General features: G+C 42.0%; 1 protein-coding gene and 1 pseudogene across 8 annotated transcripts; one reads left to right on the forward strand and one right to left on the reverse strand.

The window, feature by feature from the left end:
* Positions 1-1,644: 1,644 nt before the first annotated feature.
* MFSD1 (major facilitator superfamily domain containing 1) lies at positions 1,645-25,362 on the forward strand. 8 transcript variants are annotated; one of them, XR_007477363.1, is made up of 17 exons: positions 1,646-1,917; positions 4,141-4,193; positions 5,131-5,243; positions 7,023-7,065; positions 7,381-7,448; positions 8,916-9,024; positions 13,822-13,924; positions 16,093-16,191; positions 16,711-16,822; positions 17,745-17,801; positions 18,158-18,314; positions 19,602-19,699; positions 20,312-20,424; positions 21,268-21,291; positions 22,109-22,156; positions 23,422-23,479; positions 24,635-24,711. XR_007477363.1 is itself a non-coding variant. In XM_012537438.3 (16 exons), the coding sequence occupies exons 1-16, from the start codon at positions 1,746-1,748 to the stop codon at positions 24,636-24,638; spliced, it is 1,407 nt and encodes a 468-aa protein (XP_012392892.2). In that variant the 5' UTR covers positions 1,646-1,745; the 3' UTR covers positions 24,639-25,362. The 8 variants fall into 8 exon arrangements, 5 of the variants coding, with proteins under 5 accessions (XP_033265356.1, XP_033265359.1, XP_012392892.2 ...); XR_007477361.1 differs by having other exon boundaries at positions 1,645-1,917; positions 20,312-21,291; XR_007477362.1 differs by having other exon boundaries at positions 21,268-22,156.
* An 11,067-nt stretch (positions 25,363-36,429) lies between these two features.
* LOC105748642 (proteinase-activated receptor 1-like) lies at positions 36,430-46,372 on the reverse strand (annotated as a pseudogene).
* Positions 46,373-71,609: the final 25,237 nt, after the last annotated feature.

The following is a 71,609-nucleotide window of genomic DNA, read 5'->3' on the forward strand; positions in this document are numbered from 1 at the left end:
TACATGTTGGACGGTTGTCTCATCACCCTTTGACAAACCAAACCCCAAAACTAACCGAAAAAATCATTCTGATTCGCTGTGTGGGCAACATATCACAGAAATGCAACAGTGGAAGTAGGAAACCCAATTAAGGCTGCTGAAAATCTTGTGTGGGAAGCAAATCCCTGGAGTTCTAAAAAAAAAACCATTTACACTAAAAAACTATATGGAAAAATATACCGTAAACATAGTCAAAAGAAATTACCTCACGTCACTGACAAAGCCAATTTCATCAGTAAGAGAAAGCAAACGACTCATCTGAAAACATAAGCAAAGGATATGAAAAGAATTCCTAGAAAATAAAATGACTCATCTGAAAACATAAGCAAAGGATATGAAGAGAATTCCTAGAAAATAAACTTGTCACATGTGGTGATGGCTACCTATTGGATAGTACAGAACAGTGATAATATTTAAAGCTATGGGGCTGGATGAGTGGAAGAGAGCCCAGGACTGGATTTTGGAGCCCTTGAACATTTAGAGTTCAGGTAGAAGAGGAGGAGATGACAAATGAGACAGCAAATGAGAGCCCAGTAAACTAGGAAGAAAACAAGGCAAGTGTAGTGTCAAGGAGGCCATGAGAAGGGGGCTGTCAACTGCATCAACTGATGCTGAGAAGTGGAGTAAGATGAGGACAGAGAAGTGACCACTGTGATTGGGAAGATGGAGTTGTTAGTCATCTAACAAAAGTCAGCTTTATTAGACCGGGGGCTCCTCCTTTGGAGCTGAAGAGACCATGGGAGGTGGAAAGTGGAGTCCTCTTGTGCAGACATCTCAAAGGCAACACATTCCAAACTGATCTAACTTCTCTGGCATCCTCCCCCACTCTCTTCTCTTCCTATATTCTGATCTACATTGGGGAGCCCACACTAGAAATCTGGGAGATGTTCTCAAATCCTGCCTTTCTCTCAGACCTCATAAGCTATTACTCACAACGTCATCCATTTCACCTGCGAAATACTTAATCTGTTTCCACTCCTCACCCACCCCCCGCCGCCAAGTTACCCCCAAAGCTAGTTAAACTGTACACTTACTCTCCCTTTCCCGAACGCCTTTCCCAGGCATTCCTATGGAATTCAGTGCTCATTTCAGCCGCTGTTCTCACTACATTCATCCATTAACCAAACTGGTCTTTAAAGTATCAGTTTCTGTCGATCTCTCCAACTAAACCGTGAACTCTTTGAGGTCCAAGAGCTTGTCACACTCCATTTTGTATTCCCAGTACCTGGCACGTAACTTGATACATCATAAGGTGCTCAATCAACTGTGTGTTATTAAGAAAAGCCAAACAGGCTGTGGAGAGCAACGCTGCGAGAAGGGCGGCGGGCGTTTTCGCTTCCTTCGCGGTGGGAACACGCCTGGCGTCGGGCCGGAGGGGAGGCCCGCACTTTCTCCGAAGGAGCGGCGCGGGGACGGCAACGAGAGCAGGGTAAGAAACGAGAGGACAGCGCGGTCGACGGTGGAAGGCCGGGGTTCCGCGCCTAGACCGCTGCTGAAGAAAACGAACGTCGCCACCTCCCCTTTTTCCCTGCCGGCCCTGCCCACCACGTGCTCACGCCCACTCACGTGAGCGTAACCCTGCTTGACCTGCCGCGGCGTCACGTGAGTAACTGCGGTCACGTGAGCACTGTTTTCGCTGGGCTCTGGCAGCGGCTTCCTCACGGAGAGTTGCAGTCGCTGTCGTCTCTCGGTCTCCCGTTAGCCCGATGGAGGTGGAGGAGGAGGAAGTGAGGGCGCTGCTGCCCGGCGGCCCCGACGAGGCCGGCAGAGGCGCCCCCGTTACACCCCCTGCCCCCGGGGCGCTGCCGGCCCTCTGCGACCCAAGTCGCCTGGCGCACCGGCTTTTGGTGCTGTTGCTGATGTGCTTCCTTGGTTTCGGTGAGCCGGCTGGCCTGGTGGGGTGGGGTGGGGTTGATAATAAGGAATTCCCGACTTTCTCTCGGAGCTGCACTGACCTCCTAGGTGCTACGCGGCCTCAGGGAAGCTTCTTGCTTCAGCTCCTGGGCTTCCCTTCTTTAACTTTCGCGACCCCATCCAAGCCTGTGGACATTGCTAGCTATTCAGCGTCCCGAAGGTGGGGGTCAGGGGACTGAGCTGGGCGAATTTCGTCCCACTCCTTTGCTTCCAAGAAGTCCCAAAGGCTAGCAGCTTGGGCCCTGGGGCCACAGATACGAAGAAATACCTAGATCGTAAGGGTTCCTCTCATGACACTATTTTTAATCCTTTTTTTAAAAAAAATGTATTGGAGTGTAGTTGCTTTACAATGTTGTATTCGTTTCTGCCGTACAGAGAAGTGGATCAGTTATACGTATGCATATATCCACTCTTTAAGATTTCCTTCCCGTTTAGGTCACGACAGATCATTGAGTAGAGTTCCCTGTGCTATACTGAAGGTTCTCATTAGTTATCTCTTTTATTCATAGTAGTGTATATGTGTCAATCCCAATCTCCCAGTTCGTCCCACTCCCCACTTCCCCCCTTGGTAACCCTCTCATGACACTTTGTTCAGAAGGAATTCAGAAAGATTTAACTGGCCCCCTCCCCGCAAAGAAACCCCACACATACTTTAAAATTTTCGATTGAATAATTCGTTGGCAGTTATTTATATGTTTCTCACCCTCTTTGGTAAAACGTATGAGTATGTCTTGATAGCTTCAGTGAGTAGATGTGTACTTGTACTCCCGCTCTGCCAATGTGAAGCAGTCATAACTGGATTGGACTTGTGGTGTTTGGTTTCAGTCATGAAATGTGGTGACTCTGAAAGCAGTTTCTGGAGATAATTTTAAAAATATCTCTCTATTATATTTCAGCAACTAATTTATTCAGCAACATTCTAATGTCAGTATCAGTTTGGTATGAAACGTTTTTCATGGGCTGGCTGGAATTGGTGTAATCAACAGATCTAGGAACATGATGGTGGATTACTTTATGCTACTGCTGGAATATATAAGTAGGCATGCAGGATGCTTTGGGCTTTAGTTTCTTTGCATCTCTTTTTGTTCCCCCTCTTCTCACTTTGTGGAAAGATGGTGCCCATTCATTAGCTTTAAAGCCTGAGATTGGTATCCCTGACAGTGATTAAAGCAGGAATCATAAATTGCTGAGTTGAGGAACAAAAAACAAGAACAACACGAAACACTTAAAATACCACGTACTTAAGCAATTTATTTTTAGTAAATTATGGTTACCTGGATGGGTTTCAGAAGCCAGAGTCATACCTTTCGAATGACAGTTTTCTTTCTTTTGAACTGGTGGCTTCTAATGTATACTTCTAGACAGAGTTCGTGGAGAAATGGAGGCAGCATTATCCTGTGCCTATAAAAAAATCTGTCGGTTTTATTACTGTAAAAATAACTCTGAGTGCGTGAATGTCCAACCTCTCTCCACTTCTCTTTCTTACCCTTCAAAAGACGTTATTATTATGTTTTAATTTAACCCTTTAGAATTCTTGTTTTATTTTTCTTCATTCCTGGCACTGTATTTGCTAAATTATTTGATCTTGGGTATGCTGTTTGTAGAATTAAGAGTTCTTGTTTTAAAAACAGGTTTAATCAGAATAGTTAAACTCCATTCCTCTGCTCTCAAGATAAGTGGTGGCTTTAGGTAACATTACTAGGAAACTGCTGAGGATGTTTTTGAAATTTTTAGTGTATGTGTGTTTTGGTAGCTTTAAGGAAAATACAACTGTTTCATGAGGGCACTAATAAACCAATAGACATACAAAACATGATGAAAGTAAGGTGGAAGAACAATTAGTTGTTGATTAACTTCTTAATCCAGGTTCCCAGTATTTGCTGTGTAATAATTTGTAAATAATTATAATTTGTAATTTGTAAATAATTTGTAAATTTATTTGTAAATATAATTTGTAAATAATTTTGTAAATAATTTGTAAATAACTTGGCATGTTTTCTGTGGATTATTTGGCTGCAATTTAGAGAATATTGGTGGACAAGGAAGTGGTCTACAAAAGGTTCCAGTGTCAGTCTTCGAACCCCTAGTATAGACATTTAAAATCAGCATTTGAGTAGTAATTGCAGCTTGAAACTTTTATATGGAAAGTATTACTACTTAGAAGAAAATTGCTTTTTCTTTTTCTAGGCAGCTATTTTTGCTATGATAATCCTGCTGCCCTTCAGACTCAGGTTAAACGGGTAAGTTGACTTTTCACCTTTGTTTCTTTTGTTGGCTCTGGAACAGGTATACTGTTGAGGCATCATCAGCTCTCAGGTTGCCCGGTCTGAAACATTGTCTAATGAATCCATTTTAATATCCATTGTCACCAAATTTGTGTGGGCAAGGAGTATTCTTAAGTTGGAATGAATGGCCACAAAAAATTCATTCATAGCACTTGTGACTTGATATCGTTTCACATCTTAGATAAGTAATTGCTATTTCTACAGTATTGCCAAAAAGTATTTTGGCAGTTTTTTGTTTGCATTTCTCTCATTGTGTAATCATTGGAATGACAAACGATTTGGTAGGATAGCATTTTGCTTTCTTAAATATGTTTTTGTTGTTATTTCATTTTTAAAATGCGGCTACTGATTCCAGAGGATTGTCCGTGTCAGTATTTTTAGTCTGGCTTTATAAAAATATATTTGATATTTACAGTTTCTTGTGTATTTAGATTTTTTTTCCTTTGTAAGTTTTTTCACCTTTGGATAGGAAGAAATACATAGATTGGCCCTTCACATTCTGGAATGAAAGGGAAGGAAGATAGGAATTAGTGGAGGGGAGGGAAGGGATAAGCTAAGATGGCCCTTTTTCCTGTGGGTATAGAACCCCACAGCAGGTTGTACATGGTGAATAAAATGTAGAAGATACAGGCAGATGCAGACAGAAGTGGTCCCAGTAGCGGAAGAGCTGATTGATCCTGAACTCCATGAAGCCTCTGAAATGACTGCACACTCAGGAAGTTCCTCGGTGTGACCATTTTTCTGGGGTAGCGGCCATAGATGTCATGAGAGTCTCAAAGCACTTAGCAACTGCAAATGATTAAGAAACGCCTGCCCTTCCAGAAAGAATGTTTTGATTTGTTAGTTGCTAAACTTAACTGGAAAAAAATAGTTTTGTTTTCTTTCCGTATAGGATATGCAGGTGAATACCACGAAATTCATGCTGCTGTATGCCTGGTATTCTTGGCCCAATGTAGTTTTGTGTTTCTTTGGTGGCTTTTTGGTAGACCGCGTATTTGGAATACGGTAAGCTTGGGAAAAATCTCACTTATGGGTAAATACGATTATTAAGAAAACACAGAACTAGATTAAGTATTTCTGGAAAGAACTGAATAAACTTGTGTATTGACTGTGATAATCTGCATTAGTTTTTGTGTGTGTGTGATTTTTGTATCTCCGGAATTTTTTAAAAAAATAAATTTATTTATTTTTGGCTGCGTTGGGTCTTTGTTGCTGCGTGGGCTTTCTAGTTGTGGCGAGCGGGGGCTACTCTTCATTGTGGTGTGTGGGCTTCTCATTGTGGTGGCTTCTCTTGTTGCTGAGCATGGGCTCTAGGCACGTGGGCTTCAGTAGTTGTGGCGCACGGGCTTAGTTGCTCCGCGGCATGTGGGATCTTCCCCGACCATGGATCAAACCCACGTTCCCTGCATTTGCAGGTGGATTCTTAACCACTGCACCACCAGGGAAGCCCCTGGAATTGGCTTTTGAAACTTGGTTGGTATTTCAGTTAAGGTAAATGCTGCTCAGGGAATATGGTAGCTCAGTTATCTAAAGGTAAATTGTGCCCTCACTTGGAATCAGCAAACCAGAGTCTGAATCCTTTTGCTGCCACTTACTCAACTTCCTAGCTCTTTTGAGCTGTTCCTAGCTTCCTGATCTTCAGTTTCCTCATTGATAAAATATGGATAGTAATTCCTGTCTTGCAAGGTGGTTATAAGGATTGAGAGAGATGGAAGGACAGTATTTGGCACGTAGTTAGTGTTTACCTCTCCCAGCCCTAATGAGATTTTCTCTTTTGGCTTTCTTTAGGCATGAAACTTTTTGTGGCCACTCCTCTTAGCTGAGGAAGGCATACATTATAAGCTCTGTCAGTTTTCATCCTAATGATTGATTGTGTGTGCGCTGTTAGTGGAGACTTTAGCAGGGAGGTAGTCTGGGAATATTTTCGGAAGGCAGAGGGCAAAATGACGAGGGGTTTTCCAACCATGTTTGGTGGAAAAGAATTGAAGAAACTATAAGTGTTTAAATTTGGGGACTAACTTTTAAACATTTTGAAGAGTGTATAAAGGAGGACTTTAATTTGCTTGGTCTAAAGGGGTAGAATAAGTTTGAAATTCAGGGAGCCAGATTCCACTTAGTATGATGGAAACTTTGCTTGATCAGGGTGACAGGTGGGGCTGTGAGGTGCCTTGGGACCACAGTGAGTTTTCCAGTGCTAGAGAACATTCAGGAGACTCTGGTATGACCATTTCACAAGGATCTTTGGAGGGATTTGAGTTTCAGAAGAATGGTTTACTCATATGATCTTTAAGAACTCTCCTGGTACTGGTATTTTATTACTCTGGGGAAACATTAATGAGCTATTCAGAGTGTGGGATACTAGAGTAGGCAGATTTATAAGTGTATTAGCATGGTTGCTATTTTTCCTTTTAAAGATAGTTTTTAGTTATCAAGAATTATAACCACTTAAAATTACTTAATCTAGGATTCCTTGGAGTCAATCCTAAACTCAATAAAAATTTTATAAAGAATGTCCATTTTTAAATGGGAACCCTGGGAACTTCTTGAAGATTATTTAATACGTTGTGTTTAAGATATGATAATGGCTTAAACAAGCATATGCCATCACTAAAGCCTCTGGAATCTCCTTGGAAGTCAAGACTTCTGTAGGTCACCATGCAGCCTAGGAAGGCTGCTGACTTCAGAGGCCGACCCCTTTCTCTGGAGGGAATGCAGAGGGGTCAGAGAAACCCAGGAAGGACTCGGTGATATACTCTTCCTTCATTCTCTCTCTTTCTCTAACAGATGGGGCACCATTATTTTTAGTTGCTTTGTTTGCGTTGGACAGGTAAGAAAAGACAAAACGTTCGTTGATTCATTGTGACAGTGACTCTTGAATTCTTGTCTCATTCCACCAGCAAAGATGTGTTTAGTGAATGCCTGACTTAATTAAGCAGGGCTCACAAATGCCCGTGTAACGTAATGCATAGTAATGCATTTTAAGCCTTGAGACAGATGAACCTTGATACTTAAATTTCACAGATTTACTAAGAAGGAATATTAAAATCATTGTAGAGGTTGTGTTTCATCGTAAGTCACTTATTTCTCTTAGATTCCTTGAATTTACTTTTTCTTTGATCTTACGTTATATTCTACATTACAGGTTGTTTTTGCTCTGGGTGGAATATTTAGTGCTTTTTGGCTGATGGAATTTGGAAGGTTTGTGTTTGGGTAAGTTATGCATGATTTCACTTATCCCAACATATTACTGTTTTAGTGTTCATCTGTCAATTTATTAAAGATTTACAAAAAGATATATTATTATATCTTCTGGAGAATTACTTCAAATCCTTGAAATCTAGCTATATTTGTAAGATTGTTCAATGGTTGTCTTAATTTTCCCTTAAAGTAAGCAACAATTTTGAGGGGTCATAGTTAACTCTGTGTAGGGTTTGAATATTAAATAGTTCTCCAGAAATGATATTTTTCTCAAGTGTTTTGCTTTTCTGTAGTATTGAAGACTGTGATTTAAACCTCATTTAGAAAAGCATAGACCATCATTTTCTAGGTTGGTGATTAATGGACATTTTGCTGCTTCTTAGCGGGTATGTGTAGGTCCTTTTGAACCGTGTTGAAGAGGCTTGAAGGAGTAAATTACCAGAAGACAAACTGCTCTTAATGAATTTCAGTGTCTGTTCAGTAAACCCATTCTGAGTTCAGCCTTGGGCTTTCTGCCCAGAGGGATGCAGATGACATAACTTACTCATGCTTTTTACAGGTACAAGCGACATGTAGACATAGGTGACACACCCCCAAAAGTGCTCTAAGTGAGAGAGAAGGAAAAAAAAAGTATATAAACATATGAAAGGGATTCAGAGATGGAAGTGTGGTCAGAAATGGCCTCGTGGATGAAGTGGGCCTTGACATCAGTATAGGATTTGGATTAGTAGAAGAGGGGAGATATTTTTGGACGAGGACAGTGATGAGGAGGACTCAGTGCTAGGATGCAGGGGAGAGGAAGATCCTACGTAAAGGTCAATGTGTAGAACTTACAGAAGGAGAATTAAAATCCGGGAAGTAGGAGAATGTCGAATATGGAAGGTACTGGCCTGAAAAGTGTGAATTTTTGTGTTTTCACAAGTACGGACCGCTCTCCCCACATGAGCATTTTATATAGCATAGATGGTGATGTGGTAGCTGAAACTCCTTTTATTGCTGGTCGTGGTTGTCATTGCAGTGTATTAAATTACCCACACTGAGTATAAAACATTCCTTACCTTGTGGGCTTTGTGGGTCAGGAATTTGGACAGGGTACAGTGTGCACAGTGTGTCTGGAGCCTGAGCTGGGATGACTTGAAGGCTGGCACTGCTGGCTGGAGCACCTAAACAGGGCCTCTCTTGGCTTTCACATAGTGTGGCGAACTCAGGGTAGTTGGACTTCTTACAAGGTGGCTCAGGGTTCTAAGTGTGAATGTTTGAATGGAAAGGCAGATCTCACCTTTTATAACCCAGCCTTGGGATCACACAACCCTGCCTCCACCACATTCTACTGGTTGAAGCAATCACAAGCCCACTTAGATTCAGGGGACGGGACATAGACCCCACCTCTTGACGGGAGGGGTGTCAAAATTTTACACCTGCTGCTTTGTTAACTGGCGTATTTCTTTAAAAACTGTGACTTTTCTTTCCTTATTCTAGGATTGGTGGGGAGTCCTTAGCAGTTGCCCAGAATACATATGCTGTGAGTTGGTTTAAAGGCAAAGAATTAAACTTGGTGTTTGGACTCCAGCTTAGCATGGCTAGAATTGTAAGTATGACACAGATAATGAAGCCAAATGGGAAGCAAAAGATTGAATGTTGTAGTTATCTCTTAAAGATTACAGGATGAAATGTGTTTGTGTATAAGTTAGGTATTGATTTTTTATGTATTTTTCTAGACCATAGTATACCATTTACCTGACCTTTTTAAAAAATATATATATATTTATTTATTTATTTTTGGCTGTGTTGGGTCTTCATTTCTGTGCGAGGGCTTTCTCTAGTTGTGGCAAGCGGGCACCACTCTTCATTGCAGCGCGTGGGCCTCTCACTATCGCGGCCTCCCTTGTTGGGGAGCACAGGCTCCGGACGCGCAGGCTCAGCGTCCATGGCTCACGGGCCCAGTCGCTCCGCGGCATGTGGGATCTTCCCGGACCAGGTCTTGAGCCCGAGTCTCCTGCATTGGCAGGCAGATTCTCAACCACTGTGCCACCAGGGAAACCCCCATTTACCTGACTTTAATTAAGGCATTTCTAACCTTATTTCACTTAGGAAACAGTCTAAAATGGCTAATTGAGCATTTGTTAGTTCAGAGAACCTGAGCATGGGGATGGATCGTATAGATTTTGTTGTCTAATTTCTTTACCCATTTTCGGCGTTCCTGCAATGAAAGTCTTTACATATGGTCATCCAGGTTCTGCTTGCACATTTCTAGTGATTAGAAGCTCGCTGTGTGATGGGACAGCTCATCTACTGCAATTAACTCTGTGAAGCTCAGTCTCCCGTAGAGATGAGATCTGCCTGTACAAGTAGCTTTTAGTGATTGTTCCGACTTTTGCCCTCTAGTGAGTGTTTATTTTCTCTGCTGTGCAGCAGCACTTTGCTTATGAAGACAACTCTGAAGGTCTTGGTCAGACATGCTCATTTCCTGTGCTTGTCTAAGCCATGTGGCATGGGTTTCAGCTCCCTGACCGTGGCGCTCCCACCTCTCTGGACTTCATCACAGGTGGCCAGTACTCCTCAGCAGCATTTGGAACCTGGAAGTGATCGTGGTGTTTCATGATAGGGGATCTGGTAGAGGGTACGCAGGGGAACAACATTATGCTATTATAAATGCAACCTGGAAGGTGTTTTGGCCATCCCAAACCCTGTTAGGTTTTTTCCTTCATGAGCTCCTGTGAATAGAGGTTTTTAAAAAGATCCTTGCCATTAAAAATCAAGGTTTTAAAGACTGTAAGTGGCATGAAAATGCTTGGAACATAGTCTTGAGGGAAGAAATCCAATACAAAAAAACCCAGTACAAATGAAATATTTTAATGTAATATTTCATCTTATGAAATATATAACACGTACATATGTCATACATATATAACATTTCTATATTTTTGTACATGTAGGCTCTTTCTAATTTTCCAGTATTATAAATAGAGCTGTTGTGCAACACTCCAGAACTTGTCTGCATCTCTGATTATTTCCTGAGGCTAGCTTGCTAGGAATGGAATTATCACTGAGTCAGAGGGTTTGTTAGGGTTTTTTAAGACTGTTGAGACATATTTCCACGTTTTCCTCTCAGAGATGTTTACATCTCCATCTGTGAGATATGAGAGGATCCTTTTTATTGTAGCTTTGATAGTACTTTAAAAAAGTCATTTTGGGCTTCCCTGGTGGCGCAGTGGTTGAGAGTCCGCCTGCTGATGCAGGGGACACGGGTTCGTGCCCCGGTCCGGGAAGATCCCACATGCCGCGGAGTGGCTGGGCCCGTGAGCCATGGCCGCTGAGCCTGCGCGTCCGAAGCCTGTGCTCCGCAGCAGGAGAGGCCACAACAGTGAGAGGCCCGCGTACCGCAAAAAAAAAAAAAAAAAAGTCATTTTATCAATTTGATAGGAAACACCTAAACATTATTTTAATTTGTAATTCTTTGATAACTAGTGTGGTTTTCCACATTTTCTAAATTTTATCCATAAGGACATTCCTGGTACTTCCTTATGTATCTTGTGCAAGTCAAGACATGTCTGTGGCAGCTGGTAGATCTCATCGTCTAATAACTTCTAAAAGAAGGAAATAGGAGCAGTTGAGCAAGACTCATTCTCAGTGACGCCATTGTGGTTACTAACGATCTTCACGTTCTTTTCTGTGTGGTCATAAACTAGTTATAATCCATTCAACTGCGTCCCCAGGAGCCCTAAGTTTCTAGAACGGAATCTCAGGGGCTTCTAGGATGTGGGGTGGAGGTTATGGGAATGGTGGGGGGGCCTGAGGAGGAGGTGGCAGGAGCCAGATCTCAGGCAGCCACCTCTCCGTCAGCCAGGGTGGCTCAGCTCTGATCTGGTTGGTGTATTGAGGGTCCTTGTGAGATGCACGCAGGAGACCAAAGGACTCCATTACAGAGTTGCTGGGGTAGATGGAGGTTCAGTCTTTTTTGTGCTTCTCTTGGCCCTGCACATACTCAGAATGATCATAGAGGTTTTGGCTTTACCTTGCCGTGATTTTTTTGTCGGCTGAACTGTGAGTTTGTCTGATTTTAGACCCTTGGACTGTTATCATTCAGGCAGTGGACTTTTCACTTTTCTTATTATTCCTGTCTTAGCTGGAGGTTGGAAGTCCAGCACTCTTTTGATTTTCCTCTGTAATTTGTTACTTTTAAAAACTCCTTATTTCAACAAATATTTATTGAGTACTTGCTAAGCCAGGTCATGTTAGGCATTTTAGAATTAAAGGGTTATTGAGACAATATGTCTTTGAGGGGCTTGTATTTTTGCTGATGTTGAGGAACGTTTCCAGCAGTTCTCCATTTATAACCTTATTCAGAGGAGCATCTGAATAATGCCACTGGCTAACATTTTGTGAGAAATAGCCACATGCGATTTGCTGCTGTATTTGCTGTGGGAACGTGGTTGAGGACATGTTTATTTCTCAGTCCCCTTATCAGTAGCATTAGCACAGTTGACACTCCCCTTTCCTTGATTTCTTCTCTTGGCTTCTAGGACTCCACAGTCTCATAGTTTTCCTCTTGCCCTTCTGTCTGCTCCTTCTACCTCTTTTGCTGGTTCCACCTCAGTCTTCTCAACCTGTAAATGTGGGTTTGGTCATTGGACACCCTCTCATTTCTTTTGACGCTCACTTCCTTGGTAATCTTATCTAGTTTTGAAGTTTTAAATAGTGTGTCTTTGCTCCTGAAGTTATATCGTCCAGGCCTTTCCGCTGAATTCCACACCCGTATTTGCAGCTTCCTCCTTGACATTTCCACTTGGATGTCTAGTAGGCACATCAAACTCAACACAGCCAAAGCCCAGCCCTTAATGTTTCACCTACTGTCCTCCAAACCAGCTCATGCTGAAGTTTTCTCATCTTCAGTTATGAGCAACTCTGTTCTTCCAGTTGCTCGGGCAAAAACTTTGATGTCACCCTGAACCACTCTGTACCCCCATCCCTAACCCCACACTCTCCACGTATTTTCCGTTGGCAAATCCTGGTAGCTCTACCACCGGAGTATGTCCGTATTCCAACCACTTCCCACTGTGCCCACTGCCAGTCTCCCCAGTCCAAGACCTATCGTTTCTGTTCTGCATTATTGCAGCCGCCCCCAGCCGATGTCCTTGCTTCTGCACCGTCCTCACTTACAGTCTGCTTTGGATATAGCAGCCAGAGTGAGTCTCTTAAAACGTAAGGGATTGTGCCACTTCTCTGCTCAGAACCCCAATGGCTTCCCGTCTCACGCAGAGTAAAAGCCAGAAGTTCTTATTACCAATAGCTTGCTTTCCCATCAGTTCCTCTCTGGGGACCTCGTCTCATCCTCTCCCTTCTTCATTGACACTGTTCTAGTCTCTACGCTCCTTGCCTTGAGCACGCTGGGCAGCCTCCCTCTCGGGGCCTGTGCCCTGGCTATTCCTTCTGCCTGGAGTGCTGTGCTGTTCTTCCGGGTAGCCTCCCAGCTTCCTTCAAGTTCTTAACCCAGAGTCACATTCTCAGCAAGTTCTCAACCCCTTTTTATTCTCCTTCTATGCTTTATTTTTATTTATTTATTTTTTGCGGTACGCGGGCCTCTCACTGTTGTGGCCTCTCCCACCGCGGAGCACAGGCTGTGGACGCGCAGGCTCAGCGGCCATGGCTCACGCGCCCAGCCGCTCCGCGGCATGTGGGATCTTCCCGGACCGGGGCACGAACCCGTGTCCCCTGCATCGGCAGGCGGACTCTCAACCACTGTGCCACCAGGGAAGCCCCTATGCTTTATCTTTTTTCCTTATTTTTTAGAAGCACTCATTGCTGTTTCATATACTGTATATTTTACCTTTTCTACCCCACTAAAATGGGGTTGCTCTCTATGAGAGCTGGAAATTTTTCTGTTCTTTATTTTATTCCCAGTAACTAGAACAGTGACAGGCATGTAATCAGGGTTCAATAACTGCTGAATGAAAGAATAAATGAATGAGGGTAGTACTATTACTGTCTTCTAAAGGATGATCAGAGGATGAATTTTTTTTTTCAGATGTCAGGATCAGGAAAAGCTGTGCTTTTTATGAGCCAAAGTTTATTTTTGTCTTGGGTACCCTGTGAATTTTATAACTTGTGTTTCATTTTTGTTTAGGCTACTAGGAAGATCTAGATGTACTGTGCTGTTTTGAATGCTAGCATTTTCTATAAATTGGCATTTTTGTGTGGTAATCTTATCTGTGGCTTTATCCTAGGTTGTTAGCTCTTTCCTTGTAGTGTTTTTTTTTAAAAATTACCTATTGTTTAATCTGAACCCTATTAAACCTATTTCTCTAAGCTAACTGACATCCTTTTTTTCTGAGCAAGACAGATAGAAATGAAAATTGTTGATTTTTTTTTTTTCCTTTCCTTTCAGGGAAGTACAGTAAACATGAACCTCATGGGATGGCTGTATTCTAAGGTTGAAGCTTCGTTGGGTTCTGCTGGTCACACAACCCTTGGGGTCACACTTATTATCGGTTAGTGAATCCTGAAGTCCCACCTTTTATCTGTCCTGAAAGCTTGTCATAGGAAATGGTGTGACAGGGAGGAAAGAACACAGGAATTGGGCTTAGACCACTTGGTTATAGTTTTGCCTGTACAGTTCACTAGTTCTTGGACCTAATTAGACACAGTGAACATATTGGCAATCATTCACCCCATTTGTATTTTTATTTCCACTTTCTTAAAATAACGATCTTGTACCACCACGTGTGTTCAGGTTTTTTTTTTTTTCTAAATAAGGATAGATTTTTAAAAATATTTATTTATTTTATTCTTGGCCGCATCGGGTCTTAGTTGTGGTGCGTGGGCTTCTCTCTAGTTGTGGTGGGTTCCAGAGCATGCAAGCTCAGTAGTTGTGGCACATGGGCTCTCTAGTCATGGCACGTGGGTTCCAGAGCGCATGAGCTTTGTAGTTGTGGCACATGGCCTCCAGAGCGTGTGGGCTCTTTAGTTGTGACGCAGGGGCTCGGTAGTTGCTGCGCACGGGCTTAGTTGCCCTGCCAGGGATTGAACCTGAGTCCCTTGCATTGGAAAGTGGATGCTTAACCACTGGACCACCAGGGAAGTCCCTGTGCTTTGGTTTTGTTGTGATGAGCAAATGAGAGTGTATGTGAGAACTCTGAAAACAGTCAGGGAGTTTGTACCTCTAAGGTGTTCATTAATAGGCTGTAGCAGAAGGGAGGATTGTTTCCTTTTGATCAAATTCATTTCATGCGCTTATGGAGCTTAGATTTTATAGAAGTCAGAGGTGATAGGATGTGATGGGAAATCCACCAAGTTGGGAGTCGGGAGTCTAGGTTCTGGTCCTGGCTCATTTTGGACAGGAAGTTAACCTCTGTGTCTCTTCTCTGTAAAACTGTTTTCTTCTCTGTAAAACTGTGGGTGTTGGACTAAAACTGTATAGGCTCCTTCTGACCCTAAGTTCTCTTGGCTAAAGCTGGGTTCTGCTGGTTGCTGGGTGGGTCACTGAGAAGCGCATGATGCTCTCTGGGTTTACCACCTGTGCTTCTTCTCTGAGCAGTGAATTTGTCTAACTGAGCCCCACAGGATGTGGAGAGCTGCTTGCAGAGCCCTAGGGAGACCTGTGGGTGCTGGGTTGAAGGTTCTGTGCCATCTTTTATTCCTTGTATTCCCTGGTACAGGCTCCTAAAGGGAGGACAGTGAGAGGTAATCCTAGATGGGCAACTTGTGTCTAGAGACCCCTTCTTTCTCCCCCTCCCTATTAAATCCTTTGCCACTTATAACCTCTTTCTTACTTTCAGATTCTCTTCAGTATTCCTTCCAGTTCTCTCCACAGTGGAGAATTTGAGAATTTTAGAGAATTTCAGAGCCAGAAAAGATCTGTGCCATCAGATCAAAGCCTTTGATTTTACACTTGGGAAAATTGAAGCCCAGAGAGGTTAAATTCCTTGCCCAAGATCAATCAGCTTGTTACTGCCAGACGTAGAACCCACGTCTACCGACTCTTTGCCGTTTTTCATTATTATGTCAGCCAATTAAAGATGTCATTTACTTTACTAAGCTTCTTTTTATTAAAAATTTTGAGAAGTGTACACTTTATTCACTGTTTATCCTGATTCACTGTAATGATACGACGTCAGCATTAGTGAGTAATGCTGGATACCTGAAGGAGAGTGAGCGGGCTGTGCTGTGGGAGGATTGGGGCCCTTGGGGCTGCCACAGGGTAGGAGCAAGAGTCAGACTTGGGAAGGAATCAGAGGGAACATGAGGTGATCACAGAATCAGACTTTGCTTTTGCGGTTTGTTTCCCCTGGCATCCATCAATAATTGGTGCTTAGACTGAATTAAGAAATTAGGACTAATTTGCTAGCTGGTCATCAGCTTTCTTCAGTCTATATTCTGATTATAAGACTAGACTAGTTTGTTCTGGTCTTTCCCCTCTAATCTCCAACCTTCTACCGGGAAATAATATACAATAGTAATAGCGACTGCTGTTCGTTGAGTGCTTCCCAATGCACTTCCTTTCCTTCTGTCCTGATTTAGTAATTGTAGGCTTTTCATATATGTGTCTAGATGCCATCCCTTTAAGTTGCTAAGTATTTTGCTGTTAATGTAATGTGCTACCTTTTAGGAACCTTCATTTTGGTTCTCTTTTAAAAATCTCTCTTTTTTTTTATTATAGGGGGTATAACATGTATTCTTTCACTAGTCTGTGCCTTGGCCCTTGCGTACTTGGATCAGAGAGCAGAACGAATCCTTCATAAAGAACAAGGAAAAACAGGTTAGTCTAAATGCAAGAAAAAGTTAGGCTTTTAGGAATTATGGCCTTTTTGAGATAATTTACAATGAGGTAAATTCCTAATGTAGTGTTGTAAACCCAGTGAGGCTTAGTACTTGTTTATTAAATCTTTTTTTTTCCACTTTAAAATTTTTTTAATTTTATATGGGCATATAGTTTATTTAAATCTTTTATTTCCTAATCTATTTCCATTTGTCTAAATTTTTGGATACTTTTTTTTTCCCCCTTAAGCGGTTTTGGCAGAATTTACATTCTTGATTGTACTTTGTATATTTGCAAAGTGATGAGTGTTTCTGGAAGAAAGAAAGAAGGTAGATGCTAATCTTAGGTTTTGCATTTTCTGTTGTCTTTTTAGTTTATCCGAGAAACTATGTTCTAGTGATTTACTGAGACAAGTATTTTTTAACTGAATTGCAAAGGTTAATCACATGATAAAAGAAAAATAATCTTGACTTAGAAATGCAAAATGACACTGACAGCATCTTCCCTTTCTTCTGTAAGGTGAAGTTATCAAGTTAACTGACGTGAAGGACTTCTCCTTCCCCCTGTGGCTCATATTCATCATCTGCGTCGGCTATTATGTTGCTGTGTTCCCTTTCATTGGACTTGGGAAGTGAGTCTTCTCTAGCATTCCGTTTTTGTTGGCTAAATTATAATGAGAATTCAGTCACATAAATGTAATTTTTTTAAGGTATAAATTTTGCTTCTCTGTTACGGTTGATATTTTCACAGGAATTGTTTTACATCCTGGGACACAACTGATTTTCTTAGCTTAAGGTTTAGTGTTGCTTTAATACTTGTATTAGGTTTTTGAAGAAATACCTGAAACAGTTTTTGATACATAATATTGATTTACTTTAATGCTTGATTTTGGATTTGTATTCTTTTTTCATTTCCTCTTTATTTCTTTGTTAGGAAGCCTCTTATTGAGAATGGAGACAGTGCGTTAGCTCATAGTGACAGGGCGTATCTCCATTTGTTAGGACTGCGTTTCTGCAGACTCAAATTCAGGGTTTAAATCAAATTCTTCTTTGCTTTATCTTCTACCTTCTCTCCGTTTTCACGGGCAGCTACTTAAACAGAGCAGTGTGTGAGTGTGAGTGTGTTTGTTGAGATGCATCTCTGTAATTATAACGTTTAAATTCAGGCTGTCATTTTACAGTTTGAGACAAGAACCTTATGCATTATTTAGCAAAGAACCCGTCCAGTATTGCTTTTAAGGAAAAGAAGCCATATTAATTCCTTGTAGTAATACATTTGGGTTTCTGAAAATTTGTGTGTATTGTTTGCTGTACACGTAAAAGAGGAAAGAATAGGTATCGATATATTTTATTTAGTTGGTGAAGTACTTACGTAAATACTAAATCTTTAGCCAGTTGCTTGAAGATGGATACCAAATAAGGTGGGAAAACAGTATAAAGAAGGGAAAGTTGCCTAAACTTATTTTTATTCAGTTTTATTTTGCCTTTATTTTTAAAAAACAGAATAGTTCTTTCTAAAGTCTCTGTTTTTTGTCCTCTCTGTTTTTATCTTAGAGTTTTCTTTACAGAGAAATTTGGATTTTCCTCCCAGGCAGCGAGTGCTATTAACAGGTATTCCATTAATTCTGTAAGTGCTTACTGTGTGCTTATTGTGGGTCTTTAATTATAACCCGATGTTATAAGAGACAGAAAAGACGTATGTGAACTAACATCTACAGTGTGAAACAAAGTCTGTCTTGGGTCTTGATCCTGAATGGCCATCTTTGCATTAAGGGAAAACCAAAGAAGTCTTGGACCACTGTTTATATCTTTATATTTCTATTTATTGCTGACCATTTTAGAAGGATGTTAAATTAAATGAGCTAGGGTTTGCTTTACCTAATCATTGTAGGATTTAGGACTTTGTGGATTTTTAATTCTTTTTTCCTGTGATATATTATTAAATATCTTTTATATTTTCTGGGCAGTATTGTATATGTAATATCAGCTCCCATGTCCCCAATATTTGGGCTTCTGGTGGATAAAACAGGAAAGAACATCATCTGGGTTCTGTGTGCAGTGGTGACCGCTCTTGCTTCCCACATGATGCTGGCCTTCACTCTGTGGAACCCTTGGATTGCTATGGTAAAGTCGCTGCGAACAGCTGGGGGGCTCAGGGCTTCAGGGAGGACTCTGTACAGCACGTATCAGAAGCCAACGCTCAGCTCTTCTGATAGTAGTGCTTGTGACAGTGGGAAAAACAATGACAATTTCAGTTTCTACAGATTAGCTATTTTTAAAGTATATAAATATTAATCATTAATGCTTAAGATGTTTTTGATTTCATTTGGCCTATATAATAGTACCCTCAATGCTGCTATAGAATTTGAAATAAAATAGACTTATAAAAGCCCAATGCTTATTAGTTCCATTTATTTTTCAGTACTTCATTAAAAGAAGTCATTCCATCATAGGTGGCAAAAACATCTGTCAACCCAGTATCCATGATTTTGCGTTCTTTTGTCTTTGACTTTTAGTAGGTCAAAAAGTAATAATGAATTCATCAAGTTTTTGTAATTGTTCTTCAGAATGTCATTTTTAAGACCATAGGCCAAAGTGCTGGCATTTCTTACCTGTTAATAAAAGAATATCTTGAACATATATATTTGTGCACTTCGTTAGAATTCTCTAGGACAGACTCCTAGAAGTAGAAATGCTAGAGCAGAGGCTTTGCACAGTTAACATTTTGATAGATACTGTGAAACCTCTCCTCTAACAACTTTCTACCCATTTATAGTTTTACCAATAATACATGACTGTGTTTGTTTTTTAGTATCCTTGCCATTGTTAGACGTTGACATTATTTTAATTGTTCCCAATCTGATAAATGATCTTATTTTAACTTAAATCATAAGGTTTCTTCTTTAATTGAAGAAAAAGTTAGCATTAGGTGATGTTTATCAAGCAGTGGTTGTTGTTGGTCCTCTGCTTGGCTCTCCAGTTGGGTGGTGATGACCCAGAAGTAAGATAATGGACTGTTGGCATGATGTTACCTTGATTGCTTAATTTGTAATTGTTAATGAATACTGGGAAATTAGCTTGCCTGAAACATTGGTAAAGACATTTTGCAAATTAGCTTTATTTTCTTGTTTGGTCTTTGACTGCACCCTGGGCCCAGCCAGTTATGTATTCATATAATATAAAATGGTTAAGACAGTGTTATGTGTATCTTGTCCCTAGAGGGATACTGTTAGAGAGGCCCAAGACCAATTTGTGTTGAATATGAGTTTTTAGCCTAATTATTTAGCAACACAATTTGCATGGATATTCATATATTAGTTATTATGTCACTCTTGCTAATCTGCATCGAAAGAAAATCACCTTTTGGTAAATATAAGACTTCTTTACCCTTTTCCGTATTGATTTCAATAGTGTCTCCTGGGACTCTCCTACTCATTGCTTGCCTGTGCATTGTGGCCAATGGTGGCGTTTGTAGTTCCCGAACATCAACTGGGAACTGCATATGGCTTGTAAGTGTTTGCACTGTGGATCATATAATGTCTCTCTCTGCTGTGTCAATTTAATTATCTTATAAAACTCCAGGTCTCCTGAATCTAGTCGTCTTCAGGCTTTTGGGACAGCTCTGAACCTGGAAATAACCAGAAAATCAGTTAATCTATTTGTATTATTATTGTGGCAAAAAAAATGCTCCGAGCCTCCAGCAAGAGAGCTGGAGATAAGCTACCCCATGAGAGGTCATTGCTGACGTGACCATCCCACCGCCCGTTTATCTGAGGGCCTCTCAGTGAGAAGTTGAGTTCCAATCTCTAGCACAAAAGCTGAACAGGGAAACCACATCTCTGGTTGGTATTCACTTAGCCCTTGGATTCATTCCGCAGGAAGGCGTTGAGTTCAGACTGTACTTGCTAAGGCAAACTCCCTTGCCTTTGAGCCTAAAGTTAAGTAGTGGAAACAGTCATGGGATTAAAGAAACAAATCTAATCAGGTCATTCCTGGTTGAAAACCCTCTTAACACTGATAGTATGTGGTTATAGATACTAATATTTATAGTGAATTGGTACTCTGTGTGTGAAGACTTTAGAATTGAAATGTTTGGTTTTTTTTAATTTCTTAAATTGTAGCATGCAGTCCATTCAGAATCTTGGGTTGGCAGTCATTTCCATCATTGCTGGCATGATATTGGATACTTGGGGATATCTGTTTTTAGAAGTTTTCTTCATTGCCTGTGTTTCTTGTAAGTGCGCCACCTGGCAACATTTAGTTTCTTTTAATATGCAGCAGAATGTTCTCATTTATACTTTCAGGTTTTTGTTGTTATTGTTCTTTTTTCCCCTTTTTTAAACCAAATCCCTAAGATGTATCATTCAGATTTGCCTAATTCTTAGCCTGTGCATCAGTTTCTCAGCTGGTGACTTTTTAGTTTTCTGAAGATTCACAGGATTTTTTCAGGAGATTCCTGTTCTTAAAGGCAGGAATGGAATCTGCTCTATATTCTGTTTTAAATATTTATTTTTTTTTTAATGGTAAATGTCATGTTATGTATTTTTAATTATAATAGAAAAAAGAATGTAGTATGGATACATGTTACAATATCAGTGAACATTAAAAACATCCTTAGTGAAAAAAGCCATACAGAACAGGCCACCCAGATCCCATACTCATCTTGTCTGTTTCATAAATATTTATGGTTGTTAGAAAACACTTTCCTCTTTAGAGTGGAACCATTTGAAGGGTCCTGAGTATGTCCCTGGTGTGAATGTGTGGACATTAGTGTGGCTTAGGTGTGAGCGCTCATTGTTTATTCATTAGTCTGTTTTGAATTGGTTTTATTCTTAGTCATGTAATTTAATTTTTACCTGTAATGATTCATTGGTTAAAAATAGGCAGCATTAGGAAACTGCCGAAAACTACAAAAATAAATCAGTATTTTTCCACTGTGTTCTCCTTACACATCAATTGTGTTCATCTGAAAAAAAATGTTCACATAACATATCAGATGTCTTTCATGCTTCGATAAATTGTGTTTAAAATGGCAAGCCCGAGTAATGATTTTATCTGACTTCATTTTCATTTACAGGAATAAAGACTGTCTATACTTGAGGTGTGGTATTTGCAGATGATTGCTTATGAATAATAGCCTGAATGCATTTTATTATCTCATAATTTTAGAAATTAGCACATCAAATTTTAAAAATATATTCTTAAATAGTGGGCCATATATGAATTCATAGTACTAGGTTGTGAAAGTGTTTTTGTCTATTTTTGATGCTGCAACGTGTGGTTTAATCTCAGTCAGCGGTTCCTTATAAATTTGGTTCTCAAACCAAACACCACTCTATTTAAAAAGGTTTTTGTTGAGGTATTAAAGTAAGTTAAGTGTGCCACACTTGTTAAAGTGAAAAGCCAACTACCTGACTTTCTGAGGCCTTTACTGGTCTGGGTTTCTGGGAGTTTAATGACCACATTTTAATATTTGGTTATTTTGTAAAATGAACATGGTGTTTTCAGACCTAAAACCCCCAAAGGATTACTTCTATTTGGCTCTCTGTAAAAACATAAACAGTCTAGCAGCTGGCAGGGTTTTGGGAAAGTGCTGGGAACTACCAGCATTACAAAGGGAGAGGAAAGAGAAATGATCTGTGGGTGGGTTGGCCCCTTCTCCTGGGGGCAGAGGGGTCTCAGTTTCTCTTTTTCTGTCCCTGCCATCCCTGGGCTCAGGTTTTAAAAATATATTTCTCATGGAGAAAATGGTGTGTAACTTAGTGCTTTTTGGAAAATAATGTGAAGAGTGTTTTCATTTTTAAATGCTAGTTAATAAAGATTTGATTTTCTAAGCTTTACTTTGTAATTATGATTACATAGGAATCATTGGGGAAAAGTACATGTTTTCAAGGACCTTATGTTTTTTTCATTTCCAGTCTCACTTTTATCTGTGCTCTTACTCTACTTGGTGAATCGTGCCCAAGGTAAGTAGAAGTTCAGGTATTTTCTTCTTAAACCACAGTGGATCATCATTGTTTTTAATTTAATTTAATTTATTTTATTTTATTTTTGGCTGCATTGGGTCTTTGCTGCTGCATGCAGGCTTTCTCTAGTTGCGGCGAGCGGGGGCTACTCTTTGTTGTGGTGTGCGGGCTTCTCATTGTGGTGGCTTCTCTTGTTGTGGAGCATGGGCTCTAGGTGTGTGGGCTTCAGTAGTTGCAGCACACAGGCTCAGTAGCTGTGGCTCGCGGGCTCTAGAGTGCAGGCTCAGTAGTTGTGGCACACGGGCGTAGTTGCCCCGTGGCATGTGGGATCTTCCTGGACCAAGGCTCAAACCTGTGTCCCCTGCATTGGCAGGCAGATTCTTAACCTCTGCGCCACCAGGGAAGCCCACAGTGGATCATCTTGTGGGGCTCCTGGATTGTCTCCATCCAGGAGGCTTTATTTCATGTAATAACATTCTATTCATAGTGATGAAACACATTTTACTTCATAGCATATAATTATGTATTTTGGACCTTCCCATATATTAAAATCATTGTCATGTTCTTTCTGGCCAGTTCAATTTAAGTTTTGTAATATAAAATTTTAGATGTTCTTTTTATATTAGCAGAAGGTCATATTTGTATGACTTCTAAAAAAATAACCTAAAGCCCTTCCTATGTTATTGTCTTATATTTTTAAAAAATGAGAAGTAAACATATTTATAGCTGCAGTTTGCATTTTAAGGTTGAAAGTGTTTAATATAGAATGAGAAATTATAGATTTTTTTCATTTGCTAATATCTACTACATTTATTTTTGCTTTTTTTGTTATGTATAAGATTTTGATATTACCTTTATTAATTTTTCTAAACTGGCTTGGCCCTAAGGGTTGTCATGTATTTAGAAGAATGAATACATATGCTGTTTAAATAATTTTAGGTCATTTACTTTAATGCCTCTTAATTTTCACTATTATTGAATATTGATACAGTGTCCCAAAGAACAAAACCTCGAGCAATACATAAGTCCAAAATTTTTTAAAAAATGCTAACATTAAGGAGTGATTATTTGTATCATATAGTGATTCTTAAGAAACATTTTTTCCCCCTTGGGAAGTTTCCAGGAGATAAACTATTTCTTTCTCACCTTCCATAGCCTCTTCTGTTACTTAAAGGCATTTGTATGTGTGTGTGTACACATGTGCATGTTTGAATTTTACTTTCGATAGTTGTGTTGAAAAGATTCAATGCTTATTTGTATTTTAGGTGGGAACCTAAATTATTCTGCAAGACAAAGGGAAGAAATAAAACTTTCTCATGCAGAGTAAGTATTGAAAGAAAGAAAATTTGTCTTTATTATGAAAATCTTGAAACAGTAGCATTTTATTTCAAGATATTGGGTTTAGACATTTAAGAAATTAGTCTTTTTCTTAAATTTTGAGAGCCAACAATTATCTCTGGAACTATTGTAACATAATTTTTCTTTGTGTTAGAAAAATTTTAAAGGGAGGATATCAAAGGTTAAAATGAAGGGGATAAAGAACAAATTGGGCTTTACCTTGCCTTCTGAGAGGAGAGAGAGAGAGACCTGCAGTATTTGTAATTTATTGGAGGAAAGGTGTTTGTCCTGACTTCCTGTGCTGGGCTCACCCTTCCATTCTTTCTCGTATTTTCTTTTTCTTAACTAGTTGAGATAATCTTTTATTTTCTCCTGGTACTAACATGCCATTATGTGTTCTCTGACTCACTTGGAACAGATTAAAGTATCTAGTGTGGGGTTTAAGTTAAATTAATTTTTTCCATGAGTGCATGCTAAAGCATAGTAGTGATTCTATTTCTTTTGTTATTTCTAGTGTTTTAGACATTGTATTTTTTATGATTTAAAAACTTTATTTGTAAATATATACCACCTGACTGTAAGTTTTATGAATTTTGAGTAGGTTAAAATCTGGTAGAACAAGGCTGTGTTTTCTGGGGCTTGATTCTTGGCCGTCTCAAATTCCCTTTTCACATAGTAATTCTACTATAAACAAATGTTAAAATCATGTTTAAGAAGGATTTTTGAAGTCAGAGTTACTCAACATGCCATGTGTTAAGTAAACAAAAGGTAAAAATGCAAATATAATATCCCAGTTTTATTCAAGAAAAAGTATGTAGGCATGTGTATTTCTTAAATCCATTACTTATATATAATAGAAAAAATGCTGAAAGAAAAATCCCCAATATTAACAATTCCATTTGAATGGTAGGGTTAGAAGAGTTTATTTTTTTCTTGGCGTTTCTATATTTTCCAAATTTTCTAAGTCGATTCTCCATTACTTTTATGATCAAGAGGAATGAAAAGATTATCCAGCAAAATGTGTAACTTAATATTTGGCACTGCATGTTTTATAGTGGTTATGGTTTTCATTTTGTAATAATGGGGTTTCATGGTTTTTTTCCTCCCTTTTTTGATAATGTATTGCATTGTGTTTTGCAGGTGAGAAGTTTAAATGACTGTGTCATGCGAATGGGCTGCACACATCATTGGTTTGAAAACCTCCATTTTTTTTTTTTCTTTTAATTTAGAGTTCAGTCGTTAGGAAAAATAATGGTCTGGAGAATTATTATATTTATATTTTGAATATATCTATTTTAAAGTATAGCTGTGAGGACTATTTTAGCCTGTGTCTTTTGTATTGCTGAAGAATTCTGCTTTGGAATAGGCTCATCAATGATGAAGTTTAGAAAATTGCATCTGGTACGTGCAGGTGATTTTGAGTAAGGACAGTAAATAATGGAAATCTTTGGATCTTGTGTTGAGATAATTTTCACAAAGTGTATCTTAGGGATATGGCCTTTAATCTTAAAGCAAAAAAAAAGTTTTGGGGGATTAGAAAGGATATTTTATATAGAATAAACAATGGCATTTTAATAGGCATTCCCTTTTGTAATAGGGAATATTTGAAAGGTATTTTTATGAAGTCTCATTTCCACAAATAGCAGATTGTGTTCTGCTCTCTTTAGTTACCAGAGGTTGCTGAGCAGTGACCCTTTTGAGCTTCTTTATTTCTCTGTTACTGAGAACCCTGATCCCTTAGGGACATAATTTTGTGGTACAAACTTTCTGTACGGTTTTTCTTATGGTCCAATTAATTACTAAAAAACGTCCTGTAAATTATGATAATTGCATATCTACAAGGATAAATAAAAACACTGCAAAAGGAATACTTGAAGTCTTTTAACTTTTTATTTAAAAAAAATATTAAAACACTGATTTTAACTCTTATTTATGTGGAAAATTATCTCTATAAGAAAATCTAAGTTGGAATAAAGAGAATTTGACTAATGACAGTCATTGAAAGATTATGGGAGTAGTTTTTTTCTCCAGACTAGGATCTTGAGTAACATTTATGTTTTTTGCATTAAATAAAATACAGATATGAAATTTTTCTGACAAACTTAAACACTTTTTAGTTGACTTAGTCTTGTCATATTACGTATTAAAGTCAAGGAATTTATGTGTTTTGCTTTCTGTGGACATGCAGATATTTTAGACAGCAACTATTGTATGTATTTAGCTGATTATAGTGTTTGAAAGTACGTGGCCTAACATTGTAAGTTTAAAAGTTCTAGAGCAGCTTGAAAGTGCATTCCTTATTCAGGGTAAGTTGATTTACATCCATTTTTCTGGTTTAGAGTTTATTGTGTCATCATTCAGTTGTTAGTTCTCTAGGCTTTGACTGCCTTATGACTGTTCTGGCCCATGGCTATTGAAATTTGGCCTTACCAGCTGGGAAAAGTTTGCTGCTGTGGAGGGCTTGTGTGGTCTGGCCCTGCCTTACTCTTTTCACTATCTCTCTCTGCCTCAGCTACAGTGAGCTGTTTACATTTTTTCAAATTGGTCATGTTCCTTCCCTTCTCAGGGGCTTTGTCCATGCTGCTCCCTTTGCTTAGAATATTTTATCCAGGGTTCTCTGCAACCTGGTTTCACAGGATTTACAACAGAAAACTTTAGGTCCAACTCAGAACCATTCTTTCTGTGGAAGCTCTTCCGGACCCTTCAGGCTCTATCAGGTTCTTCTAAAATTCCTGTGATCTTTGAAAAACCCTGAACTTTTCCTTCTAAGCTTACCTCTGCTTATAATGAAGAATTTGTGATGAGGTATGTGGGGTCTCTGTCTCTTCCTTTAAGTTGTAAGCTCCATGAGGGCAGGAACTGTGTCTGTCATGTTGATAATGATTGTGTTGATAGAGCCTAGTGCAAATTAGGCACAAAATAAATATTTTTTGAATGATGGATAAGTAAAATGGAGAGTAATTTGGAATAAGCTTTTTGGAGGATAAATTGGCACTATGAATAAAAAGGACCTAAAAAGCAGGATGGTGGTGGGCCGCATGTCTTTTGACTTAGCACTTCCATTTCTAATAATTTAAGGAAACCATCAGACAAATAATACACATAAATATATTTTAAGGCAGTATCTTCATTGCAAGGTTGTTCGTAACAGCCTAAAATAGGAAACGACAATTTGTTAGGTATGTTGTATGATTTGCTTAAAGTGGAAGATTGAGCAGTCTTTACGTGGTTTCATTAGAGAGCATATTGACGTGGAATGGTGGCATTATTATGTGGAAGATTCAGAGTGCTGTTGTTTTTGTAAAAACAAACACAAACATGTCTGAAGGATATGTACCTAAATGTCTCTGGGTGCTGACTTTTGTTTTGCTTATTTGTATTTTCTAATTTTTCAACAGTAAATACTTACTGTATAATAAGAGTTTAAAAAAACTCACAAAGAACCAAATTCAACAGAAATTTAAGTGCTACTGTTTGAAGAAAGTGGTAGTTAGTGTTCAGAAGGGACGGAGGTAACAGGTAGTGTTTTCCAAAGAAGTTTCGGAATGTAGGTGAGAGTTAAACAGACCCTGAGTGAGAAACAGAATTTGCATTGACAGGAAGGAAATTGAATGTGAAGGGAACCACAGGTGAAAAAAACAATAGAAAATGGGGGATAAAGGCACTTATATTTTGGACTCAGTGGTAGCAGAGAGCAGCTTCAAGTTGTCTGCAAGCAGTCCATGATTTCTGGAATGACTTGGCCTCAGCCTCAGCCCCCTTGGCTTCTGCCATTTGCAGGTTCTTGGAGCTCTGAGCAGAGATTTGCTGCCTTGAGGGCAATGGGGAAAACTTTGGTGTTTTATAAGAAATACTGAAAAGTTCTTGACATCATACAGGCAGGACAGACAGCCAGACTTACTACAAAATCATTAGTACTTATACCCTTGAGGTGTTCTTATATATGGTCATGCACTCAAGTGAACGTGTCCTCTTCTTGGTGAATCTTTATCAGTCCCACTTCTTGGCAGCGACCCTGCCCAACTTACTCTGCTCCCTGGACTGATTTTTTTCCCGCATAAGTTTGACTGCAAATCAGTTGTGTAATGAAAATCAGTGGACTTATGAGGTATTCCATTTGGGATTTGCATCTACTTTTTAGGAGTTTGTCTTTTTTGGTTTTTTGAAGGGGATTGCTTTCGGTGCTGTCTCCAAAGATTTAGTAGGGTACTAGCTTTCTGTGCTTCCATTTCCTGATTAGCAAAATGGAATATCACTAGAGTTCCTTCTGCCACTCATGTTCTTAATTTATGAAACATATAAGTATGGTTAATTGCCATATGTTAGATATGTATTCATTGAGGGATGACCTAAAACATTGTCTAGAGAAATAGCTATCCATTCCTTGCATTCAGTTGATGGCTTGCTCAGGATGGGCCCTCTTAGGATCACGTTCAGATTCCTTTGGGCCTTGGCAAGCAAATGAAGCATGCTCGGACGTTTCTAGGATACAGTGGGTTGTTCAGGAACAGCCAAAATTGTGGGCTGGTGAGAGTTTCAAGCTTCTTGCCAGGCTCATTCCAACCCCCTCCCCCCTGCCCCTCCCCAAATATTGAGGCTGGTTCAGTTTCCCAAGGAAAATCTGATTATTTCCAGGGTCTGTGTCTTATCACGTTCAGGTAGTTTTTAACCACTCAAAGCAGACCCGATCTGCCTTGAGTAAATAAAAGTATGAGGACAAGAGGCGAATCCCTCTCCCCCTTCCCCACCCCAACGGAGCCCAGATTTTGCAGGCTACAGTGGACAAGAGGTGGTCAAACGGTTGATGGAGTGAGGTAGGAAGAGGATGAGAGGGAGAGGAGAGAGGGTGGGTTTGAGCTGGCAGCAGCAGGGCTGGGAGAGCTGGGATGAGACAATCAGCTGCAAGGGGAACAGGGCCTATATGAGCAGCAGGAAGCCTGGCCTGGGACTTGGAGGTGGTGGGGAGGTGGGCCTGGAGGTGGGCCATCAATGGAGAAAAGACAGCCTCTTCAATAAGTGGTGCTGGGAAAACTGGACAGCTACATGGAAAAGAATGAAACTAGAGCACTCCCTAACTCCATACACAAAAATAAACTCCAGATGGATTAGAGACCTAACTGTAAGGCCAGACACTATAAAACTCTTAGAGGAAAACATAGGCAGAACACTGTATCACATAAATTACAGCAAGATCCTTTTGACCCACCTCCTAGAGAAAGGGAAATAAAAACAAAAATAAACAAATGGGACCTAATGAAACTTACAAGCTTCTGCACAGCAAAGGAAACCATAAATAAGACGAAAAGACAACCCTCAGAATGGGAGAAAATATTTGCAAATGAAGCAACTGACAAAGCATTAATCTCCAAAATATACAGGCATGCAGCTCAATATCTAAAAAACAACCCACCAAAAATGGGCAGAAGACCTAAATAGACATTTCTCCTAAGAAGATATACAGATTGCCAACAAACACATGAAAGGATGCTCAACATCATTAATCATTAGAGAAATGCAAGTCAAAACTACAATGAGGTATCACCTCACACGGTCAGAATGGCCATCATCAAAAAATCTACAAATAATAAATGCTGGAGAGGGTGTGGAGAAAAGGGAACCCTCTTGCACTGTTGGTGGGAATGTAAATTGATGCAGCCATTGTGGAGAATAGTATGGAGGTTCCTTAAAAAACTAAAAATAGAACTACCATACGACCCAGCAATCCCACTACTGGGCATATACCCTAAGAAAACGATAATTCAAAAAGAGTCATGTACCACAATATTCATTGCAGCACGATTTACAATAGCCAGGACACGGAAGCAACCTAAGTGTCCATCAACAGTTGAGTGGATACAGAAGATGTGGCACATATATACAATGGAATATTACTCAGCCATAAAAAGAAATGATATTGAGTTATTTGTAGTGAGGTGGATAGACCTAGAGTCTGTCATACAGAGTGAAGCAAGTCAGAAAGAGGAAAACAAATACCATATGCTAACACATATATATGGAATCTAAAAAAAAAAAAAGCAGTTCTGAAAAACCTAGGGGCAGGACAGGAATAAAGATGCAGACGTAGAAAATGGACTTGACACAGGGAGAGGGAAGGGTAAGCTGGGACGAAGTGAGAGTAGCATGGGCATATATACACTACCAAATGTAAAATAGATAGCTAGTGGGAAGCAGCTGCATGGCACAGGGAGATCAGCTCGGTGCTTTGTGACCACCTAGAGGGGTGGGATAGGGAGGGTGGGAGGGAGGGAGACGCAAGAGGGAAGAGATACGGGTACCTATGTATATGTATAGCTGCTTCACTTTGTTATACAGCAGAAAGTAACACACCATTGTAAAGCAATTATACTCCAATAGAGATGTTCAAAAAAAAGAAATCAGCTTTGGGAGGAAGGTGATTTCAGTTTTGGCGTTGTGGAACTTTCAGTGCCCAAGGGACTGCTGTATGGACAGAAGCATGGGTTTGAAATGCAAGAGGATTTCCCTGGAGAGAGGTTTGGGAGTCATCAGTGGGTCCATCAGGGAGTCAGTGAGATCGCCCAGGAGGAGTGTGAAGATAGAGTAGAGAGTGCCAAGGACAGAGCTCTGGGCCCACCCAACCACACTTGACGGGGCTGGAGTAGAAAGAGGTGTGAAGAGAAGCAGGAGAGAGTGCATTCTATGGAAGCAAGAGTTTAAGAAGGGAGTGGGTGACAGTGACAAATGCCATGGAAGCTCAAGCAGGGTAGGCCCTGACAGTTCAATTTGTAACTGGAAAGCCATTGGTGTGTTGCTGAGAGCAATTTCAATGGAGTGGGATGGTGGGATGGGCAGCAGCCGGCTCATAATGATTTGGCATATGAATTCAAGGTAGAAATTGCAATAAAAAATGTAGCCTATTCTCACAAGAAACTAGGCTATAAAAGAAGAGAGAACATAAGGAGTGTTCAGCGGCTGTGTCTTTGATTGTTGGGTTAAGGCTTTCTAAAGGTCTTGTGGCTAATGTGTTTTTTACTTGCAGAACGGAGCATTCTCAGACTCTGATTCATTAATTTTCTAAGTGGCACTTTTTGCTTTTTGTTCGTGATTTAACCGCTATAAAAATGCCCAGCTACAGCTTGCTGCAGGAACATAAGTTCTGCTTATCATGGAATTGTTTTTGAGGTGGTTACCTTTGAAGTTGTTTGGTACATTAAAAACAAACGAACAAAAAACCTCAACAAAACAAGAAGTTGAGAAATTGCAAGAGATTTGGTTTGTTTACAAGAAAGTAAAAGACAATGGGAATACATAACTTTATAAGCTTAGGTTATGTTTAATTGCAAACGACTTTGTGAAAAATTTCCCGTCTTTACTGTCCTTGAAATATGGGCTAAAAAGTGAGAATGCTTACAGGTGTTGTGTGTTCTGGAATTGCTTTGAATTGCAGTTGGTGAGTGTGAGAACAAATAAATCCCAAATGATTTGTGATTTAGTTTTATAGGCACACATTCATAAACTGGGTTCAGGCAGTAATTCCAGAAAAGCATACACAGGAGTACAAGAGTACTCCACAGAAATTTAGCGAGTACCCATATATTCAAGCCTCTGTTAGATCCTGCAGGAGGGGAAATAAGGAGACTTAAATAATGCTGCTCATACTTGGTAGAAGGGAGATGTGCCTTAATAGATGTGGATGAAGGGTCAGAGAAGGAAAGAGCCTTCTTATGGGTGATCAGGGTAGGCTTCTTGGAAGAGGTGGCATTTGAGCTGTTTGCTGAGAGAAAGCTGTTCATTCTTCTTCGACTAGTCTGTTTCATGTGATACCCTTGACTACTCTCTTTCTTAAAACTGTGCCCTCGTTTGATTTTCCAATGCTCTGTTATCCAGCACCACCTCCTGTCCCTGTGTTCCCTGGAAGGACTTTTTTTTATGGTTCCTGTATCTCCTAGGTCCTCTGTTCTTTCTCTTCCTTAGAGATGTAATTTCCATCTGCAGCTTTGAATAGTTGCCTGGACAGATAACTCTAAACCCAGGACTTGAGCCTAAGCTGTCTCTGAACCTCCATCCTACATTTCCAACTTGAGGCCTCACTAGCAGCTTAACTTGCCTGAACTCTCCCTCATGATACACAGGCTCGTCACCTCCCTCCTTCCTTCCTTTTTCTTTCCCCAGTAACTGTTGAGTGCCCATCGCGTGCTAGGTGCTAGTTGATCATTCTTTTTGATTCCTCAGGCTTGGAGTCTCAGAGTCATTTTTGTTCTGTCTCCCTTACCACCCATGTCTCAATAATTTATTTCATTTCTCTTCATTCTTTGTTTGTTTCTATGACCCCATTTTATTTTATTTTTAATTTTTATTGGAGTATAGTTGCTTTACACTGTTGTGTTAGTTTCTACTGTACAGCAAAGTGAATCAGCTATACGTATACATACATCCCCTCTTTTTTGGATTTCCTTCCCATTTAGGTCTTCATTCTTTCCAATATGTTTTAAAATCTTTTTAGTTCTACTCATGCCCATTATCTGTACACTTGGATCACTGCAGTGGTCCCCTGTAAATGGTAATCACCTTCCTCTTCCTCCTCTTTATTGTCAGCATCACCATTGCTTACGGAGTGTCCACCATGTTCAGACGTTGCTAGGATGCCATAGTCTATAGATTGATAAATGGAGTAGAAGGGGAGACAAAATAGACCTGAATGATAAAGGAGCCCATTGTCAACTCCAAGGTGATAGGCCCAGTGGGTGAGTCAGCAGTGCACTGTGAGATCAGAGGAAGTAGAGCCCAAGATCTGGGAAAGATGAGTCCCTAGGCATGTGGAGAAGGTTTGGGGGAGGGTGTTGAGTGGTAAATGGTGGCCCCATGGTAAACATGTGAGAGGTGGAAATCCACATGGTATGGTGGGAAACCTGTGAGTTGAAAAGTTTAGCTGGAACTGGACTGTGATGGATCTGGTAGACCAGCATGAGAAATCTGGGCTTTATCCTATTAGAAGTAAGGATATAGGGAGAGGGAATGGACAGAAATAGGGAGAGTGTGATCTATGAAAAATGTCCTTTAAAAGAAAAGCTGTAGGTGGTGTGTAGGCTGGCTTTGAAGGGAAGGAAGGCCAATTAGGAGATCTCACAGAAGCCTGCTGTGACATTCTGTTTCTCTTCTCTAAACACAATGGCTGCCAGATTAAGTTTCTAAGTCACAGCTTTGATCCCATCACCCTCCTGCCCAAATGCCCTTGGGGGGTTCCCGTGCCTTGAGGAGCGGTTCTTTGGCCGGCTTTGGGGCAGCGCTTCGTGATCACACTTCAGCCCACCTCCCAGCATTGTCTCCACCTCCTACCCTTCAGGAACCAACCATTGGTCCCCACACAAATTTTCCGTTCTCTCCAGTGCTTGGGAAATTCTAATAATTGCAGTTTCACCCAGCCTTCAGCATACTCATGACGCCGTTCATGGTCCCCACAGCCTCTGCCCCCTGCCGAAACTTCCCTCATACTGACGGTGTGGTTTGTTTTTGATTAATCAACAACTGACATGATTTTTTTTCTGTAGCTGCTGAAGTTGTTAATTAGCGCTCATACTGTTGTTTGTATGTTTTGGTTTTTTTCCTCCAACAGTCTGTAACCTCCTCACGGGCTGGCACTGTGCTTGACACTTGTAGGTGGCTATAGCCATTATATTTGCATCCAGTACTGCCCCAGTCATGGTATTTCGAACATGATATTTGCTGACCTTCCATTTTGTTTTAACCTGTCCGAGCAGCCAGGCAGCTTATGCGAGATGCTCGGGGCCCAGGGTGACAACACAGTTGAGGATGCTGGCTTTCACCAGGGTGGTGGGCATTGAGTAGGGAGATTCAGGAAGAACTTTTTTCTTAAAGTCTCCTTGTCCCATTGTGTAGGTAGGTTTTGGATAACCACAAGGGAGTCAGGAGTATCCCCTTGACTTTTGTTGGGCAGTGGGTTCCCAGCTCCCCTTTCAATAAGGCCCTTTCTTCAAAGGGAATAGTCTGCTTTGATTCTTGTCTCTTGAGATAGCTATACCTGAAAAACCAGGGTACGATGACAACTAAGTTAAACTTTTTTGATACCAACTATCGAGAAATAAGTTAAAAGTGGATGCTTATACTTTGCTGTTAAGTAGGTCAGAAGATTCTGCAGAAGCAAAATGAGCATTATGTGGATCAGAGAAATAATTGCAAGCACATAGGTTAACAAGGACTGAAGGCTGGAAAACTTTGGCCGGGGGTGAAAGCGCTTGCTTTTTAGATAAAGGTGATGCATCCTGAAGAGTCTAGATTAATTTTCTTTCCGTTTCTAGGGTCGGCAGGCTGGTGGGCCTAAGAGGTAATGGCTCAGTGGCACGTGGAATGGCTTTCAGCTTTTACTGGGGCGCCTATGTGCCAGTTCTCCAGGAATGTTAAACCTTGCTAACTCGTAAGGGGTGATACTTAGGACTGGAGGCCAGCTGAATCTTCCCTGTGTGTTGATAAGAAAGGGACAAAAATTAATAATATAAGCAAGACAACTGAGAGAATATTCAAAAGAGCAAACAGTTTTAAGTTCTCTCAGCTAATATAGAAGCACTTACTTATGTAGAAACAGCTGACCTGCTAATTAGAAAACATCCTTGCCTATTCATTAAACTAATTATCCTGAGGAATTCCGCTAGGCAACACTTAGTCTACTTCTAATTATTGTGTGCCCTTGAAAGCAATAAACTGCACGTTTAGAATAAAATTTTATAATTTAGATATGTACGTGGTTTAATCTGACAGTTCCTGTAAATAGAGTGGGGTGGTAATGAGGGGTTTCACTTTGGTTTTTACGAAAAAGGCTTATCTACCTCTTCACAGGGAGATTATAATGAATTATTAAATAATGTATGTTTAGATCTGAGAACTCCTTGGAGATCATTATTGTTTAAATATGAGAGGTGTTTTTTTAAGGGGTTCTTTTTGGATTACCTTGGATTTTTTTTTTTTTTAAGAGGATGAACATTACATTATGACTTAAGACAGTGGTAAAACTTTTCTGTCATGAACTGAGACATTATGTTCAAATAAGATTAAGGTGGATTGTTATTCACACAGCCACTTTACCCTGCAGAGCTTTTTCTGACCTTAACCAGAACACTGGTTAAGAAGTGTAGGAAAAGAGCACTTACTGCATACCCAGTGGTCTGCTGGTAACAGCAGTTATGTAAACAAGCGAGCTGGTGCTGTCAAGGAAAACTCGGCCAGCTCTTTTTTAAAAATTTTATTTTATTTTTTTTTGCGGTATGCGGGCCTCTCACTGTTGTGGCCTCTCCCGTTGTGGAGCACAGGCTCTGGACGCGCAGGCTCAGCGGCCATGGCTCACGGGCCCAGCCGCTCCGCGGCATGTGGGATCTTCCCGGACCAGGACACGAACCCATGTCCCCTGCATCGGCAGGCAGACTCTCAACCACTGCGCCACCAGGGAAGCCCTAAATTTTATTTTTTAACATCTTGGTTGGAATATAATTGCTTTACAATGCTGTGTTTCTTCTGTACAACAGAGTGAATCAGCTATACATATATATCCCCATATCCCCTCCTTCTTGCGTCTCCCTCCCACCCTCCCTATCCCACCCCTCTAGGTGGTCACAAAGCACCGAGCTGATCTCCCTGTGCTATGCGGCTGCTTCCCACTAGCTATCTATTTTACATTTGGTACTGTGTATATATGTCCATGCCACTCTCTCACTTCGTCCCAGCTTACCCTTCTTCCTCCCCGTGTCCTCAAGTCCATTCTCTATGTCTGCATCTTTATTCCTGTCCTGCCCCTAGGTTCTTCAGAACCATTTGTTTTGTTTAGATTCCATATATATGTGTTAGCATATGGTATTTGTTTTCCTCTTTCTGACTTACTTCGCTCTGTATGACAGACTCTAGGTCCATCCACCTCACTACAAATAACTCAATATCATTTCTTTTTATGGCTGAGTAATATTCCATTGTATATGTGTGCCACATCTTCTTTATCCATTTTCTATTGATGGACACTTAGGTTGTTTCCATCTCCGGGCTATTGTAAATAGAGCTGCAATGAACATTTTGGTACATGACTCTTTTTGAATTATGGTTTTCTCAGGGTATATGCCCAGTAGTGGGATTGCTGGGTCATATGGTAGTTCTATTTTTAGTTTTTTAAGGAACCTCCATACTGTTCTCCATAGTGTCAGCCAGCTCTTGATCAGTGTTCGGATTGGGCCATCTGCTTCAGTCTTAGGGGTGTGTGCTTCAGAGCCAGTGCCTGGGTTCAAAGCTTCCATCCAACACTATGATCTGAGCATTCTCTAGCTGGGTGACCTTGGACAAGCTACTTAAAGCTTTGTGCTTCAGTTTCCTGATCTGTAAATGGGGCTAAAAGTAGCTTCTGTCTCCAAGGGCTGTTGTGAGGATTAAATGAGTTACTTCTCATAAAGCGCTCTTACATATCAAGGGCTCCATCCATGCATCCATCCACCCACTCACTCAGCCCCTATCTGTTGCACACTCACCATGTGCTGGGCCCTGCTGTGGAGGCTGGTGTTAGGGGTACAGCACTCAGACAGAAGAGGTCCCTGTCCTATTGGAGGCTACATTTTAGGGGGAAGAGACCATAAAAAAAAAAATGAACAAGTCTAGGTACTAATAAGTGTTACAAAGACAATAAATAGGGAAATAGAGAGTGACCGGGCTAGGGGGAGAGAGGCCAACATTGGCTAGGGTGGCAGGAGTGGATTTGGACGAGGTGATGTTTGAGCTGAGATCTGAATGACAAGAGATAAATGTCAGCTCTCATTAAATTAAGAAAGTTTTCCTTTGTGTTGGTGACTCTTTCAAACATTCTTATTTAAAAATCTCTCATCAATATAAAAATCCTTTCTAGCAGGACACCACTAGGAGATCCTGAGCCCCTCTCCCATAGCACATGACTGTGTTCAAACAAGTCATTGTCAACGTCTTGGAGCTTCCCCCTGAACTTCATCTTGACAGTACCCAGATGTGCCCACCCCTGGGTCTCTCTCCCTTGGCTCCAGCTGGGTGCTCACCCACCTTGTTACGCCTCAGTTCCTGCAAGAGCCTGACTCTGTTGTTCCCACCTGGCAGCAAGTACAGGACTGGGTTGAGGCAGCTGCTCAGGCTCGCCAGAGGCCTCCGTATCTTGTAGGCCAGGCTGGCCACCTTCAAGAGCTGGCAGTTCTGTGAAGGTAGGAAGCGGAGCGTGACGTAGAGGGAGCGTGTGATGCGGAAGGGCACAAAACAGAGGGTGAAGAGGCCGCACATCAGCAGGGTGGTCCGGAGGGACTTGGCCCGGGCCGCGCTGCCCACCCTCGTGAGGGTCTCCCTTGGCTTGGTCAGGCTCCTGACCATCAGTGAATAGCACACCAAGATGACCAAGGAGGGAAAGACAAACAGGACAACATCAGGACCACGCCATAGGTGGAAAACTGATCAAAATGCTCTGGGCTGGTCATGTCGTGGCAGACCATCTGGCCGTTGATGTAGTCCGTTTGGGAGAAGACCAGCGTGGGCAGCAGCTAGAGAGCCACCAGGGCTCATGTGGCGGTGGTGCCCAGCAGGACATGCCGGCGGGTCCGGTAGGGCAGCAAACGCAGCGGGTGGCACACGCCCAGGAAGCGGTGCACCGAGATGCAGGTCAGCAGCAGGAAGCTGCTGTAGAGGTTGGTGTAGAACAGGAAGCGCACCAGCTTGCAGAGCAGCTCCCCGAAGCGCCATCTGTCACCCAGGGAGCAGGTGATGATGAAGAAGGGCAGTGTCAGCACATAAAGCAGGTCGGCTACCATCAGGTTCACCAGATCGATGGTGGCACAGCTCCAGTGCTGGGTTTGGTGCCAGGAGAGTCACAGAACGGTGCCATTCAGGGGGAGGCCTAGCACGAAGATGATACTGTAGGTCGGGGGAGGTAGATTTGCTTGTAGTCCTCCGAGAAATAGCAGAATCTTTCTGCCTTTGAGATGTTGGTATCCAGCTTCTCCATCTCCTGGGAGGCCCCCTTCTGGGAGCACAGCTGTTCCTGCTTCTCCTTCCCCTGGGGAGAAACAAAGTGGATGGCAGAGCATCATGACCTCAGCTGGGCGTTAGTATCTGCCTTGATGTGGCATCCAATTCCCAAAGTCTGGACAGAGTCCTTGTTTGAGAGAGACCAGCTCCAGAAAAAAAAAAAGAGTTAACCCCAAGGGCAAAGCAGTCTTCAAAAGCAGGGCTTCTAGACTTACCAGGTCCACAGGGCTGCCCTTACCCTGACTCGTATGCTCTTGGCTCCAGGCTGGGTTGGTAGGAAGCTCAGATATACATGGTGGCAGGAAGATGCTGCTGTCATTGGAACAGGACACACCATCTCCAGCACTGTGACCTGTTCTCTGGCTAGGCTACTCTGCATAGAGTTAGGAAACCTCCAAGAGGACCTTCTGCAGCCCGAGATGCTGGTACGTTCCTAGGGGGTTAGTATTGCCTACAGTCTGGCCCTAACCCCACGTGCCACGGTGGAGTAGAAAGTGATCCTTGGGGGCTAGGGAGGATTAGGGAAAGCACAGGTTTTGCCTGCAGGCTCTGTGGGAGGATTTTGATTTGTATCTCTTTCAGGATTTATTAACTGCGTATCTGAATCCTGAGGCTGATGTGCTTATTAACCATCTCAGCATCCCGGACATCCAAGAAAACAGATCTGAGCCATGAAGCCAGGTGCATCTTCTTTCCTACCCCTGTCCCTGCTGACAAAACAGATCCAACAGGCGGACCCACAGAGCTGAGGCAGCTGTGCGTGGAGCCTGCAGTTCCTGGTGTGTTGGGAAATCAGTGGGCCAGTCGGCATGGAGCCTACAGGGGTGGAATGAAGTTGATTTCTAGGGGTTAACCTTCAGAAAGATGAGTTAATACGGGGCAAGAGAGAAAAGTTTAAGTTGGGTAATTTTGGGGTAAATTGATTGTTGGCTGTAAACTCTACCATATAGATGTTTATTCACAACAGAAGGAACAGAGACCTCATGCATTCTGTCAGTCAACAAACACTTACAGAACATCTATTGGTCAGGCACTAGGGACGAAAGATAAACGGTCCTTGCTCTCCAGGCTCTCACAGTCTTGTGGGGAAGACAAGCAGATACAGATGATTGCCCTGCAATATGGGAAATGGTCAACCAAATGCTGGGAAAACCAGCAGCGTGCTGAGGGAGTCGAGTGAAGGCTTCTTAGACTAGTGCCATGGGAGCTGCTTGGGGGAACAAAGGGGAGCTTGCTGGGAAAGAAGGGTGAGGGGCATTTGGGGCAGGGTTGGGGGCACAGCACATGCAAGGAAACAGAGCCGAAGGGTCCTGGGATGGCAGGATTACCCATGTGGAGGGTGAAAACTGAGGATGCATAAGGAGGATGATGGATGTGCTTAAGCAGGACAGTGATGGGATGAGGCTGTGTGGCAGGAAGACACGTGGCAGCAGCAGGGAACCAAGGCTGGAACAGTCAGGCTGTAAGGGGGCCGGAGCAGCGCATGCGGGTGAGAGATGCTCGGGACCCCAAGTGAGGCCATACAGGGTTGACGAGGAGAGAGGACTTGACCCCGGAGGCGCTGCTGAGGCAGGAGCAACAGGACAGATTGCATGTGGGGCGTGAGCCAGAGGAGGTGTTGAGGGTGTCCCTGAGACCGGACAGGTGGTGAGGCCAGTGCCTGAGCTGAAGCCTGAAGCTTGAAGGCTGGGGCCAATGCTCTGAGGTGGTGGGGACAGTGGCCGTCTGTGCTGCAGCCTGCCAAGGGGCTCGCCACCTCGTCGCCTGACTTGAAGATCTGCCTGACTGGGAGGGCAAAGCTTTTTGGCTGGGTGGGTAAAAAGAATCTCGTTTTCATTCATTTTGTCCCATCACCTTCCATGTGGAGGGCTGGCAAATGTTTAGTTATTTCCAGCGAAGCTGCCTTCCCAGCTCGGTGTGGGCTCTCAGACGGAGGTTGAGGAGGGGAACCAGCCTGGTTCAATGCAGACTCGGGCCTGCCACGTCACACCGTGATTTTGTTCAGTCCTCAGAACAACCGTGTGGATGCAGCATTAGCTCCATTTTACCGTGAGGAAATTGCAGGTCAGAGAAGACACCCTGGTGGGGCTCGCTAGGCCCTCCCGTCTGGTGGGTTTGCCCCTGATGGGGGCTGTAGGCTTCTGCCCCCTCACACCTGTGGTGAAAAGCACTCAAATCCCAGCTCTGCCGGGGACCATGAGTACAGTCTGAGGAAGCAAGTCACCTTATCTCTCTCAGCGACAGTCTCCCCAGTTGTAAGACGGGACAGTGTGTCTGGTGAGGTTGCTGTGAGAATTAGCTGGAAGAAAGGCACACTCACAAGGGAGTGACCCAACATGCTTTGGTTCTCTTCCCTCCCCTCATCCCTCTTCTGCTAGAGACCATGGTGCCCTGGAAGCCTGAGCTCTTTGGTTTATGTGGAAGGATGGGAGGACGAGTGTGACTTTACTGCCTCATAACTGACAAGGTCACTTTTTTTCCTGGCTATGACTTTCTGCTGTGGTCTGAATTGTGTCACCTGCGAATTCATGTATTGAACCCCTAACCTGTAGTGTGACTACATTTGGAGTAAGGGAGTAATTAAAGTCAAATAAGGTCATAAGAATGGGGGCCTCCATATACCTGGAGAAAACCATAATTCAAAAAGAGTCACGCACCACAATGTTCATTGCAGCTCTATTTACAATAGCCAGGACATGGAAGCAACCTCGGTGCCCATCGACAGATGAATGGATAAAGAAGATGTGGCACATATATACAACGGAATATTACTCAGCCATAAAAAGAAATGAAATCGAGTTATTTGTAGTGAGGTGGATGGACCTAGAGTCTGTCATACAGAGTGAAGTAAGTCAAAAGAGGAAAACAAATACCATATGCTAACACATATATATGGAATAAAAAAAAATGGTTCTAAAGAACCTAGGAGTAGGACAGGAATAAAGACTCAGACGTAGTGAATGGACTTGAGGACACGGGGAGGGGGAAGGGTAAGCTGGGACAAAGTGAGAGAGAGGCATGGACATATATACACTACCAAAAGTAAAATAGATAGCTAGTAGGAAGCAGCCGCATAGCACAGGGAGATCAGCTTGGTGCTTTGTGACCACCTAGAGGGGTGGGATAGGGAGGGTGGGAGGGAGATGCAAGATGGAGGGGATATGGGGATATATGTATAGCTGATCCACTTTGTTATACAGCAGAAACTAACACACCATTGTAAAGCAACTATACTCCAATAACGATGTTAAAAAAAGAAAAAAGAGTGGGGTCCTAATCCAGTAGGATTAGTGTCTTAATAAAGGACAGCGGAGAGCTTTCTCTCTCTCGTGAGGATGTAGCAAGAAGGTGGACTGTAAGCCAGGATGAGAGCTTTCATCAGGAACCAAACCCTGCAGTTGTTGAGATTTTGGACTTCCCAGTTTCCATAACTGCGAGAAATACATTTCTGGTGTTTTAAACCACCCAGTCTGTGGCATTTTGTTCCAGCAGTTTGAGAAGACTCAGATATCTTCCATGCATTTCCAGGCCTACCCAGCCTGGAGGGACAGCTTTTGGTGAGAGATTGACCATCCTTAGTTGAGACATCGTGTAAGAGAACTACACAATGTTTGGAACAGTGCATTACTGAGGCTGCTATTATGGAGAAAGGAAGAGGGAGAAAAACTCAGGCCATAAGGGGTTAATTCACTTGCCAAATCTGTGATGATGTTGACCACCTCCTCCTTGAAGCCTCTTTTCTACCCTCTGCAATCCCTTGACTTTTCTCCTGTCTCCCTAGAACTCCTAGCTTCTTCCATTCATTGGGATGCAGCATTGAGGGGCTATTAGCTATTCACAGAACAAAGGAAAAGACTCAGTGGAAGAGAAGCAGGCTGGGGTTTTACAATAGAAGTTGGGGGACAGTTGCTGTGATGAATGGAATTCTCAGAAGAGAGATGTCCTCACTTCTAGAAAGTGAGTGTATGTTGTAACATGTAGTTTCCCCTTTTTTTTTTTTTTTAACAAGATGTTGGGGGTAGGAGTTAAAATTTATTTATTTTTGCTGTGTTGGGTCTTCGTTTCTGTGCGAGGGCTTTCTCTAGTTGTGGCAAGCGGGGGCCACTTTTCATCGCGGTGCGCGGGCCTCTCGCTGTCGCGGCCTCTCTTGTTGCAGAGCACAGGCTCCAGACGTGCAGGCTCACGGACCCGTAGTTGTGGCTCACGGGCCTAGTTGCTCCGCGGCATGTGGGATCCTCCCAGACCAGGCCCGAAGCCGTGTCCCCTGCATTAGCAGGCAGATTCTCAACCACTGCGCCACCAGGGAAGCCCCTGTAGTTTCCCCTCTTTGTCACCATTTATTCACAAGCTTTCAAAAAGACTGACATGGTTTAGAGTTGGAATTTGTTTCACTGTTGGACTCAGTGGGGATTTGGGCCTTGAGAAAATAATGAAGTGAGAATCCTGAATGTGGGTTAAATGGGTACCATGACTTCCAATCTTCAGCCTAGAGTTCTTCCCACTGTGGGTCTCCAAGAGCCTGGCTCCCTGCTAAGCAGGGGTCTCAGCTAGTCATCTCCGGAGCAGCAATGACCTCTGAGTACCATGGTGTACATCTTCCCAAGGGGACAGGGAAGTCTTTATCATTTTCATGGTTTGAAATAGTTATTACTACCCAGAGAAATGACTCAGCTAAGATGAAGAAAGAGGTGTTCTCTCTCCTTTAACAAGTATTTGTAAGATACATATTTCAAGAGTTCAGAAAAGGGAAAAGTTATGAATAAATTTGAGTAGCAACAAAATGTTAACTGCCTTTCAGTTGTGGAGGAGTGGTTGTTGAGAAAATAGGATCCCCTTTAAAAAAGATTTTGGGTCAAAGGAGTGGGCATTGCTTATTTTCATTTTTAAAATGCCACTATTGTATTATAAATGTGTTTAAATCTATAAATTGATTTTAATATTTTACTTGTATCTAGAGACCTTTCTTAGAGAAATGGAGCTATTTAATGGAGTCTCATAAATGCCTTCAGACAGTAAATTTGTTTTTACAAGTTATTCCTTAAAACTGTTTATAAATATATGCATTTCTTTAATACTTTTACCTTTAATTTTTAATACAAATTTTAACTTTATTTTTATTTATTTGTATTTTTTGCGGTACGCGGGCCTCTCACTGTTGTGGCCTCTCCCGTTGCGGAGCACAGGCTCCGGACGCGCAGGCTCAGCGGCCATGGCTCACGGGCCCAGCCGTTCCACGGCATGTGGGATCTTCCCGGACCGGGGCACGAACCCGTGTCCCGTACTTCAGCAGGCGGACTCTCAACCACTGTGCCACCAGGGAAGCCCTTTAATACAAATTTTAAAGATTACACTCCATTAACAGTTATTACAAAATATTGGCTATATTCTCCGTGTTGTATAATACATCCCTGAGCCTCTCTTACACCCAAAAGCTTGTACCTCCCACTTCCCCACCCCTATATGCCCTTCCCACAGTGGTGTGGAAACAGTATGGAGGTTTCTCAAAAAGCCACTGTAATATATGCATTTCTTAATTTCCAGAGATGAATTAGAAATTATTATTCATACTCATATTCACAACGTAATTATTCTATTTTTCAATAAGTTTTAAAAAATGGGGCCCCAAGGTACATTTAATTAGGTGGTGGATTACAGTAGTCGGTGGTTTACTTTGAATTACTTTTCCTAAGTGTTTCAAATCCACTAGATAGTTTGGTGTTATTTGGCCAGTAGACCACTGGGTGGCGATAAAGACTGACAGACAGGTTAACAATTTTTTCCTCCACAAGGAAGCAGAAATTGGGATTGGGCTCAGGTCCAGCCATAGCAGCTGTGGATAAGATATAATTCATTGAGGGCATACAGAAAATCACACCAACCAAACCACCTCCTGTCCAAAGTTACTATGTTAGGTTCACACAATGAAATGGTGTTGCAATCAGCTGAAAGCAGCCTTTCTGGGATTGATTTTTAAAAAGATCTTGTGAGATAGGCATGGCTGGCATTATTTCCCCCATTATACAGCTGAGCAAACTGAGGTTCAGTGGAAGTCTTATCTGCAATGATTTGGGAAAAGCCTGGGCTTCTTTCACAAAGCAGAGACTCAGCAAATTTCCAGATTTCCAGGGAATTTTTAAAATTTTTTTTAGCTACCTTCCCCCTTCTCACCCCCCTAATCACATAAGAAAGAAAGAAAACAGGGAAATAAAAGAGCAGGTCATCCCAGAAGTCACTAGATGTAGTGCCTTTGTTATAGATAACTGAACCCCAGCTCAAAAAGCATGGTCTAGAGATAATGGTAAAGAGAAAGAGGACAAAACAGAGTTTTAAAAAACTGTCAAGAACGAGATCTACATAGCAACCCAGTTGTTTTTTTTTAAATTAATTAATTTATGGCGGCGTTGGGTCTTCATTGCTGCACGTGGGCTTTCTCTAGTTGCGGTGAGCAGGGGCTACTCTTCGTTGCGGTGGGCAGGCTTCTCATTGCGGTGGCTTCTCTTGTTGCGGAGCACGGGCTCTAGATGCGCGGGCTTTGGTAGTTGCGGTGCGTGGGCTCAGTAGTTGTGGCTCGCAGGCTCAGTAGTTGTGGCTCACGGGCTTAGTTGCTCTGCGGCATGTGGGATTTTCCCGGATGAGGGCTCAAATCCGTGTCCCCTGCATTGGCAGGTGGATTCTTAACCACTGTGCCACCAGTGAAGTCCAGCAACCCCGTTTTAAACTGTACCTTGAGTCTTAAGATAAAAGGCACTTGTTAGCCTTTTAATGATTTTGTATTATATTTTTCCAGTGTGGGCTTACGCCTGCTGTGTACCTAGATCCCTCTTCCATGTCTGAATTGTCCCCAAACCTAAGAGCCCAAGGGCTTTTATTTTTCACAAGGGAAAGCAAGTTGGATCCTTTAAATAATTAAAAGACTGTCGAGAGACAGTGAGTACTTAATTTCAATAATTAATTTAGCAGCTTGTACATTTTTGTTTTCTGTTGACAAGGATCTGACATAATTGGCAGCTTCAAATTAGTGTAAACACAGGGAGGGATTGGGAAACATCACTCTGACATTGTATTGTCACAACAGAGAAAGTGACTGCCCTGAAACTGATGTTACTCTGTCTGGAAAAATAATCACTACTGAAAAAATTATCTTTTTACTTCATCTATACAAATGTGTAATACCACCCCTCCACTGACTTTGAAATCAGAATTTTTAACATTAATGGTGCAGTAAAAATAATCTTGGCTCCAACATCCTGTGGCTCTGGAAGTCCATCATTGCCTCTAGGCTCACGACCCTGAAAGGAGATCTTTATGAAACTTTTTCCTTTTCCTTTCATTTGGCATCAAAGATATCTAAACACGTCACGACTGAGTCTTTGCCTGTGTGCCCTGTGCAGAAATGTAGAAAGCTGGTTTGGTTTGGGGCAAGAGAGGAGATCAGTGGTAGAGTCTGGGGCTTGAGGACTAATGGTAAAGTTGCCCAAGGCATCTGCAGAGTAGAGGGCTTGTATCTTAGGACCCTGTTTTCATCCACTCTTCCCCTTAGGCATCAGGTTCCACCCACAGCTTCCCTAAAATGCCCTTTACAGCAGTAACACGCTGATGGATGTGCGGTCCACTGTCAGAGTCTTTCCTGTTGCTAGGGTGTTGCTAGGGTCTGGGGGAGGAATCCACGATGGCTTCAGACATTCAGCACAGTGGGTGAGAGGGAGTAGGGTGTGCTACCGTCGTGTTTGGGAGTGCAATCCCAGGGAGCAGGGTGAGGGGCAAGGGGAGTGACCGGCGAAGGAGGGACCCTGCCTTCATCCACTCTTACCCTCAGGCATCAGGTTTTCTCACCAAACCCCAGGGTTTTTTTGCCCTGTGAGTTGTTCCCCCTTCCTCCCCACACACTTCTGTGCTGCTTCTACGTGGGAGATGAGGGTCTCCTGCTGTATCTGGACCAGGATCCTTTTGTATGAAGTGATTCTTCTAGTTTCTTCTTCTTCATTTTTTCTATTGAGTTGTCTGTCTTTTTGTTATTGAGTTTTAGGAGATCTTTACATATTTTCAATAAAAATATTTTCTGTTACTCATGTTACAACTATTTGTTTTCCTACTCTGGCTTTCCCTGACTTAACTGCATATATATATATATATATATATATATATATATAGTTTTTTTTTTTTAAGGAATGAAGTTTTTAATTTTAACATAGTTGAAATGATCGGTATTCCTTGTTTGTGCTTTTTGTATCTGGTTTAAGACTTTCTCTACCCTGAGGTCATAAGGATATTCTTCTGGATTAGCATATGAAAGCCTTTCCCATTTAGATCTATTTGATTTTTCCTACTAAAGGGTTTAATGTGTGTGTGTGTGTGTGTGTGTGTGTGTGTGTGCATCTAAGAAACACAGAGAAAGATGATTAGATTAAATGCTGTGTGGAGGGCGCAGAGCATTGGAAACAGGTGAGGGAGCATTTTGCTGTAGTCTAGAAGGGACATCATGGTAGCTTTGACCTGAGTGGTGAGGGTGGGAACAGAGAGAAATGGGTGTATTCAGTGGACATTTAGGAGGGAAATGAGTGTGACTTGGTGTGAATTGCGTATGGGGGAGGGGCTGAGGACTACCCCTAGTGAGCCCTTTTTCTGCTGCTCTAACCAATGCACTCACCCTTTTCTTTTTTTTCTCGATTTCATTGCTTCTCCGTTCAGTTTGTGCTTCCTCCTTGCTTCTCCTGACTCGGCTTTCCCTCTGGGCTTCCTTTGACTTCCAGCACTGCTGCAGATGGCTAACTCTGCCCACAGAGCCATAGAAAATTTCCCAAGAGGCTCTGATTGACCCAGGTATTCACCATCATTCCTGTTTGGATAGGACTGCCGCAGCCAGGCCTCTGGCATGCTGTGGGTCTGCACACACATGGGCTGCCTGGGTGGGCCCTTCATTATGGTCAGGGGCTGCTGTGATGGGATCACAGAGTTAGGAGCAGGGCCACACTTGACGGATGAGCACTAAGGGTTGCTCTTTCTGTGGAGGGTTTGAGAAAGACAGCTCCCCTCAGAGGAGGGCTGTGAGCAGCTGGCCCTCGGTGTGTTCTGTGAGCGCAGCAGAGCGTTAGAGAAGATACACCTAAGAGAATGGATTTCCTTTTTCACTAAACCCGCTTTTTCTTTAATGATGTCTATACTATGAACTTGCTTTCTAAAACACATATTTATATTAGAAACTTCTCATGACCCTTAAAACGGTTGTAGATAGCAAACATAATATTTGAAGATGGTCTCCAACGCAGTTTCATTTATTAATAGTATACCAATCAGAGCTTTGACTGTGAGATATTTTGTTCATGCATAAACCATACATTTGAATTGACAGTCCTATTAATGAAGGAATGCAGTTATGTATGTTTATGGTAAAAGAACCAACTGGATATTTTTTGAACCTCATTATATGCAAGACATATTAAAAACAGGAGTTGTAGAGAGTGAAAACAGGCCTTGATGTCATGTTCGGTAAAACACGTCAGAGGTGAAGTCTCAGAAAGCACTATGGTGAAATACGAGGGGAAGGTGTGGAGTTGCAAGGGGTTTTGTTTAAACACAAGCCTCATGTATTAATATCTTCATTGATTTATTTTTATGCCAATATGTTCTGACATAAATATGGTGATCTATAATGTATCGACCATAAAAGTCAACATTATTTTTAAAGCTGACTCAGGGAAATAAAACCTCATTGTTAGTGCTGATATATACGGTATGTTACTCTGTGGAAAAATTAACCTCTCCTGTCCTGTTCCTGACTGAGCTAAGTAAGAGGGATTCATTTTAATAGTCACTGACCTTTGGTGCATGTTTTGCTTCCTGGCCAATGTCCAGTTTGCGATGGGATTGGCCCATGGTGTGAAGTAAAGAGCAGGGCATATTCAACATTCCAGAAAAGACCCTGCCAAGCATGGAAGCCAGTCAGCAAATACCTTTGCCTTTTAGAAGGTCAGAAGGCCTGTGAAACTCTCCTGGTCAGGTATTGTGGAGCCATAACTTGTGTCTTCTGTATGAGAACAACAGTGAGAGCGGAAGTGGCATGGAGACCCCAAAACAGAGAGGACACGTGCGGACAGTGTCAGCCTTGGATGGTCACAGAGAAGAGACTCCGTCTGGAATGCCAGAGGCAGGGAGCACACTCCAGTGCTCTGCTCAAGCCAGTCACATTAGTGCTGTGGACTTCAGTGAAATGAGTCTATGAAATGAAAACCAAGCCGAGGAGAATTTAATTTAGCAGCATAGTAGAGAATGCTAATGGGACTGGGGCCAATTTGGACGACTTCCACTTCCACTAAATTTCAGAACAGAACAAGTTTGCTGAAAATAACAAAATGCTGAGAATTTTAGAGCTAGAGGGCCCCTGGGTGCAAGGCAGGGGTAATCACTTGATAGATGAGGCAGCTGTTAAACCCCAAGAGATTAAGTGAGCAGTTTGCCCAGGGAGACACAGCTGGTTAGTGGCTGCACTGTATCTGAGGTCCAGATCTCCCGGTTCTCTATGCAGGGCTCTTTCTGCTCCATTTTATCAATTAGGAGCCGTGACTGATAATACACATGCTTGGAGGATATTCCACAGAACCACCTGAATCTGGGTGCAAACCTACCAGTGCACTGAACTGGTCTTTTCAAGGTTCCCTATGGTCCCCATGCTGCCAAATTCTCTGCATACTTTTCTGACTCAATTTAAACTTCTAATCAGCATACTGCAGTTGAGCACTCCTTGAAGCATCTCTTCTCTTGCTTTCTCCATGAGTTAAGATTCGTTGCTGGTGAGAGAAACCCATGCCCAAAGTGACAAAACTAAACGATAATTGATTCGCTCATGTAATCACTGTCCTGGGGAGGCTGGCTTTAGGCACGGTCTGATGCAGGAGCTCAGATAGGGTTACTAAGACTGCTTTCTTTATATATATTTCTTGGCTCTATTTTCTCCAAATTGGCTCCATTCTCATACATACGCTCCCCTCATAGTGACAAGACGGCTGCCATGAACTCCACTCTTTCATTTAATTATATGCAAATCCAGCAGGAAAAATTATGCCTCAACCAGAAAGTCCTGGGATTAGCGATGGTTGGTCCTGTTGTCTTGTCCTAAGCTCAGTGTCCATCCCTGAACCAACCACTATGGCCAGGGCATGGGATGCACTGATTGGCCCAGGCCTTGGTTAAATGTTCCACCCCTAGGACCTAAGGGAGAATTGGCTTCACCCAAATCACATGTATTAAAGTGAGGAAAGGGTGGTTCCCCTAAAGCATATTTGGGGTCCTGTTACCACAAGAAAGGGACTGAATACTGGACAGCAAAAATAAAAAATGCCCAGAGCAATTTCTCTGATACCACACTTTCCTAATATGCCTAATACTTCTCTCTTTTCAGTCTCACTCATTGTGTCACTCACTTCAACTTGATCTCTCATGTTGGATATCCCCAGGGCCCTGCTCCAGAGCTTCTAACCTTCCATGACTATACTTGTTCTCAAAGCAATTTCATCAAGTTCAAGAAGATGGACATAGCCCAAGGCACTTTGAGTCAACCTTGGCTCACATGGTAGTTGAGACTGTAGGCCATGGAATTTAATGAGAAACGGTATTTAAATGGGAAATCTTAAGAGGAAGGAAGACTGTTGACACAAGTGTATCTGAGAAAGCAAAGCACTGAGCTACTCCTTATCCTTTGCTCCAAAGATAAGGGATAAGGTTGGAGAATATTTACAAGTAGTTACCATAAAGGCACAAAACATAAAGTGTATTAGCCAGGTGGGTTAAAAGTCTTGTTAAGGTTAGATCTATAAATACTTGCTCCTCTTCTTGTGAAATTGAATTCCTGGCGTGTTTGCTGAGAAGGTAAAGAACTCTCCTGGGATATTTCCCTTCCTTATTATAGAGGTTTATTGTAATCATCTATGGACTACAATCTTTAACCTCGAGGCTATAGTAACTGCAAAGCTTGTTTTACATATTTGTTGTGGGGAATTGCATTTATTCACTATCTGTCTGGTATAAGAAATTGTATCTATTAGAATATGTCTGGGTAGGAGATGGTTTATGACTTCACTAACTGTCCCATAACTCTATTTCTACGTAAATTCATAAACCCAGTTTCTAGCAGGAACTGTTAAGCCCCTTTGTCTTGACTTCCTTGTTATAGGGTTTATATGAGAAAAATATATTTGTGATTCTAGAAGAATAATTTCTAAACAGTATGTGAAGCTTGTTTTCTTCACACCATCTGTGTCTTGATAACTCCCTAATCCATACCCGCAGCTCTGTTCTGTGCCCTGAGCTCCAGACTTGTATATCCAATTGCCCACTTGGAACTGCCTGCATAGTTTGCAGATTTCACCAACCTAATGTTGCCAAGAGTGAACTCCTAATATCCTCATTTTTCTCCAACCAAATCTGTCTCTCTGCTCAACATTCTTTATCATTTCAGTAAATGGCACTGTTACAGATCCAGTCGTTCAAGCAAAGATCCCAGAAATCATTCTCCATTCTTCTCTTTTCCCTTCTCCCATATCAGTCCATCACCAAGTCTTATCAAATATCTGTCACACCATCCACTACTGCTAATTCACTTCCACCACCCTAGTGTTTGCACTGTAATCTTTTGCCCACTTCAGCTGTACCCCTCACTGGTCTCCATGCCTCCTACCTGCTCCATGCACAGCAGCCAGGGTGATCTGTATGAGGCATAAGTCAGACTCTGTGCCCATCTGAAGGCATTCTGTTGCCTTCCTATTGTCCTTCAGAATAAACCCCAAATGTCTTCCCATGGACTATAAGGTCCTCTGTGGTCTTATCCCTGCTCCACACTCCAACCTCGTCTCATCTTCTCTATCCCCTAGTTACGGGGCTGTAGCCACACCAACCACCACCTGCAATGTGTCAGGTGGGTTATGGGTTAGCAACAGGCAATCTCTCTCTCATACACACACACACACACACACACACACACACACACACATCACACACACCCTGATTGGTGGAGTCAAGGCCCAGAAACTTTTCAGAAAAAGTGTGGCCACAGAGGACAGGAGCAGATGCAATCTATTCTGGTTGGGCTTTTCCTCTTTACTAGTTCCCCCATGGCATGTCCACACAGAACAGGATAGGGGCCTGCTGTTTCTAAGTAAACGGCCAGATTTTTGCTGTACCACAAGTCTTTTATCTTCACATCAAGACTTAGCCTAACCTTCTGTATATGGTGCCCTTAGATTTTCCAGGTTTGAACCAAATCCAGCATCAGCAAAGCCACATTATCAGTGGAGGAGAGTCAATATTCAGTTGAGCCTGAGAAATATGTCTGCCTGTAGCTTTTAAGCATTCTAGAAAACCTGTTTCCCCATAGTCCATTCCTTGACTCTCATTCAGTCTGGATTATTCTCATGCCGAATTTGGTTCCAGGACCCAAATCACAAGTCCATTTCCCTGAAGGCCTATCTGTCCCCTGAACACATCATGCTCATTCATGCCCCAGAGTCCTTGTTATTCCTGCTCCCAACTGCTTGGAGCACACTTTCCCCAGCTTTTTCTCTGTATGATCGTATTCATCTTATCCTTCAGATAGAAATATGTTCCGAGAGGGCTTTTTACTATCTAAAACAATTTGTGCTATAATTCCTTCCTATGGATTTTATTTACTTTCCATATTTTAATGAAATCTGTTTATTATTTTGCTTTTTTTTCTGTTAAATATAATTTAATTGAGGTCAGAGACCTTGTCTCTCTTGTTCTTTTTTATATCCTTGGGCCTAACAGCACTTTGCAATTAGTTGGCACTCAACAGATCTTAGCTGAATGATGGAGTGCCCTGTTTAATGTCCCAGAGGGAGGGAGACAAGTGTGTTGCTCCGTTGAGGGTCATGCTGCCTTTCTTATCCCAGCAGGGTGGACTTTATTGCTGGATTCATACAGACAATTACAGGCTAGCCTCTGAGACAATGGTTGTTGGGTAACCACCATCATGGATGGACACAGGAAGGTAGCTTCAGCCTTCAGCCCCCAAAGTCTTGACTTTTGGTGTGTTGAATTTCTTTATGGCCCCTGCTCTTCAGTCCCCTCTCTAGAAGCCATAGATGATGAGGTAGAACATTACAATTTCATGCTCTCAGGTCTTGATTCCCTTAATATGAGATGTGTGTTCTTGAGGATAAGTGAGAAGAACCTATTGGGTTGGCCAAAAAGTGCCTTCGGTTTTTTTTTTTTAAACTGATTTTATTTTATATGCAATTGTGAAAAATTTTTTTGTGTTCCTCTTTTTTTTAATTTTCTTTTTTTTGTTGTTTCTTAGTGTGTGTGTGTGTGTGTTTTAAACATCTTTATTAGAGTATAATTGCTTTACAATGGTGTGTTAGTTTCTGCTTTATAACAAAGTGAATCAGTAATACATATACATATGTTCCCATATCTCTTCCCTCTTGCGTCTCCCTCCCTCCCACCCTCCCTATCCCACCCCTCCAGGCGGTCACATAGCACCGAGCCGATATCCCTGTGCCATGTAGCTGCTTCCCACTAGCTATCTACCTTACGTTTGTTAGTGTGTATATGTCCATGACTCTCTCTCGCCCTGTCACAGCTCACCCTTCCCCCTCCCCATATCCTCAAGTCCGTTCTCCAGTAGGTCTGTGTCTTTATTTCTGTCTTACCCCTGGGTTCTTCGTGACATTTTTTTTTCTTCTTAAATTCCATATATATGTGTTAGCATACGGTATTTGTCTTTTTCTTTCTGACTTACTTCACTGTGTATGACAGACTCTAGGTCTATCCACCTCATTACAAATAGCTCAATTTCATTTCTTTTTATGACTGAGTAATATACCATTGTATATATGTGCCACATCTTCTTTATCCATTCATCCGATGATGGGCACTTAGGTTGTTTCCATCTCCGGGCTATTGTAAATAGAGCTGCAATGAACATTTTGGTACATGACTCTTTTTGGATTTTGGTTTTCTCAGGGTATGTGCCCAGCAGTGGATTGCTGGGTCATATGGTAGTTCTATTTGTAGTTTTTTAAGGAACCTCCATACTGTTCTCCATAGTGGCTGAACCAATTCACATTCCCACCAGCAGTGCAAGAGTGTTCCCTTTTCTCCACACCCTCTCCAGCATTTATTGTTTCTAGATTTTTTGATGATGGCCGTTCTGACTGGTGTGAGATGATATCTCATTGTAGTTTTGATTTGCATTTCTCTAATGATTAGTGATGTTGAGCATTCTTTCATGTGTTTGTTGGCAGTCTGTATATCTTCTTTGGAGAAATGTCTATTTAGGTCTTCTGCCCATTTTTGGATTGGGTTGTTTGTTTTTTTGTTATTGAGCTGCATGAGCTGCTTGTAAATTTTGGAGATTAATCCTTTGTCAGTTGCTTCATTTGCAAATATTTTCTCCCATTCTGAGGGTTGTCTTTTGGTCTTGTTTATGGTTTCCTTTGCTGTGCAAAAGCTTTGAAGTTTCATTAGGTCCCATTTGTTTATTTTTGTTTTTATTTCCATTACTCTAGGAGGTGGGTCAGAAAGGATCTTGCTGTGATTTATGTCATAGAGTGTTCTGCCTATGTTTTCCTCTAAGAGTTTGATAGTGTCTGGCCTTACATTTAGGTCTTTAATCCATTTTGAGCTTATTTTTGTGTATGGTGTTAGGGAGTGATCTAATGTCATACTTTTCCATGTAGCTGTCCAGTTTTCCCAGCACCACTTATTGAAGAGGCTGTCCTTTCTCCACTGTACATTCCTGCCACCTTTATCAAAGATAAGGTGATCATATGTGCGTGGGTTTATCTCTGGGCTTTCTATCCTGTTCCATTGATCTATCTTTCTGTTTTTGTGCCAGTCTTGATTACTGTAGCTTTGTAGTATAGTCTGAAGTCAGGGAGCCTGATTCCTCCAGCTCCTTTTTTCGTTCTCAAGATTGCTTTGGCTATTCGGGGTCTTTTGTGTTTCCATACAAATTGCAAAATTTTTTGTTCTAGTTCTGTGAAAAATGCCAGTGGTAGTTTGATAGGGATTGCATTGAATCTATAGATTGCTTTGGGTAGTAGAGTCATTTTCACAATGTTGATTCTTCCAATCCAAGAACATGGTATATCTCTCCATCTATCTGTATCATCTTTAATTTCTTTCATCAGTGTCTTATAATTTTCTGCATACAGGTCTTTTGTCTCCTTAGGTAGGTTTATTCCTAGATATTTTATTTTTTTTGTTGCAATGGTAAATGGGAGTGTTTTCTTGATTTCCATTTCAGATTTTTCATCATTAGTATATAGGAATGCCAGAGATTTCTGTGCATTAATTTTGTATCCTGCTACTTTACCAAATTCACTGATTAGCTCTAGTAGTTTTCTGGTAGCATCTTTAGGATTCTCTATGTATACTATCATGTCATCTGCAAACAGTGACAGCTTTACTTCTTCTTTTCCGATTTGGATTCCTTTTATTTCCTTTTCTTATCTGATTGCTGTGGCTAAAACTTTCAAAACTATGTTGAATAAGAGTGGTGAGAGTGGGCAACCTTGTCTTGTTCCTGATCTTACTGGAAATGCTTTCAGTTTTTCACCATTGAGGCTGATGTTGGCTGTGGGTTTGTCATATATGGCCTTTATTATGTTGAGGAAAGTTCCCTCTATGCCTACTTTCTGCAGGGTTTTTATCATAAATGGGTGTTGAATTTTGTCAAAAGCTTTCTCTGCATCTATTGAGATGATCATATGGTTTTTCTCCTTCAATTTGTTAATATGGTTTATCACATTGATTGATTTGCGTATATTGAAGAATCCTTGCATTCCTGGAATAAGCCCCACTTGATCATGGTGTATGATCCTTTTAATGTGCTGTTGGATTCTGTTTGCTAGTATTTTGTTGAGGATTTTTGCATCTATGTTCATCAGTGATATTGGCCTGTAGTTTTCTTTCTTTGTGACATCCTTGTCTGGTTTTGGTATCAAGGTGATGGTGGCCTCGTAGAAGGAATTTGGGAGTGTTCCTCCCTCTGCTATATTTTGGAAGAGTTTGAGAAGGACAGGTGTTAGCTCTTCTCTAAATGTTTGATAGAATTCGCCTGTGAAGCCATCTGGTCCTGGGCTCTTGTTTGTTGGAAGATTTTTAATCACAGTTTCAATGTCAGTGCTTGTGATTGGTCTGTTCATATTTTCTATTCCCTCCTGATTCAATCTTGGCAGGTTGTTCATTTCTAAGAATTTGTCCATTTCTTCCAGATTGTCCATTTTATTGGCATAGAGTTGCTTGTAGTAATCTCTCATGATCTTTTGTATTTCTGCAGTGTCTGTTGTTACTTCTCCTTTTTCATTTCTAATTCAATTGATTTGAGTCTTCTCCCTTTTTTTCTTGATGAGTCTGGCTAGTGGTTTATCTGTTTTGTTTATCTTCTCAAGGAACCAGCTTTTAGTTTTATTGATCTTTGCTATTGTTTCCTTCATTTCTTTTTCATTTATTTCTGATCTGATTTTTATGATTTCTTTCCTTCTGCTAGCTTTGGGGTTTTTTTGTTCTTCTTTCTCTAATTGCTTTTGGTGCAAGTTTAGGTTGTTTATTCGAGATGTTTCCTGCTTCTTAAGGTGGGCTTGTATTGCTATAAACTTCCCTCTTAGAACTGCTTTTGCTGCATCCCATAGGTTTTGGGTCATTGTGTCTCCATTGTCATTTGTTTCTAGGTATTTTTTGATTTCCTCTTTGATTTCTTCAGTGATCACTTCATTATTAAGTAGTGTATTGTTTAGCCTCCATGCGTTTGTATTTTTTACAGATCTTTTCCTGTAATTGATATCTAGTCTCATGGCGTTGTGGTCGGAAAAGATACTTGATACAATTTCAATTTTCTTAAATTTACCAAGGCTTGATTTGTGACCCAAGATATGATGTATCCTGGAGAATATTCCATGAGCGCTTGAGAAAAATGTGTATTCTGTTGTTTTTGGATGGAGTGTCCTATAAATATCAATTAAGTCCATCTTGTTTAATGTATCATTTAAAGCTTGTGTTTCCTTATTGATTTTCATTTTGGATGATCTGTCCATGGGTGAAAGTGGGGTGTTAAAGTCCCCTACTATGAATGTGTTACTGTCGATTTCCCCTTTTATGGCTGTTAGTATTTGCCTTATGTATTGAGGTGCTCCTATGTTGGGTGCATAAATATTTACAATTGTTATATCTTCTTCTTGGATCGATCCCTTGATCATTATGTAGTGTCCTTCTTTGTCTCTTTTAATAGTCCTTATTTTAAAGTCTATTTTGTCTGATATGAGAATTGCTACTCCAGCTTTGTTTTGGTTTCCATTTGCATGGAATATCTTTTTCCATCCCCTTACTTTCAGTTTGTAGGTTATCTCTAGGTCTGAAGTGGGTCTCTTGTAGACAGCATATGTAAGGGTCTTGTTTTTGTATCCATTCAGCCAATCTGTGTCTTTTGGTGGGAGCATTTAGTCCATTTACATTTAAGGTAATTAGTGATATGTATGTTCCTATTCCCATTTTCTAAATTGTTTTGGGTTCGTTATTATAGGTCTGTTCCTTCTCTTGTGTTTCTTGTCTAGAGAAGTTCCTTTAGCATTTGTTGTAAAGCTGGTTTGGTGGTGCTGAACTCTTTTAGCTTTTGCTTGTCTGTAAAGGTTTTAATTTCTCCAAATCTGAATGAGATCCTTGCTGGGTAGAGTAATCTTGGTTGCAGGTTTTTCTCCTTCATCACTTTCAGTATGTCCTGCCACTCCCTTCTGGCTTGTAGGGTTTCTGCTGGGAGATCAGCTGTTAACCTTATGGGGATTCCCTTGTGTGTTATTTGTTGTTTTTCCCTTGCTGCTTTTAATATGCTTTCTTTGTATTTAATTTTTTTTTTTTTTTTTTTTTTGTGGTACACGGAGCTCTCACTGTTGTGGCCTCTCCCGTTGCAGAGCACAGGCTCTGGACACGCAGACTCAGCAGCCATGGCTCATGGGCCCAACCGCTCTGTGGCATGTGGGATCTTCCCAGACCGGGGCACGAACCCATGTCCCCTGCATTGGCAGACGGACTCTCAACCACTGCACCACCTGGGAAGCCCCTGTATTTAAGTTTTGACAGTTTGATTAATATGTGTCTTGGCGTATTTCTCCTTGGATTTATCCTGTATGGGACTCTCTGTGCTTCCTGGACTTGATTAACTATTTCCTTTCCCATATTAGGGAAGTTTTCAACTATAATCTCTTCAAATATTTTCTCAGTCCCTTTCTTTTTCTCTTCTTTTTCTGGAACCCCTATAATTTGAATGTTGGTGCGTTTAATGTTGTCCCAGAGGTCTCTGAGACTGTCCCCAGTTCTTTTCATTCTTTTTTCTTTATTCTGCTTTGCAGTAGTTATTTCCACTATTTTATCTTCCCGGTCACTTATCTGTTCTTCTGCCTCAGTTATTCTGCTATTGATCCCTTATAGAGAATTTTTAATTTCATTTATTGTGTTGTTCATCACTGCTTGTTTGCCCTTTAGTTCTTCTAGGTCCTTGTTAAACGTTTCTTGTATTTTCTCCATTCTATTTCCAAGATTTTGGATCATCTTTACTATCATTATTCTGAATTCTTTTTCAGGTAGAGTGCCTATTTCCTCTTCATTGGTTAGGTCTGGTGGGTTTTTGCCTTGCTCCTTCATCTGCTGTGTGTTTTTCTGTCTTCTCATTTTGCTTATCTTACTGTGTTTGGGGTCTCCTTTTTGCAGTCTGCAGGTTAGTAGTTTCTGTTGTTTTTGGTGTCTGTCCCCAGTGGTTAAGGTTGGTTCAGTGTGTTGTGTAGGCTTCCTGGTTGAGGGGACTAGTCCCTGTGTTCTGGTGGATGAGGCTGGATGTTGTCTTTCTGGTGGGCAGGTCCACGTCTGGTGGAGTGTTTTGGGATGTCTGTGGCCTTATTATGATTTTAGGCAGCCTCTGTGCTAACGGATGGCATTGTGTTCCTGTCTTGCTAGTTGTTTGGCATAGGGTGTCCTGCACTCTAGCTTGCTGGTCATTGAGTGGAGCTGGGTTTTGGTGTTGAGATGGAGATCCCTGGGACATTTTCACCGTTTGACATTACATGGAGCTGGGAGGTCTCTTGTGGACCAGTGTCCTGAACTTGGCTCTCCCACCTCAGTGGCACACCCCTGATGCCTGGCTGGAGCACCAAGATCCTGTCCTCCACACAGCTCAGAATAAAAGGGAGAAAAAAAAAGAAGGAAAGACAGAAGATAAAATAAAATAAAAGTAAAATAAAATAAAGTTTTTAAAATAAAAGATAACTATTAAGAAAAAAAGTTTTTTAAGTAAAGAACAAACAAAAAAAAAGGACAGACAGAGCCCTAGGACAAATGGTAAAAGCAAAGCTATACAGACAAAATCACACACAGAAGCATACACATACACACTCCCAAAAAGAAAAAAAGGGGAAAAAAATATATATCCTTGCTTCCAAAGTCCACCTCCTTAATTTGAGATGACTCGTTGTCTATTCATGTATTCCACAGATGCTGGGTACATCAAGTTGATTGTGGAGCTTTAATCCGCTGCTCCTGAGGCTGCTGGGAGAAGTTTCCCTTTCTCTTCTTTGTTCGCACAGCTCCTGGGGTTCAACTTTGGATTTGGACCCGCCTTTGCGTGTCGGTCACCTGAGGGCGTCGCTTCTTCGCTCAGAAGGGATGGGGTTAAAGGAGCAGCTGCTTCCGGGGCTCTGGCTCACTCAGGGCGGGGCAGAGGGAGGGGCACGGAGTGCGGGGCGGGCCTGCGGCGGCAGAGGCCCGCGTGACATTGCACCAGCCTGAGGCGCGCCGTGCGTTCTCCCGGGGGAGTTGTCCCTGGACCCCGGGACCCTGGCCGTGGCGGGCTGCACAGGCTCCCCGGAAGTGGGGTGTGGATAGTGACCTGTGCTCGCACACAGGCTTCTTGGTGGCGGCAGCAACAGCCTTAGCGTCTTATGCCTGTCTCTGGGGTTCGCGCTTTTAGCCGCGGCTCGCGCCCGTCTCTGGAGCTCCTTTAAGCAGCGCTCTTAATCCCCTCTCCTCGCCCACCAGAAAACAAAGAGGGAAGAAAAAGTCTCTTGTCTTTTCGGCAGCTCCAGACTTTTCCCGGACTCCTTCCTGGCTAGCTATGATGCACTAGCCCCCTTCAGGCTGTGTTCACGTTGCCAACTCCAGTCCTCTCCCTGCCCTCCAACCGAAGCCCGAGCCTCAGCTCCCAGCCCCGCCCGCCCCGGCGGGTGAGCAGACAAGCCTCTCGGGCTGGTGAGTGCCGGTGAGCACCGATCCTCTGTGCGGGAACCTCTCCGCTTTGCCCTCCGCACCCCTGCTGCTGTGCGCTCCTCCGCGGCTCTGAAGCTTCCCCTCCGCCACCCGCAGTCTCCGCCCGCGAAGGGGCTTCTAGTGTGTGGAAACCTCTCCTCCTTCACGGCTCCCTCCCACTGGTGCAGGTCCCATCCCTATCCTTTTGTCTCTGTTTATTCTTTTTTCTTTTGCCCTACCCAGGTACGTGGGGAGTTTCTTGGAGGTCTGAGGTCTTCTGTCAGCGTTCAGTAGGTGTTCTGTAGGGGTTGTTCCACATGTAGATGTATTTCTGATGTATCTATGGGGAGAAAGGTGATCTCCGCGTCTTACTCTTCCTCCATCTTGAAGCTCCTTCTGTGTTCCTTTGTTGTTTGTTTGGTGGTCCACACAGGCTGACCTTCAATTCATCGCCTGGTGACATGGTGTACAGATTCCAAGTCTATTTCTTGTAAGATTTTAAGGATCCCAGGGAGCAATCTCATGCACGTACTGAGCTTAAGCTTAGGTTGCTGTCTCTCTCTGGAGTTTTTGCTGAGGACGCAGTGGGGTTTGATGCACTGAGATTTGAGGTAGATTTTACAAAAATTTTCACTGTCTTGCCTTGTCCTGTTAGTGTTGGAGGGTCTCCTGCAGAGGTGGGGGTGGCTGTGGCTCACTGTGAGGACAAAGACACTGGCAGCAGAAGTTCTGGGCAGTACTCCTTGGTGTGAGCCCTCCCAGAGTCTGCCATTAACCCCACCTGGCCTGTAGGCTCCAGTGCTGAGCCCTCCCAGAGTCTGCCATTAACCCCACTGGCCTGTAGGCTCCAGTGCTGAGTTGCTTCAGGCCAAACAACCTCAGTTTTTAAGTAAAAATAAAAGACACATTTTTCATTTTCACCAAGAACTTTATTGAACAACGTATTCTCCCTTTTTTCCACTACCTTCTGCCATTTTTCAGGCAACTTCATAATTCCATCTTCCCAAAACTTTTTATCTTTTTGACCAAAAAACTGTTCCAGGTGCCTTTTACAGTCTTCCAGGGAATTGAAATTTTTTCCGTTAAGAGAATTTTGTAAAGATCAAAATAAATGGAAATCTGAAGGTGCAATGTCTGATGAATATGGTGGATGAATCAGAACTTCCCAGCCAAGCTGTAACAGTTTTTGCCTGGTCATCAAAGAAACATGTGGTCTTGCGTTATCCTGATGGAAGATTATGCGTTTTCTGTTGACTAATTCTGGATGCTTTTCATCGAGAATTAGTTGCTTTCAGTTGGTCTAATTGGGAGCAGTACTTGTTGGAATTAATCGTTTGGTTTTCTGGAGGGAACTCATAATAGAGGACTCCCTTCCAATCCCACCATATACACAACATTACCTTCTTTGGATGAAGACCGGCCTTTGTTGTGGTTGGTGGTGGTTCATTTCACTTGCCCCATGGTCTCTTTCATTCCACATTATTGTACAGTATCCACTTTTCATCGCCCATCTCAATTTGTTTTAAAAATGGAATTTTTCATTATGTTTAAGTAGAGAATCGAATGGGGAAATATAGTCAAGAAGGTATTTTTCGCTTAACTTATGTGGAACCCAAACATCAAAGCGGTTAACATAACCAAGCTGGTGCAAATGATTTTCAACGCTTGATTTGGATATTTTGAGTATGCCGGCTATCTCCTGTGTGGTATAACGACTCTTCTCAACAATGTCTCGATTTCATTGCTATCAACTTCAACTGGTCTACCCATCCAGTGAGAAATCTCCAGCACGAAACTTCACAGACCACTTTTGACACGTTTGATCAGTCACAGCACCTTCTCCATACACTGCACAAATCCTTTTTTGAGTTTCAGTTGCATTTTTACCTTTCTTGAAATAATAAAGCATAATATGCTGAAAATGTTGCTTTTTTTCTTCCATCCTCAATATTAAATTGGCTACACAGAAATTCACCAATTTTGATCTTTTTTTAAATGCACGCTGATATGACAGCTGTCACATACAATCTAAGAAAATTGTTTTAAATGAAGTTAAAGATAACCAAGTGCTACTAGAGCCATCTTACAGAAAAAACAGAATGAACCTTTTGGCTAATCCAATATTAATGATTCCATAGCCAACTTTTCACTCTGCTCTTGGAAAAGAAGTTCTGTACAATGTGAAAGTGAATAGATAAAAGAAAGAAGAATGAATTATGACTTGTCTTCATCTTCAAAAATAACGTATTAGGTTGGTCTCTCTACTCACATTTTTTAAAAAAAATAATTTTATTTATTTATTTATTGGCTGCATTGGGTTTTCGTTACTGTGCATGGGCTTTCTCTAGTTGCCGAGAGCGGGGGCTACTCTTTGTTGTGGTGTACGGGCTTCTCATTGTGGTGGCTTCTCTTGTTGCAGGCTTCAGTAGTTGCAGCCCGCAGTCTCAGTAGTTGTACTCACAATTTTATATGAGTTGTTTTGTGATGACTGACCAAGCATTTTTGTGGTTTTTGCTGTTTGTTGGTAACTGTATCAGTCAGCTTTTATTAGGTTATGCTGCAATAACAAAGAACCCTCAACTCTTAATGGCTTAAAACAGCAAAGGTTTGTTTCCCATTCCCAATGTGCCAATGTGAGTGAGGGTCAGCTCTTTTCCATTCTCTTCTTCATCTTAGGATCCAGGCTGAGGGAATGGTCCCTGTCTGGGACGTGTTTGCCTTATAGCAGAGGGAAAAAAGAGAGAGGAAATATGCAATGCCTTTTAAAGCTTCTGCTTAGAAAGGCATATTTCACTTCTGCTTGCATGTCATTGGGACAGTTTAATTCTCTCATAGGGAGGCAGAGCAAATGATTGAGAATGTTAATATAATATTCCACAGGAAGTTTCTAATGATCTAAAAGTACTGCTGCTGAAAAGTTTTGGCAACTTCTAATGAATGAAAATTTAATAAAGAATGAATATTTTAAATTGTCATGATATATCAGCAGTATGTGCAAGCCACATAATGCAGGACAAAGAGCATGATATGGGGAATTTGGAGTCTTTGTATGCCGATAGTTTACTGAGTGAGCCTGGGCAAGACATTTAGTATCACTGGGCTCCCATTTCTGCAAAACAAGGGGTTTAAATTAGAGGATCTCCAAGTTCATTGTAATAAAAACATCTATGTTCCTCTGATTCCAGGTACATGCTGTGTGGTGTGTCTGGGTGACAGTAGTGGTAGTATTGAGGGCACGTCTCGAAGTTCATTGTAAAAAAAAAAATCTATGTTCCTCTGATTCCAGGTACATGCTGTGTGATGTGTCTGGGTGACAGTAGTGGTAGTATTGAGGGCGCATCTCCAAGTTTATTGTAATAAAAAACATCTATGTTCCTCTGATTCCAGGTACATGCTGTGTGGTGTGTCTGGGTAACAGTAGTGGTGGTATTGAGGGCGTGATTTGTGGGGCCTCTTTGGGCTGTTAGAAAGCATTGCTCTGCACTTTGTAGGCAGGTAGGGAGATGTAAGGCTTTCACCCTTAGCCAGCCTTAGAGCGGATGAATCCTCTACTTAATTTCTTCCCACTGAAGCCTTGCCACTTGCCCACATGGGACTGCTGTTCAGTTTAGAAGGATTTTTCATTCTCAATTCACTTAGCCAAAGGGCAAGTTCTGACAAGGTGGTTGTTTGAGTTTTGTTGATGAGTGATGATGAAAAAAGCAGCAGTAGGATGTGAATGGAAATCCTGACTCCAGCCTGGCCCTAAATTGTTAGTTTTGGGAAAGAAAAAAAATCAGAAAAGAAAAAATCAGACTTTGAAAATCTCATTGATCTATAGCTAATTCAGTATAATTCTTTGTGTTGGATGAGCCTCAGGGGTTTGAGAAACTTATTCAGTGAGAAGCTAACCTGAACATGTCAAGATTTTTTTCTCTCAGTACATCTATTTCCTTTTTTCCTTGCTATTTAGGTGTACTTGGCATATATCTTAAATTAGAAATGCTCAGCTCTTTCAACCAGAGTTTCAGCTTAGATCAGACCCTGCAGAGCTTCAGCCACTGGATTAAAAACTTGACCAAGTTCTAGTTGACCTCTAAATGCCCATTCTTTATCTCTACAAAAGTGATTTCGTTTATTTTTGAATACGTGTCCTGAAAATGGTGGCTTCGAACTATTCCCTGTAACCGAAATATATCACTGTCATTGTCATCACTGCTAGCAATTAGAATATTAGTTCAATTTAGTGGACTACCTTCCTGTAATGTGTTAAAACATTTTACATAAACATTGTCTCTCAGAGGAGCTCTCACACATGTGCATCAGGAGATAGGAAATGCAAGGATGTTCACTGCAGTTATTGTTTGAGATCAGGAAAAAAAAAGAATGCCTAAATATCCACCAATAGGAGAATTGATAAATATATTGTGCTATAATCATACAGTATTCATGCAGCAGTTAAAATGAATGAACTAGAACTAAATGTATCAATATGAAAATATCTCAAAAATGTTGGGTGAAAAAAAGCAAGTGGCACAATTATACATATAGTATGAAACCACTTAAAGTTTAAAAACGTACAGGACTCCATATTATATATAGGTATACACATTTATAATTAAAGTAAAATGTAGAAGAAGGATACACAAGAATTTCAGAATGGTCACCTTTGGGGAAATTAGTTTATGTCTGTAATGTTTTGTTTCTCAAAAAAAAAACACCCATAAAAACAGAAAACAAACAAAAAAACCCCCAAATATTATAAGACGTTAACCTTGGCTAAATCTTGCTGGTGGGCATGAGGGTATCTATTATTTTTTTTATGCTTTTTGGTATATGGGAAATACTTAATAAAATGGTCATTCCCCTTTCCCTTTTCCCCCCCTTTTCCTCATATCAACCTCAGAGAGATGTTGTAGCATTGCATGTGGAAAACAACCTCTAGAAGACTGGGTTACCTTCATGTGGTTTTGAGAAGGTGATCTCTTCTTTCTTTTTAATTTAAAAACATTACCTCAAACTCAGATTCAAGATACATTTTGAAAAAGAGCTGGACTCTCAGGGCCTTTTCGTTCATAATGATTATTTTTTCAGGAGTCCCTGAGGTCCTTCCCCTGCTTCTGCCACTCCCATGGTCAAAACCCTCCCGTGGCCCCCTGCTGTCCTCAGAATGAAGTCCAGGTGGCCTGCAGCCTGCAGCATCCGGCCCCAGGTACCTCCCCTGCCTCTTGGACTTTGGTCTCCTACCACGTTCCCCCTTCTCTCCCACCATGTCTTCACAGGGCAGTGGCCTCTGCCTGCCTTACTGTTGTCCCTCATCCTCCTTCAGCCCTAACCTCCAGGTGCTTCTCCAAGGACGTCTTCCCTGAGCCCCTCACTGGGGTCTGTGTTGGTCTCGTTTTCTGTTGGATCCCCAGTGCTGAGCAGATGATCTAAACATATTTATTAACTCTCACTAACTAACCTGAAATGAGAATTGTAGAGATTAAATGAATCAGGTCACGCTCTAACACCCTCTTATCCCTCTTTATGAATGGAGATATGTCTATTTATTCTTGCTTCGTTTTTGCTACACATAAGACAACAATAGGTGTAAAGTTAATTATCTTACCAGATTAATAGAAATTCCTACCATGTTTTTTACATATATCTAAATTTAATATTATTTAGTATTAGTGACAGCTAATATAAAGGGAATATTGCCTCATGAATTAAGTATTAGTAGTTATTTTTAAGTCAGTTACCTCTAAAATAGATGATCTGTCCTCCAATTCAGTAGCATGTGTTGGTAATAAAGATTCCTAAGATTTTCTGTTGAGTTTACTAGCAGTATTGGCAAGCACTATGCATGGGAAGAAAGTCACTGAAACACATTCCATGTAAGGCAGGCTTGTTTTAAACCAAAGACTTTAATTATTGAAGTAAGGGTAATTTTTTTGATAGTTTCATTGTATTAGGCAGTTCCTTGGAAAGGATTCATGGGGTGGTGTTATAGTCAGAATCCTCTGAGCTTAATAACACAAGTGAAAATTTACATAGTGTCTTTCTTGACTTTGTGTAAGGGGCTGAAAGTCTGCAGATCTTAATAGGGTATGTCTAATAACATGTTAGTAACTCACAAATTGTCAGCTTTGGACTACAGACCTGGAGTGAAAGGGCCTTCATAAATTATACATGTCTGACAAACAGGCGATACATTTTTCAAATCACATAAGCTCTTCAGAATCAAGTCTGCTCTGTGGAGATAATTAAAGAAAATCAATGTGTGTCGATTGATAGATATCTGACTTGAAAACACATTCTCCACGCTGCCTCAGACAGTGGGGCGCCTGAGCTTGAAGACCACTGTTCTCTGAAGATGGCGCGAGGCGGCGGGGTCCAAGGCTTGAGTGTGCTGGGTGTGGTCCTCATGACGCCACATGCCAGGTTCTCACCTTGGTGCTGGCCCTGACCCTCCCCCCCACAGAGCTGAGGGCACCTGACTTGACCTCCTATCTCTGTCTCCTTCCCTGAGTGAAAGAGTATGACTGTCTTTTTGTCTCACTAGGACCGTGGGAGGCTTAATTCATCAATGTTGGTAAAGTGCTAGGAAGATGAGAAGTGCTGTGTCCATTCTAAGCAACATTATTGATTCCATTTTTCCCTTGTGGTTAACATAAAGTTCTCCACATATCAGATAATGGCTCAGCATTGCATAAACAGCCAAGAATTGCTGGCAGGAGAGATGTGGCCTGTGTTTTCCCCTAGGAAAATTGATGTCTGTAAAATGCCTTCTCTTTCTCTGAAAAGACATTATTACTTGATTTAAACTGATTAAATTGTTACTGGATTTTTATTTGCCTATCAGAGTATTTTCTTTTTGTTTGTTTTGGTTTGCTTTTCAGCAACTATCAGTGGTAATATTGAGCCCAGTAAATGCTTTATATTATGGAAGGCCTAGATTGGTAAACATTTTGCTTACCCATTTTATTTATTTATTTTTAACATTTTATTTATTTATTTATTTTGGCTGCATTGGGTGTTCGTTGCTGTGCGTGGGCTTTCTCTAGTTGCGGTGAGCCGGGGCTACCCTTCGTTGTGGTGTGCAGGCTTCTTATTGCGGTGGCTTCTCTTGTTGCGGAGCACAGGCTCTAGGTGTGTGGACTTCAGTAGTTGCGGCACACAGGCTCTAGGTGCACAGGCTTCAGTAGTTGTGGCACATGGGCTTAGTAGTTGTGGCTCACAGGCTCTAGAGCACAGGCTCAGTAGTTGTGGCACATAGGATTAGTTACTCCGTGGCATGTGGGATCTTCCCGGACCGGGGATAGAACCCATATCCCCTGCATTGGCAGGCGGATTCTTAACCACTGCACCACCAGGGAAGTCCCTGCTTATCCATTTTAGATAATCCTGTTCATCAAATAATAGGGAGGATACATACATACCTACATACACAAATGTGTGTTCATATATGTGTGTGTGGGTGTATCTATCTTTATATGTAGTGTTTGTGTATACATACATAGAAATATAAAATGGTAATTTGCATTATCCATAATGTGTAATCCTGTTCATTAAATAACAGGATGTATGTATGTATGTATGTATACATAATACATATGCATGATATACATATATTATGCTAATATGCTTATATATGTCTGTATTATTATTCTACAAAAATAATGTAGCATGGTAAGTAACTACTAATTATGACATTTAGTTAATTCAGCATTCTTGAAAAGATTTTACGAATTGCACTCCTGAACTTAGTTTCCACAGGGATTTTAAAAGTGTATGAGGGGGCTTCCCTGGTGGCGCAGTGGTTGAGAGTCCGCCTGCCGATGCAGGGGACATGGGTTCATGCCCCGGTCCGGGAAGATCTCACATGCCGCGGAGTGGCTAGGCCCGTGAGCCATGGCCGCTGAGCCTGCGCGTCCGGGGCCTGTGCTCTGCAACGGGAGAGGCCACAACAGTGAGAGGCCCGCATACTGCAAAAAAAAAAAAAAAAAAAAGTGTATGAGGAATCTAGACTAGTTACTTTATCATCATAATTAAAAAACACTGAAATGGTGTGATATAGCTGGATCATCTAGCTTATTATTCATCAGACTTGGTTCTGGATCACTTTTCCAAATTCCAAACACATCCTAACAAGATAGAAGGTTCAACACTGTTGGTTACTGTGAAAGAGAAAGTGCAGTGGGCTGTGCAGATTGCATTGAAGGTGAAGACTCTTCTTTGTTACATAGGGTCTGGTTTGTTTGTTAAAAAAATTTCTGTTTCTAATGGTATTATGATCATGGCTTTTAAAAAGTCCTTATCTTTCCATGATACATACTGGAAAAAGAAATCGGTTCTATTATCTTATGGTCACACTATTTGTGTGTAGCTCAGCTGTGAAAATAGACAGTCTCCATAAACACTACCAAGATTTTCAGAATTTACTTGTTTCATTTGTCATTCATCAATTCTTTTCCTACATCATTTATTGGATGCTTGGTATGTGCTAGATGCCATGTAACACATTCAAGAGCAGAAGGTAGTCCTTACTCTTAAGGAAGTTGTGATCTGGTTGAGTCAAAGAAAATGTTCTAGAAACAGGAGATTAAATAAATTTTTATGGACAGAGGCTGGTAGGTGTCCCCCAACATCTATTCTCCCCTTCTTCCTCAGTAACGGAATTCCAGGTTTTAGCTGGGCACATGGCCGCCCAGAGTAAAAATGCATCTCTCAGCCTCCCTTGCAGGTAAGTTGTGGCCAGTGCCACGTCTGGATGATCCTGTATAGGAGGAACTGATCTGTGGCAGCTTCCGGAAGCTCCCTTATATGTCAGTTATGTCTCCTTTGGCCCTTCTTTTTCATGTTTTCTTCTTGTTCATTGGATGTGGATGTAATTGCTGGAGTGCCTATGACCATGCTGGATCACACAGATGAGGGCCTCACCCAGGAATGGTGGAATGGAGTCCAGGAGCGGCTGGGGGCCCTGCATTTGTGGGACTGCCATACGGCCATGGGGCAGCTACACCTGGGCTTCTCCACGAAAGATCAGCAAACTGCCATCTGTGTTATTTTGGGTGGCTGATACTTTCAGCTAAATGTAATCCTGACAGGCACTTCCTACAAAGCGTGCATTTTAAATGTGGAGGGGACAATACACAGAGCAGTGATCAGAATGGGACTTGCCATGAGGGAAGGCTTCTTGGAAGAATATGCTATCCTGGCATGATTTTTTTTTTTTTTTTTGGTATGATTCTTCTCTCACCTGCTCATTATTTCTTCTATCTCACCATTTCCTGAACATGATAACACTTTCTCTCTTCCTTACCTTTGCTCATGCTTTTCCTTCTGCAACGCTTTCTCTACATACCTTCCTTCCCATCTAATTTTATAATTATATTAAATTATATAATCCACATAAGCACTTAACACAGTTAATTAAACTGTGTAAACACGCAGTACATTTAGCTGTTATCCCCATTGTCATTACCGGCCAGCTCAAATCTGGCTTCTGTTCTGAAACCAATCTCAAGCCTCCCCCACTTTTATCAGAAACAACTGTCCCCTTAGTGCCCTAATACCAGGCACTGAGCAGTACTCAGGGAATTGTACTGTTTGGGGAAAGCGGCTGGCTAGCTATTTGTGTGGTTACTGCTCAAGAGGAATGGAGGGACAGGAGGAATGTTGCTCTCCCACGTTCCTTCTTTGCCTTCTGGCTGCTTCTTTGCCATTGTGGGCTCCCCATCCCCAGGCCGCCGTTTCTGTGGCCACTTCTTCGTGTTCCATAGCAACACAGCTTCAGCAACACAGTTTCAGCTCTGCTTTAGATTTGCCAACTTGAATTCTAACCTCTGCCATTTGGAGGGTCAGGGACATGGTGGCAAACAGATCAGAGTGCGGGGCCGAGGGCAGGCAAACTGTGCTTGCAAGATTACCCCACCTCCTTTTTGATAACTACAGGACTGGCATTGTAGGACCAACGATGCTGTGCCGCTCTTTGATTTCCAGGCGTTACTGCTCAGATGGGATTGCTATGCCAACACAACAGATTTGTGGGGTTGCGTCTCAGACACACCTGCACTCAGCTGTGCTTAGGCGTCCTCCTGGCACTTTCCCCCCTCCAGCCTGTCCTGTGGGCTGGGGGCACAGTCACGCAGGTGTCTGTGCAGCTGACCGTGGGTTGGGCTTGTACAGAGACTTCTTGCTTGGTCTTTGGGAGTTCAGACGCACACACACAAAATTCCCCTGTCAGGAATAATGAGGGCCTTGACGCTGATGGGATGAGGCAGATTTCACTCCAGATGGTGGTCTTTGGAAAAAGAAAGTGGTGCTGTCGGATTTGAGGTGTTCAGTCACTGAAAAAGAAGGACTGATTTCGAGGGTCATTTGCACAGTCCCTCCCTGTTTCTTGGCCTTGTCGGTTTAGAGAACTAAGTGAAGAGGTCCGTCCAGCTTCCTCCTGTTGTTGCTGCCATACCTATATTGGCTGGGTTTTTGTACCACATTTCACAGTGGCATGTCCCTAAGGCCGGCATACATGGGGGCCATATTTCATTGTAATTGCCAATTTCATTGAGGCCCTTTTACTCTTGGCTAATTTACCCAGTAGGGAAAATTCTTACTTCCTTATTCAAAAGCTTTCTCCTGATAACAGGTGATTACAATATGGCCCTTCTTCTAAGCCCATCCACCTGTGATTCCCAAAGAGCAAAGTTCCCCAGGTGAATATTTGCTATCTTTTTATTAAAAACATTCTTTAAAAATAAAGAGATTGGGAAGATTGAGCTCTAATATTTCTTTCAGTGCTATTGTTTTCTCAGTCTTGTTTTATTGAGTTAATGGCATTTTTTTAAAATACAGTTAATCCAGGCCTCCAGTATGAAAAACTGCATAACTTTGCTTTAGTAAAAAGTACCAATTGAAAAGGAGAACTTAAAGTGTTTCTGGAATTGTTAAACTAGAAAATACCCTTAAAGAAATCCACAGCATACAATGGGTAAGGAACCACCTAATAGCTGAAATATAAACTAAGGGTATCTGATGTTTTCTTCTGGGTTTTTCAAAAAACCCGGATTAAGTAGGATTTACAGATGGGGGCAAATCTGGCCTCCAAATACTGGGGAAAATGCTTTTGAGTTTCATCGCTTACATCTCATTGCTTTGCACGGGAGGAATTTCATGATTTTCCAAACATCTCTACTGTTTCATCAGGACAGAGTACGAAGAATGCTCCTCCCTTTTTTATTTACTGAAATACAGAAATGAGGGGAACTAACTATAATATTTCTCCTTGCTGAGAGAAGGCCGCTCCGCGCGTCGTTGCAACCCTGCGGCTCAGCCGCCTTTGCGGACCCTGCGACGCGCAAAGCATTGTGGGAGCGACGGAGGCAGGGCCTGGAGATCCGGCAGCGGCGCGCGAACCCGGCCAAAGAGCGCCCCGAAATCCGGTGACATCAGCTGCCTTGGGAGAAGTTACAGGCTTTAGCGCTTCCTGTGTGCCCGTTTCTCTGGAAGACATACTCCAGGATGAAAAGGCAGGTGATTTAAGTTTCTGTTCAGAAATGTGGGGTCCCCTCCGAGTAGATGTGGTATTGGGGTCAGGTGTGCCGTGAATGTGGTATTCTCAGGACCGTTCTTTGTTGGATTGAGGAGCCCCCCAAATTGCATTGCAGTGCAATTTGGAGAGCAAGACTCGAAGCTGCCCGGGTTAGCTTTGCCTGCACAGCAGTAACCTCTGGAGATGATTGCGTTTGCGCTGCCCGTGCTCATCTTTAATGAGACCTGCACCCCAAGGGTTGAGGGGAAGGCTGGGAAATGGCAGAAGAGCTGTCAGTTCTCTGTTAGGAAGCCAGGTGACTGAGGCTTATGTATGCCGCTGTCAGAGGTTTGTCATCCTGCCTCAAAATCCAGGGACCTGGAGGCTGGAGTAACGGTACCGCGTTGGACAGCTAAAGACAAACACTGGTCGAGTGCTTTTTCAGAGGGTTGAAAACTCGTGTTCTGGCCGGTCTTCTCAGCGTTCCTGCAAGGGAGTTGTTAGTTCTGGTTTACAAGCCAGCTATCTTGCGTGCGCGCCTGTGTGTGTGTGTGTGTGTGTGTGTGTGTGTGTGTGTGTGTATGACATGGGAAAATGGCTAAAAAATGGCCTTCTTAGCATGATTTGCTTTTTCTCCACCCTCCTCCCGGGTAGATACAGCAAAGCTTGCAAAATGGCAGCTGTAGGATGGCATGTGGCCCACAGACTTATGTTATTTGGCTTGCAGAGGATTTAACATTTTTGCGGGGGGGATTAGTTCCTAGTTAGTAAGTGGGAGAGTTCACATAAAAATGACTCCCACCTTCTCCTGAAGAGTCGATTTTTGTTTGATGATAGTCAGCTGGCACTGGGCAATGGCTGCCTCTCTGAGCTGAGGCATCGGCTCCCCAGTTCACCATGGCCCACATTTGTCCAGGCTTGTTCATTATCTGTTTGGCTCTAGAAGGCATTTGAGTTTGAGACCCTTGACACAGCCTTGCTCCCAGCTCCCACACATTTTAGTGGCCCCTGTGCTACCCCTGCTGTCACAGGAGCTCCCTCAATGAGCCTGTCTTCCTGTGCCACCAGTGCGGATCCTGTATCGTAGCCCTTGGTTCTCTTCCAGAGCTCTGGGCTTTATTGCTCTATAGACTTCATCACAGGTCAGAGAGCTGGGAAGTTGAGTGCTGATGCCCTGTAACTATTGGGAACCTATTGGCAGATCCCAGCCTGCTGGGTGCAGGTGCTGGTTCTGAGTACAGTGGCACATGGGTCTGGCCCTGCAGTCCTTTATTCTGAACTCCCTGGAGGTGAACTTGACTGCAGTCTAAAATGAGGGACAGAGAAGTATGTTTTGTTTTGTTTTTTAAATCCTTTTGGAGAACTGTGGGGCTT

The sequence above is a fragment of the Orcinus orca genome, chromosome 5 (assembly GCF_937001465.1).
Source record: "Orcinus orca chromosome 5, mOrcOrc1.1, whole genome shotgun sequence".
NCBI classification, from domain to species: Eukaryota; Metazoa; Chordata; class Mammalia; order Artiodactyla; family Delphinidae; genus Orcinus; species Orcinus orca.

Coding starts and splice junctions, on each gene's coding strand:
- MFSD1 (XM_012537438.3), top strand. CDS start 1,746: ATGGAGGTGGAGGAGGAGGAAGTGAGGGCGCTGCTGCCCGGCGGCCCC. Junction 1,918..4,140: donor GATGTGCTTCCTTGGTTTCG/GTGAGCCGGCTG, acceptor TTCTTTTTCTAG/GCAGCTATTTTTGCTATGAT. Junction 9,025..13,821: donor AGCTTAGCATGGCTAGAATT/GTAAGTATGACA, acceptor CTTTCCTTTCAG/GGAAGTACAGTAAACATGAA.